The 60,950-nt window shown below is 33.7% G+C and overlaps 4 protein-coding genes across 6 annotated transcripts; 3 read left to right on the top strand and 1 right to left on the bottom strand.

Annotated features, from left to right (window-relative positions):
* The first annotated feature begins 4,935 nt into the window (after positions 1-4,935).
* LOC125074395 (probable chitinase 2) lies at positions 4,936-15,472 on the top strand. 2 transcript variants are annotated; one of them, XM_047685716.1, is made up of 9 exons: positions 4,936-5,047; positions 6,003-6,167; positions 11,010-11,205; positions 11,839-11,935; positions 12,870-13,085; positions 13,844-14,038; positions 14,298-14,428; positions 14,623-14,795; positions 15,046-15,472. In XM_047685716.1, exons 1-9 carry the CDS (start codon positions 4,978-4,980, stop codon positions 15,303-15,305), a joined length of 1,503 nt encoding a protein of 500 aa, XP_047541672.1. In that variant the 5' UTR covers positions 4,936-4,977; the 3' UTR covers positions 15,306-15,472. The 2 variants fall into 2 exon arrangements, with proteins under 2 accessions (XP_047541672.1, XP_047541673.1); XM_047685717.1 differs by having other exon boundaries at positions 15,049-15,471.
* Positions 15,473-18,046: 2,574 nt separating this feature from the next.
* On the top strand, positions 18,047-26,514 carry LOC125074396 (probable chitinase 2). Of its 2 annotated transcripts, none has more exons than XM_047685719.1 (9): positions 18,047-18,181; positions 19,817-19,981; positions 21,662-21,857; positions 22,400-22,496; positions 23,146-23,361; positions 23,898-24,092; positions 24,763-24,893; positions 25,451-25,623; positions 26,244-26,514. In XM_047685719.1, the coding sequence occupies exons 1-9, from the start codon at positions 18,112-18,114 to the stop codon at positions 26,492-26,494; spliced, it is 1,494 nt and encodes a 497-aa protein (XP_047541675.1). In that variant the 5' UTR covers positions 18,047-18,111; the 3' UTR covers positions 26,495-26,514. The 2 variants fall into 2 exon arrangements, with proteins under 2 accessions (XP_047541675.1, XP_047541674.1); XM_047685718.1 differs by having other exon boundaries at positions 26,241-26,514.
* Positions 26,515-27,314: 800 nt separating this feature from the next.
* On the bottom strand, positions 27,315-33,200 carry LOC125074342 (U-scoloptoxin(01)-Er1a-like). The gene is made up of 4 exons (XM_047685642.1): positions 33,082-33,200; positions 29,711-29,880; positions 28,805-28,885; positions 27,315-27,488 (listed from the first exon to the last, which is right to left on the bottom strand). Exons 1-4 carry the CDS (start codon positions 33,110-33,112, stop codon positions 27,435-27,437), a joined length of 336 nt encoding a protein of 111 aa, XP_047541598.1. The 5' UTR covers positions 33,113-33,200; the 3' UTR covers positions 27,315-27,434.
* An 11,115-nt stretch (positions 33,201-44,315) lies between these two features.
* On the top strand, positions 44,316-58,888 carry LOC125074198 (spliceosome-associated protein CWC27 homolog). The gene is made up of 11 exons (XM_047685448.1): positions 44,316-44,455; positions 44,629-44,737; positions 45,015-45,115; positions 46,490-46,640; positions 47,777-47,975; positions 48,708-48,838; positions 49,569-49,827; positions 50,745-50,942; positions 53,280-54,140; positions 57,742-57,873; positions 58,733-58,888. The coding sequence occupies exons 1-11, from the start codon at positions 44,414-44,416 to the stop codon at positions 58,881-58,883; spliced, it is 2,334 nt and encodes a 777-aa protein (XP_047541404.1). The 5' UTR covers positions 44,316-44,413; the 3' UTR covers positions 58,884-58,888.
* Positions 58,889-60,950: the final 2,062 nt, after the last annotated feature.

Below are 60,950 nucleotides of genomic sequence, written 5' to 3'. Positions count from 1 at the left end.
CAAGTTTAATATTATATATCCGGTATGTTAATTACTTTTTTAACCAATGATATATGTTGTTTAAAGTATATATTTTTTATGGTAAAGGTAGGCAGATGAGCTGTTTAATGGTAAAATATCTGATGAGGGCACGTGGTACCACCTACCCAATCGGGCGTGTACAAAGCTGTACCACCAAGTTAGTATGTAGTGACCTTTTGGGGATTCTAACTCACTTTGTGGTAGGACTTTGTGCAAGCCCGTCTGGGTAGGTACCACCCACTCATCAGATATTCTACCGCCAAATAACAGTACTTTGTATTTTTGTGTTCCAGTTAGAAGGATGAGTGAGCCAGTTTAATCACAGGCACAAGGAACATAACATCTTAGTTCCCAAGGTTGGTGGAGCATTGGTGATGTAAGGGATGGTTAAAATTTCTTACAGTGCCTTTGTTTATGGGCGGTGGTGACTTACCATCAGGTAGCCCATATGCTCGTCGGCCAACCAAAAAGCTAAGAATACTCTAATTGCCATCGGAGAGACTGTGGCATTGTTATAAAGGTTGCGTCTTCTGCAACACTCCTCCACTCCATGCTATGCTCTGCTCCGAGCCCGGTGGAGTTTTTAGACGTTCAACTTCAACCCAATTTTTTTTTTTTGATAGTGAAATAGAAATGCATCTCATGCTGCTTGTTGAGACCGTTAAATATCAAAATTTAAAATATGTTATGTTTGTTGTTATCCTACGAGCGTTTTTGAATGGTCGTTTTACAAGATTAAATAAAAATTAAAAGTTACTAGCGTTCGGAATGTAGATTCTACCAAGAAGTACCTAAAATAAACTTCGTAGTTATTCTTTTCTGAAAGCTGCTTGGTGATAGTGAGCCAGTTGGACAGGCACAGTGATAAAACATCTTAGTTTTCATCGTTAGTGGCGACGTAAATAATAGTTTAATAAGTGCCAATGTATTGCAGTGATGACCACTTACCTTCAAGTTTACTACCCTACACTACCCGTCAGGTTAACGATTTTATAAAAAAAGGTAATTTTAATATGTAAGTACATACTTAAATATATCTGATTTACTATTATATAAATGTGTTTCATAAAATTTATTCTGCATGGATATAGAGGAATTCTAACTCCACATTTTTTATCTATATAATATATAAATAAACAAATACCACTCACTGATTAATCATGAAATCTCGGAAACTATAACACCTACAAACTTGAATTTGGCTTGTAGGTTCTTTATAGGGTGTAGACATCCGCTGCGAACGGATTTTCCGAAACTCCACCACTAAAGTAAAACGGGGGCTGGGAGTTTGTTTAATAAATTTCGCGCGAGTAACTTCGCAGGACCAAAAAGTCATCTATAAAATAGAAATCACTTTTGAAACTTTATTTAACAAACTATATTAAGTAAAGCTACCTCCGGCTCGAAATGTAGATTCTACCGAGACGAACCGCGAAGAAACTCAGTGGTTACTCTTTTTCAACATCTAAAAATGCAGTCATGTTAGTTAAATACAATTATATATGTATGTAATATCCTGCCTGGAAGTCAACAAGCAGTTTCCAGCTTGCTGACTTGCAGCAAGCGGGAAGCGCCTTTGTTTTATACATACATATAATCCTTAATCAAGTTACATGAAATTAATCAAAGGTTTTTTTAAGATTATATTTAAATCTCATGTTAAAAAAGCAAGGAAACATTAAATTCGTGCCTGCCTATTTAAAACATTAAGGTATTCAACGATGCGTTGTCGGCTATTTTATATTTATTCATTAAAAATCGTATCTAAAAACCTAATTGCCTATCATAACTCTTAATGGAACAATTTTTATTAAAGTTAATCTACTCCGTAATAAAAACTGTTTTAAGATATTTTTCGGTTTAGTTTTTATGATGTGGACGTGTCGATCATTGAGTCAATCAAATTACACTGAATTGTTTGATTGAAAACGTAAGGAACTGCTGACGGATGGTTGTTGTCTGTCGAATAGTAATAACAAATGCGTGTGATTTATGACAGTTAATTTAGTTTTCATAAAAAAGTATAGATGGCATTACTAGTCTTTTAAATCGCGCTGACGTTTTGTACAAATGATTAGCATGTTAATATTGTATCCTTGTCAGTGAATTTGTGATGTTATGCGGGCGATGTAAAATGTCCCTTAGAAGTAAGACATTATACAAAGCCTGCATTCGTCCCATCATGACAAATGCGAGCCCTGTCTTTGCCCACATCAGAGCGTCTCAAATTAATAAATTGCAAATTATTCAAAATCGATTACTACGGACTCGCTGTGGTACGTCCCTAATGTCGACCAACACAAAGACTACGACATCGATTCGATCGCGAAACACCTCAAAATACTTTCCACGGCGTATTTTGAGAGAGCAACATAGCAATCCGTTGGATAGCACGAACTTGTCAATACACCTCCCTCAGAGGTGTGTGTGAGGTGTGTATGAGGAGTAATCTACCGAACAGACTGAGACGGCCTATGCACGTCCTGAACGACGAAGATGATAGCTTCACTTACACTCACAGCGTTTCCGCCGGCGGAAACGAGGACCCAGATTAGTGACGTCACGGAGGCGGCCGTGATGTCAGCCGATTCAAACAGTGCTACGAACAGAAGTGCTCACCCTACCGACTGCGTTCTGAGGCGAGGTGCGATCTCATAGGAGACACCCTCAGGACGAACGTCAACCCCGAGCCTGAAAGGGCTTAAACTTCAAGGCTCAGTCTAGTACTCGTCCGAACGCTGTAAAGGCCAGTATTGCTACTTCACTCGGGAAAAAAAAAGTCAGTAAAATAAGTATTTCGAGAGCATGGAGGGTTAATTAATTCAGTAAGTAGTGTGATCAGTACAGTAGATATTTCTATTCATATTCAATATGTGCATTTAATTATATTGACCAAAAAAAAAAGACCCGCAGAGTTTCTTTCGCCGGTTCTTCTCAGGTCAGGTTGTTTCCTTTTCCGAACCGTTGGTAGTGTTTTATTTGACTATCAATAAGTAAGTGTAATGCTTCTATATTGAATAAAGGAGTTTGAGTTTGAGTTGAGTAGTGTAGTGTTGACAACTAGTAAAACAAAAAATAGCCACGGTGAAGAGTAGTATTTTCTTTACATTAATTTGATTCTCTTTAATCTGTAAAATAGTGTTCAGTTATTGGATTGGAATAAATTATTTATAAAACCTTTTCACTATTTTTGGATGAGTTTTTTCTACCATTGATTTCTACATAGGTTTGTTTATCGCTTTTATTTGTTCCAATAGAGCAGAGATTGTTTCGCCAATGCCATGGGCGCACAAAAGAGTGCAGGCCCTGGATCAACAGAAGGAGACTGCCAATTGTTAATTAAAAAAATAATTTGTATATTTTCATTTCTGTCAGTCAGTTTTGTTTATAATATGTTAACTCTTTGCTTTGTACCAGGAAATAAAAAAAAAAAATAGTACTATTATTATAATTTGACTTTATCTAGACATCTAAACAAATATAAAATTTTAATTGTTAACTCGGACTTGGAGGGGCCTTCACAACAGAGATTCCAGGCCCAGGCACAGGCTCCAGACGGCAATCAGGGCATTTACCCCGGTTGCCGTACCCAAAATCCGGCCCTGCAGAGATGTAACTTATGAATCGTGGCTACAATTACTTTTATTTTACGTTGAATGAGATACGAATGCCAGTGTGAGTTAATTTTTTTTTTTTAAGTACAAATAAAAAAACTACGGCGATAATCGTTGGTAATGTTTTACGTTATAAGTTATTTGTTTATGTTAGGATATAATAAGGATATCCGAACGTTAAATATATCGTTAATATAACCTGTTAATTACAATGTAGCATTGATAAAAAAAGTATTTCTATACGACATTACTTTGTTAGGGAAAATAAATATAAATATTTTAAATAACTATGAATTAAATTTTAGGCTTTTTCATTATTATTTTTTTGATTTTGTTTTCTGTCTCGCATTTGTAAATTTGGACCGATAAATATTGTTTCAATATTGATAAATAACCAGTGTTCAATCGTTTTTATAAATCAGAAGAATAAATGAGATTTAAATTAATACTTTTTGTTTTTAAATACATTTTTGAATTTGCATTTTTGACTTATTTTGATAAAAGCTAAAAAACGTATTAACTCTAAAATGGTTCACTTTTGCATAATACAATTACCAACATTACCAATAACCCTGTATATACTAGCGACCCGCCCCGGCATCGCACGGATGCAACGCTGATACTAAATATACTACGGAATGTCTTTACACTTTTGTCTACACTACGTTCACAGCCTTTGTCATTAAATAATACAAGCCGCTATGACCCTGCATTTTAAATCTGTAATATCTTCGAAAATATTTATTTAAATTACATGCCGTAAAGGACCATATTGATCTATATTAAATGCATGTATATAACGTACTTAATAGGATTTATATTTTGCTTCGTAAGTAAGCCATCGTTTCTCGTTAAAAGTAAAGGATAAAAAATGGTTATTGTGGGTTATCCCTAATAGGTAATATTTACCTCTTAGGATTATTTTGATCTATCTATCGGCGTTTGCAATTTAAACGCAAAAAATGTGTGTATATACAACACATCAGAAACCTCTAAAATTATCAGTGTTTCTCTACTATATAGTTCTTGTATTTTCGTTTAAATTTTTCTCTTGAATGACTATATCTATTAAAAAACCGCATCAAAATCCGTTGCGTAGTTTTAAAGATCTAAGCATACATACGTAGGAGTCCCTAGATATAGACAGACAGCGTAAAGCGACTTTGTTTTATACTATATAATGATTATGTATTTACACTATCAAACTGTATATGTTGTAACCACTATCAAATATTTAGGTATGTTGTAATATTCAGCCCAATTTACCTTCCTTGAAGTTCGTTTAGTTATTAAAGTTACATTCGTGGTTAGGACCTGTAGTTAGGTCTAGTTTATTAGTAAAATGTTGTACGGAACAATTTTATTTTTAAGCGTGTTTGTATTTTTGATTGTGGATGGTACTAACTTTGAGGGTGAGATGATTTTAATCTTTTTATTATTACTATTATTTAGTTAACAATCTTTAATTGTGTTATTGATAATTAAAAAAAAAACGATTTTATTTACTGATTGTGTCAATTTAAGTATTCATTTTATAAAAAAAGTTTTTTATATACAGGGTTATTGGTAATTCGACGTATTCCCGTTAGGAGGTGATAGGGGTGATTATTTGTGATTATTTTAACCCCTGTATGCATGATGCAAAAGTGAACCATTTTTGAGTTATCACGTTTTTTAGATTTTTTCAAAATAAGTCAAAAATACAACTTCAAAAATTTATTTAAAAAAAAAGTATCAATTAAAATGTATTTTTTTCTTCTGATTTATAAAACCGAATAAACACTGGTTATTTGTCAATATTAAAACAATAATTATCGGTTCAAATTTAAAAATGCGAGACGGAAAAAGTTATTTTTTCAATATTTTTTTGAAATTTTTTCCACAAAATTGCCTTAAAAACAAAAAAAAAACGTTATGAAACTTGTCCTGCAGATTATTTTAAAACATAACCGTTTTATCAGCTCTCCAAAAATGTATAACAACTAGGATTTTATTTGAAAACAATCGAAATGAAATGACCACAAAGGACGCTGGTGGAAATTCGTATTCGAACAAAACTTACCATATGCAAACCTAACCAATGCAAAATTATTCGCGTTTGTTTCCTAATCAACGGCTACCCGATGTATTAGTTTATAATAAGCGAATCCGAGAAACTGATAGTGTTCAGAGACGACAAATTAAAGTCGAAAGACTCCCAGTCTATGTTGTTAATTACTAAGAGGATAAGAATTTATCACCACCATTTACCATTATACTCCTGCGAAAATTAGTCACGAAGAAGTCCCTGAAAGGAGAGTTATCTAAAAGTATCAGAAGATATCCGTGCCAACTATTACGTCTTACATAATGAACGCCTTTTTTCAGGTCCTAAACATGGCAAAGTTGCTGTGTGCTACGTGGCGTCTTGGGCGATATTCAGAGACCCACCTTTTAATTTCGCGGTATCAGATATAGATCCAACATTATGCACTCACATTGTCTACGCTTTTGCTGGTTTGGATGAAGAGTCGTTCACTATTAAAAGTCTCGGTGAGTTATATTATGTGAAACATATATTCGAAGCTTGGCAGATATAATGTCAAATTTAATATTTGGTCGTAATTTTGTTTATTGGCAGCGCATATATTGGCAAGAAAATAGGAAATAAATTAGCTACTCAAATCAAATCAAATCAAATCAAAATAAACTTTATTCAAGTAGGCTTTTACAAGCACTTTTGAATCGTCATTTAACAAACTAATTAAAGTAAAGCTACCATCGGTTCGGAATACAGATTCTACCGAGAAGAACCGGCAATAAACTCAGTAGTTTCTCTTTTTTTCAATATCTAAAAATATAGTCATGTTAGTTAAATACAATAAAATACGTATGCTATGTCTCCTGCCTGGAAGTCAACAAGCATTAACTCCACGCTTTTTTATCATCTATTTAATCTTTTATCGAATAATATGCCTTCTTTACCAATGTAATTTTTACAAATGACTTGAATCTATGAAATGGCGCTAACTACTAACCATATACAATTATTAAATCGTTTTAACTAAATGCGTATGTATATAGTAATGTCATTTTATGACCACAGATAATGTTCGAATTTAATAAGTATTAAAATGAATCGACTTGACTAAATAATTAGTGGTCAATTGACCGTAACTTTGTGCGTATATTCTTAGTAGCGGACAGGGCGAGCAGTATGCATGGCATTACGTAGTGTGATTTATGCGCTGGGCTGTACACGACGTGACGTAATAACTCCAGATCTTATCATAAAACTAGACACAACATTTAAAAAACCTTTGATACAATTTAAATATTGGTATTTTTTTTTATTTGAAGTTTTATTGTTTAGTTTATTTTATGTATATATGTACAATTGTACACTGTTAATTCATATTAATATACATGTCAGAACGTCAGAAGTTCCTTTAGATAAACCATGGTTTGTGTCTCCCATGATGGGCGTGATAATGGTGGAATGTCCGAAATAAGAACACGTTTTCATAGTTCAATACACTAAAATTCAATTTAAAAATATAATTTCATTAAACATAACATGATCAACTTGATTAAACCAGATTTAGAGCCAATAGGTTAGGACGTGTCTGCCACGTGCGACGGTGATAAGTAATGTCACGCTGTCAGCACCTTTGTCGACCCTATTTGGGGCTACCCGCTCTTAACTTTAATAATCATTCTATTGCAAAAGTCAGCAACTATACCCGGTTCAAGTTAGCTTGATATTTTTGACAGACGGGCTAGTGATGAGGAACAGAAAATATAACATATATAACAGTCGATGGAACGATGGAATGCGTAATTAAAATTATAATTAATTATTTTTTTTAACTTATTTTTCTAAAAAGAGTTTACAGGCCAAAGAGACTCCAAACAAAAGGTTCCCCGTATGTAACAATAACTTAACAATGATCTTTAATAAGGATTTTTGTAGTCGATATTTGTAGCAGTTACTGCCTGGTATATATAACATTGTAGAAGCGCCTTTTATTTTCAGTGTTTCTATTTTTTACTTTGAAGTAATAATATATAATGAAAAAAGTCTTAAAACTTTCGGATAACGCTTGAATCTTTAGGAACTTTTGTATTTTACATTTAACGTATAATATATGTTAAATGTTTAATAGTTAAGAAAATAATTTGTTCGTCATTGCAAAGTTATGTCGATCAGAAAAAATTACATCTGTCAAAAAGATCAAGCTATCTTATAAAGGGTATATCATAAAATACATGTATGTAACCATAGATAATAAATTGTTATCATGGAAATTACAATAATTAGAAATTTAGATTGAATTTAAACAATGCGAATGTCATTGTAAATTAACACGCAATAATTCCTTCTAAAATTATTAATACTCCGTCGTAACATATATATTTCTGGTACAATTATTTAATAATGAATTGGTTGAACGTCAAATTAAATCGCCTTTCGTCTATTTGGAGAAAACAAACCTAAAAAAAATTTAAATCTATACAACGTATTTAATGTAAATTTATGTTATATAGACAAATTAGGTGATTTTTTTATTGTACTTTGTCGCTTTTTTCGATATGTTTAGTAAAGTTCAAGATAAAATTTCGCTTGCCTGCTTATTTTAAAGACACGTAGAGTTGGTAAATTATTTATACGGTGTTTATTAGTTACTAGAAAACACTTGCCTTCAGTCATTGATGGCGAACATTGGACGGTGAAATACTAGCTAATTGACCATCAGAAAGTCAAAGGCTATGGCTAAAAGTCTGAAATAAAAAATAAAGTAGCCATCTGTAAATGTCCTATTGCTGGGCTAAGACCTCCTCTCCCTACGAGGAATAAGCTTGGAGTTAATTATGTTAAATTTAATAATCGAGACCAATTAATTATTATCTATACGGCATATTCGTGATACCACTGACTAATAAACATTGTTATTATACAAACCAATGATAATACACTGTAAATTTATTTAATTTGTGTTTTTTTCCTGGCCCATTTAGTTTTGTCGGCTAATCATCTATTGAAATAATGCGTGCCAGTTGTATTGACGTTTGGTGATCCTACTGTACCAAATAATTAAGAACCTATTTAATATGAACGAATATCTGTAGTAATATTCTAAATACGAAAGTTACTCTGTCAGTCTGTCTGTCTGTTGCTTTTTGGCGGCCAAACCATAATTGAACTTTTAAGGAAATAAGTTACTTTTTTCATGCCTAACACACCTGACGACCTAGCCCTAAAACGCAAGCGAAACCGCGTGCTTTATTGCACGCAATAAATCGAAATATACTTTATTACAAGTAGGCTTTTATAAATATTTTTGAATTGTCATTTTAAAGAACTTTATTAAAAGTAAAGCTAACGCCGGTGCGGAATGTAGATTCTACGGAGAAAAACGGAAAAGTGACGGAGTAATTACTCTTTACCGATATTTGAAATACATTATGTTAGTTAATTATATATAATATATCCTCCCTGAAAGTCAACAAGTATTAGTTCCACGCTTTTTTACTATCTATATAATCTTGTATTGAATCATATGCCATATTCAATGATTTTTTTTAAATGATTTTCATTTATGAATCGGCAAAGTTAAAAATATCTGCTTTATTTTATCATAGAAACGAATACAACACAGGAATTAAAGGTTTGAAACTTGACATTATATACATCCGTCTCGGGTTCATACGATGATTATCACTGATTATATAAAAGCGAATGAATCAATGTTACTGTGAATATGCATAGCGTTGTCAATATATCCTGACGCAACTGAAACATCCCAAAGGGAGTCTTTAGGTAGGTCCAAGGTTATATATATTTCATAAAATAAAACAGGTTCAATATATATACCGTTATCCCAAAGTAATATTCGATATGACATAGTAATATGAAAATAACTAAAATATACTAAAAGAGCGGTTTCAAGATGAGTTAGTGGTTTAAATTTTCTAACTGCGTATTCCGAGGACCTGTTCAACCAATGAGGATACTACTGAAGCTTAGAATCTAGTGTTATTTCTAAAATCACCGTAGCATCGGTTACATCAAGATAGTTACAGTTTAATGATATATTATAATTTTGCTTTCTAGCATTCGGTAGGGTAAAAACTACACGTTTTGTTTTTTTAGCATTCAAGATTAAATTATTTGTTGTGAACCAATCGCGTATAAGTGATGATGCATTGTTTATATCGTAATATATTTTTCCTTACAACCTTAAAAATCTCTGTAGTATCATCAGCAAACAAGACATATATAATATCACAAATTACTTTAACATAGAAAGGAAGATCATTTATATATATTAGAAATAGAAAAGGACCTAAAATGTATCCATGTGGAACACCAATTTTTAGCATAGATCCAGAAGATGTTATTCCATTAATTAAAACTTGTTAGAATCTTTAACATAAATATGAAGCAATCGGATCACGAGCTGTACTCAATACAGTAATATTTGAGCTTCTATAAAAGCATTTAGTGTTCTACACAATCAAATGCTTCAGACAAATTGCAGAATATCGTATATGTGTTTGAGAAGTACTAATCCCGCATTATTTACCGAGCAACCTCTCGCAAAACGGAATTGCTCGCTATAAAAAAGGATTTGTACCGGAATGGACGAAGTTGATTAAAAATTTTTTTTTCAAATATTTTGTTTGAACGTGGAAGTACAAAACTGACTAAAAGGCCTGTAATTACCGGGATTGGTTCTATTTCCAGTCTTAAAAAGTGCTAAAACTATACAAACATTTTAATAAGTTAGGAAATTAACCCGTGCCCAAACTCTTGCTTACAAAATTGCCAAAAAATTACTGCTACATACCGAGCAGTACAATACATGTATGTTTTTTATTAATGAAGTTTACCGAAATACTCCTTATATCTTCAGTTTGATTTAATATTGTGGATTTTAAATCCTTTTCGCGAATGGATAGTGTAAGAAATGAGTACATAAGAGGAAGTTTGAAAGTGGCACCGGTAACCGAAAAGCTATCTGGAAACCGGCTGTCTTGATATGGGTATGTTATGCGGAGGAATGAGGACCATGTTGTGAGAAAGGTTTTGAGAATGGATGTGGATGGATAGAGGTAGGGGACGACCCAAGAAACGATGGATGGATTGTGTGAAAGATGATATGGTTAGAAAGAATGTTACTTGTGAGATGACGTCTGACAGAGAAGTATGGAAGAAGAAGACATGCTGCGCCGATCCCAAGTAAAATTGGGATAAGGGCAGGAGGACGATGATTTTAAATACTTTTATGATATCTGATAGATTGAGACTGTTTCAAATGAAAAATCAATATTATTATTTAATTAATTATCTAGCTTCAGCTAATAAGAAATTTTAATACAATTTTTTTTCAGACTTTTGGCTTGATGTACAACGAGATAATGGTAACGCTGCCTATAAAAATCTGACCAGCTTCAAAAAGTATTATCCTCATATAAAAATAACTTTGAGTCTTGGCGGTTGGAATGAAGGCTCCGTGAAATTCTCTAGGATGGCCAGTGACAAAAGGAAAAGAGCCAAATTCGTCAAAAGTGTCACGGAATATCTTGAGTAAGTACAGTTTGGCAGCAGCGTAAGAGACGAGAAGCTGTTACTTGAGACTTGGACCAAGTCCCACGACCAAGTAAAATTGTAAATGTAATTTGTGTTATTATTATTATTAGTGTCAGTGTCACAATTACTTAAAGAAAAACGCAGCATGCACAAAAAGAAAACAATCAACATCTTAACCTAATTTGAAAACTATTTAAATAAATGTTAATTAAAAGGAAATAAAGGTAGAAAAAAAAACTATGTAATAAAAATATAATGATGTATCAACTTAGACATCATTTTTGCTGCCCAGTACTATCTTTTTCATGGACGCAATGGACGTAACATTTAGATCGACACTTTTTTGATGTTCATCATAAGCATTGTACATTTGTGAAAGTGGGCTATGTAGTTTAAGATTTGTGCGATGCAGCAGAAAAACTTGCATTAAAGTCTCACCAAACTCATCATACGTATATTCAACCGCCAAACAGCAATACAATGTTGTGTTCTAGTTTGAAAGGCAGTATTATTACTACAAAAAAGTTTCCATGATTTCTGGTGCATTGTTATCAGCATTGTTATCAGTAAACTCCTCAAATTATTCTTTTTCATTCATTATGTCACAAAGTTTTTATTTTTTATTTTTAGAAAATACGGATTCGATGGTCTGAACGTTATGTGGAAGTATCCTACTCTGAGAGGGGGCAGTCCTGAAGATAAAAAGAACTTCGTCATTTTAACCAAGGTAATTAATAGTTCGTATATGCAAATGTGTCCTAGTAAATTAAATAACAATTTCGCCATATTGAATTTGTTGTAAGGCCGATTATTATTTAATCATCTATATTAATGGAAGGAGACATAACATTTTTATGCCCATGACAACCAACCCCTAAGCCGCGGTCGATAACAAGGCAACAATAGAATATTAATAGAAAAATTCATAAGTCACTTGTTGTTAGGGCTTTGTGGAAGCCCGTCTGGTTAACATCACTCACTCATCACTTATTCCACTTTATATTGTTGTGCTGTGGTTTGAACGATATGAGCCAGTTTAAATACAAACACATGAGCTGTGAATCTTTTATTAGATTAATGACTCGTTGTCGGTGTGAGCCTTTGCCAATTTTGTTAACAATTGCATTATTTTTTAAAGACTAGTAGCAATGCCGCTTTGTAAGGAATTATTAACATTCGTTCCTTCCTTTTTCTTCCATTCCATTTCCTTTACTCCTTCAATTAAGTTTACATTTTGTGCTAGGAGTGAGAATGACGATAGCTCAAGGATTCAGGTTCGAACCTACAGCTTTTTACATCGCTATTGACGCTTAAACAGGATGATATGAATGTTGCATTATAATATAAATTCTATTATACAGGATGTTTTGTAGAGGGAGAATTTGGAGAATACAAGTTGGCCAAAAAAAATCCCAAACCATCCATGTATTTTCTGAAGTTTTTTTTTGTTATCTTTTTGATTTTCATCGAAATTCTACCTACTTACTTCCATAATACTTTTAAATTTTTTTTATAGACTGGATGTTTTTACTTTAGCTTGGTCTCTGATACAAATTTAGGCATCGAAAAGCGAACTTAGATAATGAGCAGTAGCGCTTAAACTGCGGCTAAAATAATATGCAGTAAAACATCACGGGTTCATTGTTTTTTTATGATTTCAGGAATTAAAAGAGGCTTTCATACCGTATGGGTATTTGTTATCCGCAACGTTAGCGAATCTAAAAGAAATTGTAAGCGCAGCGTATGATTTGGAAAGTCTTAATCGTTATTTGGACTTGATTTATCTAATTGGTTACGATTATTATGGACCCTGGGACAAAATAGTTGGAGCATCGGCCCCATTGAGGGGCATAAGTAAGCAGGATGAAAGGAATGTGGTATGAGGTTATTTTATTTAATTAAATCGTAAATATTAATGTTAATTATTCTTGTGTCCACTTACAAAGAAGACATGCAAACAGACGTGAACACGATTGATTGACTTATAAGCAGCTTCAGGCATCAAAAATCTTACTATAGTCAATTCCACGAGTCGAACTCCTAGGGCAAAAAGACCTGCAACCCATTGGTTGAAGCGCGTGGCTAGACATAAGCGAAACAAATCCGAGATATAAGACAGCCCTAAGATGATGGATGATGGTTTTTGTACTTTAAAATATGTGGAACATTATATAGATAACGAAAAAAGCGTTTAGGTTCAATGGGCGACTTTTAGGCTATTGTATTTTCATTGTTTTGCTTGACTTTGTATTTCAAATGTCGGAAAAGATAAACTATTGCGTTTCTTGACGGTTCCTCCACGGTAGCTGGTATGGTAGTCTTTATATTTTATGCAAACGAATTCTGTAAAATTATAATTTAAAAATTCCACCAACCCGCATTGGAGCAGCGTGGTGGAATATGCTGCATACCATCTCCTCAAAGGGAAAGGAGGCCTTAGCCCAGCAGGGGCTGTTAATGTAATGTAAATGTATTAATAAAAAATAAAAGTGTTTGTAAAAACCTACTCCAATAAAGCATAATTTGATTTAAACTGATCTTAAATAAATAAAAATATTGTAAAAAGTTATAGAGTATGTGGTATAATACTACGTTTCAGTACGGTCAAATTAAATATGATAAATTATTTTTTTAGGAATACACAATTAAATACATGTTATCACACGGAATAAGTCCTGATAAATTAGTTCTCGGCTTACAACTTCACGGAAAGACGTTTATTTTGAAAGATCCCGATGTAAAAAATGTTGAATTTGGTAAAACACAATCGGAGTCTGAAGTTTTTGCGGGACCATATCTTAAAGGAGCAAATATGTACGGATATAATGAGGTGAGTGAAAATCTAGATAATTCACCTGTGATTGGAACCCATTCAACAATCAGCCTCAGAAACTCTCTTGCTAGATATTTTCCCCTCTAATTTTCGACATTCCAACCAGCCCACAGTACGTTAGGTCACCAATGTTCTCAGTCTAAAGACCTCCATTGCCAGTTCTAAGTATTAATATAATCCTGACTAAATGATCATTCCAAAGTACTGAAAGCATTTTTAGATAAACTATGTTTTGATGTATACTTTTTTTATCCAGGTATGTCTAGAATTGAAAAACAATTCCAAGTGGGTTTATCATTGGGATGAAGTTTCTTCAACGCCGTATTTGCGTGATGGACGTCGAATTGTTTCTTATGATGACACTCGATCTATTGCCAATAAAGTCCGGTAAGATATTAAATTATTAGATAACTATATTTTCCTAAAACATTCAGCTAACGAATAAATGAAAGTAAAAATTTAAAATAAATCAATTATCTGTGAAGGTATTAACAAATTTTGGCGACAGGCGATTCTATTGATATGAATATATACATATATATACATAGTATATAGCGTACTATTTTCTATATGAATTACAGATTGGCCATGGACTACGATCTCGCTGGATTTATGGTTTGGAGTATGGACATGGACGATTTTAGGGGTCTCTGTGATAATCCGAACAATACTTACACAGATTTCATCGAGAGATTTAATGAGAGGATAAACAACAAATTATGGCAAGATTCTTTCAAGAACCTAAATACCCAGGGTGAGTATGCGTTTGTCCAGTTGTAAAGACGATGAATTTGATTCTAAGCGGACACCATAATTCCATTGAGAAATTAAACATTAATTTTAGTATTCTGCTAATTAGTAATGTCCCTTGTGTCTTAAATAACATTGCCCGACTATTAGTTTTGGACCATGTGAATACGATGCTGTTAGCTGTAATAACCAATGTCTGATTGACCAGAAAATAAACCCATTACTGCACCAGATAATATACTAATTAATTACAGCAGATTTGGAGGGGAAAATATATGGTACTCTAAAAGGTAAACCAATTCTCAAATTACCAAAAAATAATTTCAAAAATTATCAAATTTTGAGGACAATCAATGACGCGATAGAGGTAGCCTTAGAAGAGAAGAAGATAGCTGATGCGATAAAACTAATTTCAACTAGTATAAAAGAAAGGAATACAGATGATTTCAGTGCCAAGCAGACGCTGTGTTATAAAACTTACTATGAAGTATGTTTGAATGAACCTGAATATTAAGATGAAAAAGTGATGAAAAAGAGGACTTAATAAACATGTAGGAACATCTCATCAACTCTTCGTATCGGCCAATTTTATTAGAACTTTTATATCATAAATAATATATGTGTATTAATTTAATGGTTGATGTACTTATTTCGTTATTGTTTCGATGTTTTTATTTAAAACGACTTGCGAATCATAATTTTTTTGAAAAGGTGTTTATTATTGTATTCGGTATAAGAGTGATTTATTTTTGTAAAATAATTTCGAAATAAATATTGTCACAGTGAAGCCGTGTTTAAATTATAATTGCCACTAATTGAAAGACGTTAATTTCCAATATCTTTTAAATGCCTAAACAAATTTGTATCTATGGAGTATTTTTGGAATCTACACATCATCTAGAAAGAATTGCTTTGAAAAAAATAATTCATTAATTGTGCCATTAACAAAGAGTTATTACAGCTATTTCCTTTTTAACCAATTTTAAATTACTACTGGAAATAGGCCTTCCCAAAGTTTGCAAAAGCTTCCAGGTCTCCATTGTCCATATCCAGTCGGGTTCGGCGATCATCGTTAACGCTTTGTATATTGTATGTATATTTATAATTCCAGGAACAGAAGAACTATTATTATAATAATTAATATATGTACTTAAATATGCTTGACTTGGATTGGACCGAGTGACATTACACATTCTATAATAAAATTCCGCAGACATTTTTAACTTTGTCGTTTCATAGATTCAAGTCAATTGTAAGAAATAAATTGGTAAAGAAGGCATATTATTCGATACAAAATTATATAGATGATAAAAAAGCGTCGAGTTAATGCTTGTTGGCTTCCAGGCAGGAGACATAACGTATATATATATAATGATTTAATTAACATGACTGTATTTTTATATCTTGAAAAAGAGTAACGACTGAGTTTCTTGTCGGTTCTTCTCTGTAGAATCTACATTCCGAATCGGTGGTAGCTTTACTTTAAATAGTTTGTTAAATGACGATTCAAAAGTGCTTGTAAAAGCCTTTTTGATAAATATATTTTGAAAAAAATAAACAAAAGATTGTGTGAATTAATTTAATTTCCATCTATAATAGTAAAATATGTAAAGCGAAAATTAATATTATTTCCATTAACGTAGATTACGCGAAATAGTTTGGCATACTCAGTAGTTATTTGATTTGAATAAATTTAGCATCAGGCCTAAACTGAATGAGAATTATTATTTGCCTTGTACTTGTTTTTCTCAGGAACTACTTTACTTTTTAGGCTCTACTCCCTTTAAGGTGAAGGTATAGAGCATATTCCACCATGCTGCTCTAATGCTGGTTGGTAGAATACAGATGTGGCAGAATTTCGTTGAAATTAGACACACGCAGGATTCCTCACGATGTTTTCCTTCACCGCCAAACACGAGATGAATTATAAACACAAAATAAGTGGTGTTCGCCTGGGTTTGAACCTGAAATCATTGGTTAAGATGCACGCGTTCTAACCACTGGGCAATCTCGACTCTTGATTTTCCTATAAGATCAATGTTAATTACAATAAACGTGGAAAACCTAAATCATTTTTTCTATATTTCTTGAGAATTATATATGCGGTTTTTTATTTTTTTATTTCATATTAGTTATTAGCGCAACCTAATACGGATGTATAGTAAAGTTAACATCAATTGCAGGTATGGGCTTTTCTCGTATGGATACACCCGACAAATACAAGGTTCTGCTAAGATTGAATATGAAAAAAGCAATTTCAAAAAATCATCAAACGTTAAAATTGTTTTTTTTTTTAATTTATCTTATTATAAAATCTTTAATACGCAAATTATTTTTACTTATTTATTTTGTCGAAGCACCATCGATATGTTCAGAAAGAGGTTGATAATTATTGTTTTATTTACTCAGTGATAGGGCCATTCAGCCATCCAGACTGGACAATCTAATAATCACATATACAAGCAGTAATACTTATTATTGTTGTTTTCCGGTTTGAAGGGTGAGTGAGTCAATATTGCGGGCACAATGGACATAAAACCTTAGCTCCAAAGTTTGCTAGTGCGTGTATTTAAGAAATCGTAAAAATACGGTACCAATATCTATGGGTATGGGTGATCAATAATCAGGTGGTCCATTACTAGTCCGCCTACCGATTCCATAAAAAGGTTTATATACAAGAATTCCATAATTAACAGATCAATTTTTTTTTGTTTTTTTTTTTTATGATATCGGTTAGCGGACGAGCAAATAGGTCACATGATGGTAAGTGGTCACTACCGCCCATAGACAATAGCGCTGTAAGAAATATTAACCATTCCTTACATCACCAATGCGCCACCAACCTCGGGAACTAACATGTTATGCTCCTTGTGCCTGTAGTTACACTGGCTCACTCACCCTTCAAACCGGAACACAACAATACTAAGTACTACTGTTTGGCGGTAGAATATCTAATGGGTGGTACCTACCCAGACGGGCTTGCGTAAACACCTACCACAAAGTAAATACCAACACCAAGTAAGTACCAAACAGCAATTAATATTTTGTGATTTCTTTGATACTGTAATATCAAAAAAATTGGCAGATCAGTCTTCAAAATTTGAAGAATGCCAACCATCAATAAATCTACTGAACCATTATAGAAATAATAAGTTATTTTTATTTAACACTTTGTATTATGTATTACTTGTTCTAACAATTTATCAATTGTTTACGTAGTTGTAATATTTAGAACACTTTACCTTCCTTGAAGTTCGTGTTTAGTTACTATTAATACGGTCACGGGTAGGACTTACAGTTCGTTATAGTTTATTAGTAAAATGATTTGGAGAACAAGTTTATTTTTAAGCGTGACTGTATATTTTATTGTGGTTGGAAGCCATATTGAGGGTGAGATATGTTTGTTTTTTTTATTATTACCGTTACCTGAGTCAATTGTATCATTAATATCGATTAACAAAGAACGGTAAATGTTTTTAATTTTGTCATTTAAAAAGGTTTGTTAAGAAAACTTTAATTTATCGGGAATTCTGGGAATTCAGGATTCTGATCCTAAATTCTTGCAATATATCATCTTGGACTGATCGATGAAATATGATACGAACAGTTGAAAGCTCAACGTAATCCAGAAACATTAGTGGTATTCCATGACAACTAGCTCCTTTTCTTTTCTCAAAAAATAAATTTCATAAACCAATGATAGACATAACCCAGCAATACTTTGATGATACTTTTTTCGATAGATCAAAAACCGAACCGATACCACCGAATGCTTAGACTTAAAAGACCTTATTTTAAACGGGTTTTTGATTATACTCGCAGATAAATAATTGTACTTATAAATATAAAGTGTCAGTAAATAGTAAATGTAAATAATCAACCAAGAGGTGATAAAATAATAGCGACTGAGCTAGTTTAATTACAGGCACAGTAGACATGACAGCTTATTTGTATCTCGTCGATATATATCTATTACGCACTAGATCCGAATACTTATTTTGTTTGATTGAAGAGATTTAAGATTTTACTGTATTTGACTTACTGTTTTAGTTTTGACCTTGAAATCGATTTTTTTAACGGTCGTTGAACTTTGTATTAGTCTACGTGATCTTGAATGCATAACACCTATTAACGCCCATTTGAATAGTGATCGAGCCAGTATAATTACAGGACCAATACACATCAAATCTTAGATAGCTCGGTTGGTGCATCAGTGATTAAAGATGTGATGATATTGACAGAATTACCAATATAAAATTGACATTAAGTATTTCGAATAAGCGAAATGAACCAGATTTTATATAATTCAAGGTTAAAATTTAAGTTCTATAAATGTGTCGTAATGAAACTATAAATTTATTGTTTTAAAATACTTTATATCATAAATACTAGAAGACATTTGTGAGCAATGCATGAAATCATAGTTAGGTAGGAATGGGATCCCAGAGGAGCCAGTGGTTATATCCCATCTTAGCGAAATATTAGCAGCCCGTAAATGTCCCACTGCTGGGATAAAGGCCTCCTCTCCCTTTGAGGAGAAGGTTTGGAGCATATTCCACCACGCTGCTCCAATGCGGGTTGGCGGAATACACATGTGGCAGAATTTCGTTGAAATTAGACACATGCAGGTTTCCTCACGATGTTTTCCTTCACCGCCGAGCACGAGATGTATTATAAACACAAATTAAGCACATGAAATTTCAGTGGTGCCTGCCTGGGTTTGAACCCGAAATCATCGGTTAAGATGCACGCGTTCTAACCACTGGGCCATCTCGGCTCATAGCGAAATATTGTGAACTGAAATTCCATATGCTTAATGTATTTACGAATTTTATTGCACTTGACTACGAAGGGAATGAGTACATGGCTGCATGTGTCAAATTTGAATTTCTACCAGTCTCCAGGAGCATTGGAGTAGCAGCAGTGTGGTAGAATATTAAGCTCCAAATCTTATTCTAAAAGCGAGATGAGCCCAGCGGTAGCTGTTACTGTATAAAGTGATCATAGTACATTCTCTTTTTTCAGGTCCAAAACATGGCAAAGTGGCTGTGTGCTACGTGGCGTCTTGGGCGATGTTCAGGAAGCCTCCTTTGAATTTCGCGATATCAGATATAGATCCAACATTATGCACTCACATCGTCTACGCTTTCGCTGGTTTGGATGGAGAATCGCATACTATTAAAAGTCTCAGTAAGTACTATTATTTCCCCGATCTATTAGCACTTCTTAGAGAAATGTATTGTTTTTCTTTTATATTAAATTCTTTTAATAACCATCCTTTTTGTGGCTATACATCTATCGCTTTTTTTTCTCGCTGGAAAAATGCATTACGCGTTTCCCTCATTTGGGGCTTGCCAGTGTCAATGACAACTAGTACACCAGAATACCCACTAAAAAACCAGGTACCCTCTCAGTCTCTTCGGCGGTCTGACGGTCAGCCCACTTATGCGGGCCTCTGATTCCTATAGAACACAGAGTCTCCCTAGACCCTGTCACACCAATTGAGGCGGGGAGAGAAGGTGCGCGTAGCGCTTTTCCCCCTCCCCGGTCATATTTGACGGACCGGGTTTGCAGCAGCGTCCTCCCGCTCCCTTTCCGCTTCTTCCTTCTGTGACATAACGTTTTCGCAGAAGGAGCGCTTATCCGACCAGCAACCCTCGCTACCGAGCATAGCGAAAGGTGTCCGTCCATAGTCCAGGGAATGTCTGGGGCCCCTACGCAGCAAACCTAGTAAAGGTGTGGTACTCGTATCGACTGGTGCACCACACGCGTGGCAGGAGGGTGAAACGTCTCCTGGCAATATATTATAAGTCCTAAACTTAATATTTGGCCCTCATGTTTTTTAATCGTGTATTTTAGACAAAGTAGGCATAATATAAAGGCATAGTTGATAAGCAACCAAGTTACTAATGGATGAACTTATACTTTGAAATATCTTTAGACAATTTTTTATTAAAAACTACATCTTTATTTTAATTGTCTATAGAGACCAATTAAACCGTCGCTACAACTCAGCAAATTGCAGGTTGTTGTATTTAATAGTTTACTGACAAGACCAGATTCCGATGGTGCGTTCAATCTATATACATAAAAGCGAAATACCACTTAATGATTAATCACGAAATTTCAGAAACTATAACACCTACAATCTTGAAATTTGGCCGGTAGGTTCCTTGTACAATGTCTACACCCTATGGTGTAGACATTTGCTAAAAACTCCACGCCTTAAAGGGGTAAAATGGGATATGGAAGTTTGTGCTTTATTAATTAAGCCGCAAATTCAGCTAGTAATTATATATCAGGAATGTTTTTTTATACTTAGTATAAGTAAAATTTATATTAAGGATCATGATAGGGCTGTCATGCAAATAAATACAAAAACTGTTAGGAATGGAACGCAACCATAAAAGTAGTTCGTATCTTTGCCGTTGTTTGGCGCTCTGTCTTGTTGCCCTCGAAACGGTCTTAAGTATTATAACGGTTAGGAATAAATTACACGAATAAATTATACGAATATATTTAATACTTTTTTTCAATATTCCTACAAAACCCCTTAGAAAATAAACTCAATTTTTATTGATGTTACACTTAGTACACATAAATTCGATGTAACCTTCAAACAATGGTGACTGATTATTTATTTATGTTGTATATTCGTGATACCACTAACTAACAAGCATTGGTATTGTACAAAACAATGATAATACGCTACAAATCAATTCAATGTGTATTGTTTTCCTTGCCCATTCAATTTGGTCGGTTAACCAAGTCTATTCACGTAACGCCAGCAATTTATATGTATTTAAGAAGAGCGGAATCTCTTTAATTTAACCGAAGTATATCTGATAGGTAATTTTTTGTTTTTACCAGATCAATGGCTTGATATAGAACAGGATAGTGGAAACGCTGCCTATAAAAATCTGACCGGCATCAAAAAGAATTATCCCCATGTAAAAGTAACTCTGAGTCTTGGTGGTTGGAATGAGGGTTCCGTGAAATTCTCTACGATGGCCAGTGACAAACGGAAAAGGACCAGATTTATCAGAAGCGTCACGCAATATCTTGTGTAAGTACTGAAGTAAGATTTATACCGCTTGTGCCTGTAGTTGCATGGACTCACACAAACTTCAAACCGGAACAGAACAATCACTAATTGTATTGCTGATTTACGGTAGGTTATACGAAGAGTGGGTAGTACTTACACAAAAGGAGTTATTTTTGCTAATTTACTTTGGACAAATATTCATTCATCCAAAAGAGGTGAGTTGGCCCAGTGGTTAAAACGTCATCATCTTAACCGATGATTGCGGGTTCAAACCCAGGCAAGCAACACTGATTTTTCAGGCTCGACAGTGAAGGCAAACATCGTGAGGAAACCTGCATGTGTCTAATTTCAACAAAATTCTGCCACATGCCCACCAATCCACATTGGAGCAGCGTGGAGGAATATGCTCCAAACCTTCTCCTCAAAAGGAGACGAGGCCTTAGCCCAACAGCGGGAATTTTACAGGCTGTTAATGTTGTATGTTTTTGAAACATTCATTAACGTTAATTCATGTTACATAATTAACTTTCATTAATTATTATAATGAAATTTTGTGTTTTCAGCAAATACGACTTTGATGGTCTGGACATAATGTGGAAATATCCTACTATGAGAGGGGGCAGTCCTGACGATAAAGAGAACTTCATCACTTTAATTAAGGTAACAGTTGACATTCAATGGCTAATGCCATTCAATTTAAATAAGCTGTACGAGTTAGAGCTTATTTAATTTCTTTTACCAGCCTGCATTTTGTAACTGTTTTGAAACTCTAGTCGAGTAGTGTTTACACCGGTTTTCATGGGTACGCCACTCCGAGGTCTTGGGTTCGATTCCCGACCGGATCGATGTAGAAAAAGGTTACACCTAATACTAAGTGATTATCATTCCCCATAGACAATGGTACCGTAAGAAATTTTAGCCATTCCTTACATCGCCAATGCACCACCAACTTTGGGAACTGAGGTGTGATGTCTTTTGTGCCTGTAGTTGCACTGGTTCACTCTTTCTTCAAACGAGAACACAACAATTCTAAGTACTGCATTTTGGCAATATAATATCTGATGAGTGGAATACGCTCTTATCCAGACGGGCTAGCAAACAGACGTACCACCAAGTAATCGTGTTAACAATTCATCTCGTCTTCAGCGTTAAACGAAGATATCATGGGGAAATTCTCAATTTATATCAACGTTGAGAACTAAAAATATATATAACACAACTACAATTAAAATCAAGAATTATCCCACACATGAACGCATGTTCACTCGCGCTGGCATCATCACGATAACCTTATATTTTATGATTACAGGAATTAAAAGAGGCCTTTTTACCGTATGGCTACATATTATCCGCGACATTGGGTAATACCAGAGAAGTAATGAGTACGGCGTACGATTTAGTAAGCCTCAATCGTTATTTGGACTTGATTTATGTAATTGGCTATGATTATAATGGACCCTGGGACAAAATTGTTGGAGCATCAGCCCCATTAAGGGGCTTAAATAAGCGGGATGAAAATAATGTGGTACGAGGTTATTTTATTTAATTAAAACATTTGAAGAGACGAACAAACAGACGTTTGAACACAATATATCAATTTATAAGTAGCTCTGGTCTTGGCTCCTACGTCCATTCCACGAGTCGATCTCCTAGGGAACAAAATACTTGCACCTTATTGGTCGACACGCGCGGCTAGATATAAGCGAGACAAATCCGGTATGTAAAACCATCCTAAGAAATAATTTGGTGAATTAACTAAAAAGCACACAGGGGTAATTAAGTTACTTTTGGGAGATCTTTTCGTGGAACGGAATATAGATACTTGAAAGCACAGAACAAGTTTAAAAAGTATCTATATCTATATCGAAATAATTACCAGAAATCTCTTTTTATTATTATAAAGATAATTGTTTGTCCGTTTGAACGCGTATTATGCGCGAATTTATTGAGATTATAAACAATATTAAAGACTATATTGGTATGAGTAATAGAGATGAAGCCATGTTTAACGCAGGTAAAACCACGTGAAGCAGCTTGTATGTTATTTAATATACTTTTTAGGAATACACCATTAAGTACATGCTCTCGTTCGGCGTAAGTCCTGACAAATTAGTTCTCGGTATACAATTCCTCGGACGAACGTTTATTTTAAAAGATTCCGACGTCAAAGATATTACTTTTGGCAAAACTGAAGCCGATATTAAAGGATTTTCTGGACCATATCTTAATGGGACAAATATGTATGCATATAACGAGGTATGTGAAAATTATATAGTATATGTATGTATGTATTTTATATAATCTAATCTATTAAATAGTATAAAACAAGTCGCTCTCTGCTTCTGTATGTGTCTCTGCTAACTCCAAAGCACTGAGCGGATTTTGATTTGATTTTCAATTAGGAAAAACGATAACGAGGAAGGTTTGTATTTTATAATTTATCTAAACTAGATAAATATATTAGTTACCTTGAGCATGCTATATTGATTAAAATGGTCGGTGTAACCGAAAAAAATCGTTCGCTGCGAAACGGTGAACTGGCATTGAAATTTTGACATTTGCTGTTAATAATTCCTCAAATTTGAATCTATAAGCCGTGGATTAATTTATTTTAGGTAGAATTAGTGTTCGGAATCCATAAAATCATTATTCTTTCAAGCTCCATTGCTGGACATAGCCTAATATCACCCATCCGACCAGCTCAGTGCTTTGTGAATCCAATGTTCCTTGCAGTCTTGTTATTTGGTACATCAATACCTACTCCAAAGGTGTCCTGTGCCATTTCTTAACCCAGAACCTGCAGCCTAGGTTATTCGTAGATCTACATGCCAAAATTTTCTATTCAATATACAACCCCATGTAAAATGACACTTCAAATTGCTTGTATAAGCACAAAAAATATTTTGTCCTAATTTTTCTTATCCAGGTATGTCTAGATTTGAAAAATAATTCCAAGTGGGTTTATCATTGGGATGAAGTTTCTTCAACGCCGTATTTGCGTGACGGACGTCGAATTGTTTCCTATGATGACACTCGATCTATTGCCAATAAAGTCAAGTAAGATATTAAGTTATTTGTAAACTATAGTATGTTGAAGTGTCCGATAAACAAATGATTGAATAAAATTAAAGATAAAGTTAAATAGAAGCTTAAATTTCTCTAATTATTTGTATTTATTACATAATAGAGCCGAGATAGATACTGGTTAGAACGCGTGCGTCCTCATCGACGATTGCGGGTTTAAGCCCCGGCAAGCAATACTGAATTTCCATGTGCTTAATAGTGTTTATAATACATCTCGTGCTCGTCGGTAAACATCTTGAGGAAACCTGCATTTGTCTAATTTCAATGAAATTCTGGAACATGTGTATCTACCAACATTTAAACTTTTTGGAATGAGCTCCGAGCAGGGCAAAGGCCTTCTCTCCATAGCAGTGTTACATTTACAGTCTTCTTTTACTTTTATACAGGTCAAGGTAGAATGAGGCTTTCATAATTTGAAAGATATTGTGATATAAATGTGACCAAAAACATTGTCGACATTCCTGTACGAATTTTGACCTTAGGCGATTCTATTAATATTTAATATATCGTATTTTCTATATGATTTACAGATTAGCCATGGATTATAATCTCGCTGGATTCATGATTTGGAGTATAGACATGGACGATTTTAAAGGAGTCTGTGACATGCCAAACGATACTTACACAGATTTCATTGAGAGAGTTAGTGATATAACAAAAGACAAATTATGGCAAGACTCTTTCAAGAATCTTAATAACCAAGGTGAGTATATTTCTTTACCGTTCTATGAAATTTTAGCTACTTGAAACCAAAGCGAGAGCCAACATTTTTTATTTAATATAGGAGCACTACAATTGCGCATTGATTATTAAATATTTATCAGTAAATTAAAATGTTGTTGATGTTATCTGGTCAACATAATTCTATAGAGAAATTAAACGACGAATTACGGAACATTTTTTCATGCTGTTGCAATTAATCTACGTCAAGCTCCAGCGTTACACATTTTACTTGAGGCTGAATATATCGCTTGAATCATACTCCAAGTGCAAAAGTACGTATCCCACGTCATTGTAAAGCCATTTGTCACCGAGTATAATCGTGTACGCAACGTACTTTAATTGTTCCAAGTTGGTTACGTTTCCACGCCCCCAAATAGTTATGCATACAACAATCGATACAATCTCCTCGAGTACCATGTTTAAGAACATTGACCAGTGTCACCTACAAAATGTTCCGTACCGTTCCGTTTAAACTGGCCATGTGTTTAAATTTAAACTGGCCAGTACTTTTTTAAGCATTGGACCATTGCATTGCAACCAGTTATAATAATTAATGACTGAGTGACCATATATTTATTAATTACTCATTAATTACAGCAGGTTTGGAGGGCAAAATATACGGCACACTAAGGGATAAGCAAATTCTCAGATTACCAAAAAAGATATTCAAAAATTATCCACTTTTGAGGACAATTCATGAAGCGATAGATGTAACCGTAGAAGAGAAGAAGATAGCAGATGCGATGAAACTGCTTACAACTAGTTTAAGAGAGGGGAGTAGAGTCAGTGAAACGCAGACGCCATGTTATAGAACTTGCTCAGAAGTATGCTTTTATGGGCCTGGTTATTGAGATTAAATGAGAAAATCTTAGATTCGTCTTTGTTCTGGAAATAAAGTTATAATGTTTATTATATATACCTTTTAAATAAATTAAATGTATTGTATGTAGTGAGTAACAGGCTATAAATGCCACAGTAAGACCTCCTCTCCTTCTTTGAGAAGTATGTTTGGAGCTTATTCTACCATCTTCAATGCCGGTTGGTGGATCCACATGTGGCAGAATTTCATTGAAATTCGACATATGTAGGTTTCCTACCCATCTCAACGTTAAATATTCGGCAATGTGTCACAGCGAAATTGAACTTTATATGACATATGAAGCAATATTGCCAAAATATATGCCGCATTTTATAGAAATTGCTGTGGATTGCTCGTCTAATTAATCAGATCGAGCCATGTGTTGCCAGCAATATTTTCTCAAATCGATTATATATCTTTATTATATGTACTGAAACGAATATACTATGCTATATTGTTACTAGAACTAAAAATTGGTACACAATTCCAGCTCACTAAAAACTAGTTTAAAACCAGTTGCAAATTTTTTAAGTACACATGACAAGTTTAGTTGATGATGTTTATTGGATGATAATGATGAATGGAGCGCGCGAAACAGTGTAGTGAAACAACAAAAGCGACTGCAAATATCCCGGTAGTGCGAAACGACTCGACTTTTTGTTACGTCGATAATTAATAATATTTTTTACAATATGAGAATGCACAGTATAGATTAAAAAGGTTTCTACCCAATCTTATAATGACGTCATGCTTAAGAATGTTTTTCTTTAAAAATTTTAATTACTTTTATTTCAAATATAAACTTAGATGAATTTAAATTAAATTCAAAAACCGAATTGGTTAGTTTTCAAATAAACGATTATCGATTCGGGAACATTATTTCATTTTAATTTAACATAATTTAACAAGGAACGTATCACGTGTTATATGTATCACAAGTCTTCGTAGGGAGAACCGCAGCGGACGTTGTAGAAATGATCACAAACCTGAAACAAAAATTAAAATAACCTGCAGCTGGGTAGACGCTTTTGACGAGAAGCTTATCACAGCACATCTCCAATGCGGATTGCTAGACACATATGGCGACATTACATCCGATATATGCGATTTCTGAACGATGTTTCCTTCACGGGATACGAGATAAATGTAATAAGGTGAGGTTCGTCTTTTAAATGACGTCGCAGCCAGCTAACTGTCTTATTCCCAAATGGAGCTCAATTTAATAGCATTTTTTTTGTTTTAGTGTCAAATAAATCTTGCTATCCGACATATTTCCAAATGGAGCTCAATTTGAGAGCATTTTTTTTATTGTCAATTAAAACTTGCTTACCGACATATTCCCAAATAGAGCTCAATTTGAGAGCATTTTTTTTATTGTCAATTAAAACTTACTATCCGTTATATTCCTAAATGGAGCTCAATTTGAGAGCATTTTTTTTATTGTCAATTAAATCTTACTATCCGATATATTCCCAAATGGAGCTCAATTTGAGAGCATTTTTTTATTGTCAATTAAAACTTGCTTACCGACATATTCCCAAATAGAGCTCAATTTGAGAGCATTTTTTTTATTGTCAATTAAAACTTACTATCCGTTATATTCCCAAATGGAGCTCAATTTGAGAGCATTTTTTTTATTGTCAATTAAATCTTACTATCCGATATATTCCCAAATGGAGCTCAATTTGAGAGCATTTTTTTTATTGTCAATTAAATCTTACTATCCGTTATATTCCCAAATGGAGCTCAATTTGAGAGCATTTTTTTTATTGTCAATTAAAACTTGCTAACCGACATATTCCCAAATGGAGCTCAATTTGGGAGCATTTTTTTTTATTGTCAATTAAAACTTTTTGTTGGCAATTGAACTCATTTCTAAAAGACTTGGTTTTATAAATATTGACCACCATCAATTATTCTTATTCTTAGTAAAAATCAGGAGTTCCAAAGTGGTCAATGTTAAATCTGATGATCTATATAAATGTTTAGACTCTTTTTCTATCGTACAAAACTTATTCAATCGCTTAGCGATTTCCTAGAAAAAAAACCTATGAGAAACTACAAGCATTTAAAAGTAAGTTTGGGTGGACGCGATCTAAGACCATTTCACCTGAAGCACTTCGGAAAATTCAACGGAACTTGCTCTGGTTCAAACAATTTTTGTTAAAGTTCACGTATTTTACCTCCACGCTGTTGAGAACATTCTGTTAATAAAGGAATAATTAATGTACTTTTTATAAGCAAGATACTGTACAGTCTTATTGAACCCTAAACGTTTATTTTCTTAAAGTAATATTTTTACCTGAAACTGTTCATTAAACAGTGTCCCGTTGGTGCATAAATCCGTGCTGACAACACGCTGGCGCCAGCAGAAATGAAAAGCCTGGAATGATAACACTCTTACTCCATTAATCTGTACTAATATTATAAATGTGGTAGTAACTCTGTTCGCTTGTCTGTTGCTCTTTCCCGGTCAAACCACTAAACCGATTTTGATGAAATTTCGTAAGAAGCAAACTTGAACTCCAAAAAATGACAAAGGTTACTTTTTATGCCTGGTGACCAATAACTAAAACGAGGGCGATCACTAGTATTATATAAACAATGAGTTCTTAAGGTCATATTCATTTATCTAATTAGGGAATATCTTTACCTTACTCCCTACCCTTGGATCATAATTAACACGAATAAAACTTCATACATTACATTAGTAGGGCTAAGGCCTCCTCTCCCTTTGAGGAGAAGGTATGGAGCATATTCCACCACGCTGCTCCAATGCAGGTTGGTGGAAAAACTTCATATCACTTTATAATAAATTATAACAGAAATAATTTAAAAAATTCCGACTTGTCGGCGACTAGTCGGTAAAGCCGATCTGGCAACATTCATAGTCGGTGATTATTCGGCAAAGAATGCCGACTAAGGCTTCTTTTATTAACGGTATTATTGGACAACATCACATACATTACTCTGATTCCAATGTAAGTAGCTAAAGCACTTGTGTTATGGAAAATTAGAAGTAACGACGATACTACATACACCCAGACCCAAGACAACATAGAAAACTAATCAACTTTTCTACATCGACTCGGAATTTAACCTCGGAGTGGCGTACCCATGAAATCCGGTGTACACACTACTCGACCACGAAGTTCGTCAAATAAATATATAAAATGTATGTTTTTCAATTAATTAATTCGCTATTTACCTGACAGCCGCTGTCAACGTCAGCGTAATAGCCCCGGCTCCGTCCTTGGCAAGTGAAGCGCGTCGGTGGCGCTTTCTCGAACACGGGATAAAGCGGCGGGTCATGAGGTAGATGCAAGATGTGGTAGTATTCAAAGTCTTTGGGATGCTGACTGACGACGGCAGTTAACGCTGGAAAAGAAATCTTATGAATTAACTGCCTTTAAGTACATCGGTAAATTGGTCACGTGATAGTATGTCTTCAACGCCCGTAGACAATGACATTGTAAATATTAACCATTCCTTACATCGTCGATGTGCCAAGCTTGGAAACTAAGATGTCATGTCCCTTGGGTAATTACACTGTCTAACTTACCTTTTAAACTGGAACACAGCAACAGTGAGTATTGCTGTTAACCAGTAGAACATGTGGTATCACCACAAAAGTGTGACCCAAGACAACATAGACAACTAATGAACTTTTCCTACATCAACTCGGCCGGGAATCGAACCCGGGACCCCGAAGTGGCGTACCCATGAAAACCGGCGTACACACTACTCGATCACGAAGGTCGTTCTCGTCGTTGTCGATATATGTCATTTAAATATACATATATTATAAATATTTTAATTATTTATTTACTCAGAACATGCAACTGAAGAAGCAACAGTTAACTAATAATATAGATACAAATGTTTTTGTTAATCTTTTAAGGTGCTAAAACCAATTTGATATAAAGCAAGAACCGCAAGGAAGGACAATGGCTTCTTACGTAAACCTAACACTTCACGGCCAACCCCAAAACGTGAAGCCGTGGGCGACAATTAGTAGTATATATAATCACAGTGGAAAAAGTTAAAAATAATAATAGCGCAGTTAACTATAGAACATTACGACATGATAAAAAGTTTTCATGTAAAGGGGGAGGGGGGGGGATATTGCTGTATCCTATGTCCTTCCTTGCTTCCTTCTGGCTTCAAGCTTGCTTCATACTAAATTTATTTAAAGCGGAACAGACAAAGCTTCTTCCGCATTTATAATATTAGTATATAAGTCGTGTTTATCGATCAGCAGATCGACAAAGGTTCTTATGTATTAACGCCACCGCAGCAAAAAAAGAATATCTATATACATACATATAATAAAATTGGAGTGTCTGTTTGTGATATTAAAAAAAGGTTCTTTACACTTAAAGCATATGTATGTATAAACGTACATACACCAAAAATCTTTTTTTTACAATTTTTTTGTTTGTCTGTCTGTATGTTCCGGCTAATCTCTGGAAAGGACCGAGTTCGACGAGACTTTCACTGGCAGATAGCTGATGTAATGTAATAAGGAGTAAGTTAGGCTACAACAACAACTTTTTTTGTTAAATTCAAACGCGGCCGAAGTCGCGGGCACAGCTAGTATATATATATATATATATATATGACGTATTAGCAAAAGGTTTTTCTTTTTGCTGTGATTCCGTTCATATCCAAGTACCGCGGTTTGTATGTCAGTATATACAGACCGGATGACTCCTTAGGTAATGTTAGTTTAATATACAAATAATTTCATTTCTAACTAATTGTAAAGTTATAAACTAGTAATTACTAGAAAAATTCTGAGAAAAACGCTTATAGATACGATAGATCTTTAATCAGAGCTCGGAGCTTTTTATTATTGATAAAACGGCCCAGATACAATCGTTTAGTCCTTATAGTCACTAATTGTATAAATGTAACGAATCTGAGTTTTTATTACTTAATTTGCTTTACAAGTAGTCTAATACTAAAGCCACGTTCAGATAAGATGTTTAGTAACAACTGTAGTATCAACTGAACTGTAGTATCAAGAAGAACCAGCAAGAAATTCAGTAGTTACTCTTTTTCAATATCTAAAAATACAGTCATGTTAGTTAAATACAATTATATATGTATGTTATGTCTCCTTGAGCCGAGGTGGCCCAGTGGTTTGAACGCGTGCATCTTAACCGATGATTTCGGGTTCAAACCCAGGCAGGCACCACTGAATTTTCATGTGCTTAATTTGTGTTTATAATTCATCTCGTGCTCGGCAGTGAAGGAAAACATCGTAAGGAAACCTGCATGTGTCTAATTTCAATGAAATTCTGCCACATGTGTATTCCGCCAACCCGAATTGGAGCAGCGTGGTGGAAAAAGCTCCAAACCTTCTCCTCAGAGGGAGAGGAGGCCTTTATCCCAGCAGTGGGACATTTACGGGCTGCTAATGTTATGTCTCCTGCCTGGCAGTCAACAAGCATTAACTCAACGCTTTTTTATCATCAATATACTCTTGTATCGAATAATATGCCTTCTTTACCAATGTATTTTTTACAATTGACTTCAATCTATGAAACGTACAGTATGTACTGTAACCAACTCGTAGTTAAATCGTTTTATTTAGTTTTTGGAACGAAGTTCTTTTACTTGGCATACAGTAGAGTGAGCTGACACAAATCGTCACGCAAGGAAAAGGTGTTATGTCGATCTTTCCGTCTCTATCTCCTTATCTCTGTCTCTTTCTATTATTTTGTTACTAGTTGTCGCCCACGGCTTCGCTCGTTTTAGGGGTTATTTGTTATGTGTTAGGCAAGAAAAGTAGCCTATGTCCTTCCTTGGAGTTCAAGTTTGCTTCATACAAAATTTCAACAAACTCCGTTCATTGGTTTAGCAGTGAAAGAGCGACAGACAGACAGACAGACAGACAGACAGAGTTACTTTCTCATTTATAATATTAAGCACAGTGTAGATTGTCTTAGTCAACATGGGATGGATTTTTAATTTTACATTACATTACATTAACAGCCTGTAAATTTCCCACTGCTGGGCTAAGGCCTCCTCTCGCTTTGAGTAGAAGATTTTGACCACGCTGCTCCAATGCAGGTTGGTGGAATACACATGTGGCAGAATTTTGTTGAAATTAGACACATGCAGGTTTCCTCACGATGTTTTCCTCCACTGCCGAGCACGAGATGAATTATAAACACAAATTAAGCACGGCCGCATTGGAGCAGCGTGGTGGAATATGCTCTATATCTTCTCCTCAAAGGGAGAGGAGGCCTTAGCCCAGCAGTGGGATATTTAGAGGCTGTTAATATAATGTAATGTAAATTAATTAGATTATTAACTACTAGTTGAACCAGCGGCTTTTACGTCACTTCCTTGGGTTAAATGTCCATACCAAACTTCTTCAAAATCGAACCCGTTTAGACTAAGATAACAGACAGAGTTACTTTCGAATTTTAATATTAGTATGGATTACTCATATATGTAAAGTACGGAATATCGATCTCACCGTGAATCAAGAAACTCAGTAGTTATTCAATAGTATACACATACAACAAGTTACTAACTGATTCTTTTATAAACGAAAATTTAACTCACCCATTAAAAACATGGCAATACTTTTCAACATTTTTTTTAATTAATTAAATATTTAATAAATAAATAAATTAACAGTTAACCACACGTGTGGTTCGTAACACTTATTTGAACTAAATAACATAAGATTATCATTGAAATTTAGAATGTATCAACTGGTAACGAGATTTGACAGCTTCATATGTGAGGTAACCAAGATTTTTTATCATTACGTTTTAAGCATTTTTTTTTTTATTAATAAGGCCTTCCTTTCTGTCAAAGGTGTGCTAATATTAGAAGCTAAATAATTCGATCCAATCAAATGAAATTAAAATATTTTTTATGATATATATATGGCCGGATAATACCTGATGATAAGTGGAAGATAAACTCAGTACTTACTCTTTTCAGTACTATGTCTTATTAAAGTACCGCATGTTAATCGAATTTAATACAATTTAGTACATTTAAACAAATTCCAATTGTTTCATTTTGCCTTTGTAAGTTTGTTTTTGTTGGTTTTCGTCCTGGCTTTAGCCGAGTATTAAGAGGGGGAGGGGGGGATTTACATTCTTAGCTTTTAAGAATAAAAACGTAGCCTATGCCCTTGCTTGGGGTTCAAATTTACTTCCGTGTAGCCTCGAAATCGTAACAGACAGACAGAGTTAATTTCGCATTTATAATTTTAGAATCGATTATTATTAACACCGTAGTTGGGGTAATGTTGAATAGTCTAAAAATAGGTTATTTAATAAAAATAGATATTTTTAATATTTTAACCCTGAAATTAATACTCATAAAAACAACCAAATCATATCTTTACTTTATATAGTAAGTATATAATATATCTACAATAAATACATAATAATATCTACTGCATAACAATGTCCTTAGGATCAGTGTATCAATTTTCGCATATTACAAAGGTCGTGATTACAAAAACCTTGCGGTCATCCACTGTCCTTTATACACTAGCTTGGTTTGTGGCTTTACGCGCTTTTGTACTTATATTTTTATTATTATTATTTCTATTATTATGACATATTCACTAAACTAAAATAAAAGTAGATCGTCTGACAGACGAATTCATTGTTAATCTCCTCGGATGGAATTTGAAATGAGCCCGTATGTTAAAAATTACGCTGACTCACTAGCCCTTAAGAGATCACCGCTATTCAATGTATCGCTGGGTTGTATCCAGACGGAATAGCACAAAGTTCACGCAGAATCCCCTGAGATTTACATTCATTTAGATAAATTCTTATAACAAAATGTATATATTGTTACACAGTAAGGTTTATATTTTTACTTATATTATAAATGCGAAAGTCTATCTTTTGTCTGTTTGTTGGACGACCCACTGAATCGAATTTGATGAAATTTGGTAAAAAGCAAGCTTGAACCCCAAGGAAAGGCGGTCATTTTTTTATATCTGACATCTAATGACACGTCCTTTCCTCGCGAGCGAACGACACCTAGTAAGTATATAAATAAAAAATATATAATTAAAATAGACACTTTAAAAAGTTACACGACAAAAAGCAGACATTCAGATTGTATGTGATATAGAAAATCGTTCAAACCAATTTAGAAAAAGAACATCGTCCAAAAAAATATCTTATGACAACTACAAGCCTTTATTTTATATACTATGTAACTGTCCGCCAAAAAAATAAACGTGCAATGCAAAGTTTATTTTTTTTGGCGGACGAGCATATGGGCCACCTGATGGTAAGTGGTCACCACCGCCCATAGACAAAGGCGCTGAAGAAATATTAACCATTCCTTACATCACCTATCCACCACCAACTTTGGGAACTAAGATGTTATGTCCCTTGTGCCTGTGATTGCACTGGCTCACTCACCGGAACACAACAATACAGTGTACTGTTATTTGGCGGTAGAATATCTGATGAGTGGGTGGTGTATTAAATATGTCGCACAAACGTGTTTGTTCAAAATGTGTAGATATATTATGTAATCTGTGTACATTTCTTGTATTTACAACTGTTAAAGTTAAACTATTAAATTATACGACGATGATGTCGATGCCATGACGTTTATGAAAATACAAAAAATAACTGAACTAAAATACCAGTACGTTTAAATATCGAATTTGAAAAAATGATGTTTTCTTTTTATTTAATCAAAACATTCTAAATTCAAATAACATTGTCATTATTGAATTCATTGACTTAGTGACTGGTTGATTGGCAGAGAGTAGAAATTATAAAAAAAAGATGATATTACATTTCGTATCAGGTAGGTACGTGTTACTGTAAACAAAAAAATATATTAATTCAAATCAAAATTGTATAATTTCTGAGGTTATTACTACATGTGTATTATGTAAGTACATATATATTACTTTTAAATAAGTTTATATATATATGTAAGCCATAGTTATTTATGTATGTGTTTATTTATATTTATAGTTAAGTGTATATGTAGTGTATAGTTAAGTGTATATGTATTCCTGTCAGCTTATTGCGACTCATGTAAGTTTTGTTAATTCAAATGTCGAATTTAGTTTTAAATATTGGTGTTGCAATACAGAAAAAATAAAAAATAAATCGTAAGAATCCTTGTCTATCGATGTTTATCCTAAAGTGCAAGAATGAGGAACAAAACGGAATGTCAGAGGGCGTTTCTATCACGATATGATTCAAACATATATCGTATAACATTACCAAGGGCACGAAATAAATGTTGCCAACTATAAAACTTAATCTACGCTCTATAAAAAAAAATTGTTTTCCGTGGCTGCAGGTGTTAGGTATAAAATGTAGCCTTTGTCCTTCGTTGGGGTTCGAACTTGTTTCTTATATGTATAATTACATTGATTCCAATTGGTTTGGCCGTGAAAGGTTAATAGACAGACAGACAGACGGACCCAGTTACTTTCGGATTTATAATATTAGAACAGATAATGTATTTAAACGTTCAATGACTTAAAAGTGTTACAAGAATTGTATATTGTTGTTTGGTCACCAAATCTTCTCCTCAAAAGTTAAGCAGGTCTTTCTCCAGCAGAGGGAGATTTACGGCAATGGCATGACATTTATCAATATTTTGATTGTGAAACTTTTTGCTAAATACATATTTTTTTTAATAATTATATTGTTAATGCCTGGCAAAAAATTAGCAGCTTTGTAAACAAAAAAAAAGTTGCCTTTTTCAAAATATAAATCTGCAGTTATTACCTTTGTCACGTTTTAAAAAAATTAGAGTGATTTTTATGACGCCAGCACAAAGGGTGACACGAAAACTATTGTACACGATGAAGTTGCTCGCTAAACTGTCAAATAAATGTCAAGCTATAGACGTAGACAAACTTCACACATCATTTTATATTACAATGTTTATTTTTAATTACAGAAATTACTTTTATCATAGTAATCATTATAATTTTATTATTAATAAGTAGATTATTATTATGTCATTGTAATTTATTACTATTTTAACACGTGCATAAAAACATACATAGTCCATTAAAAAAATATACGGGATAAATCCACAAGATCATGCTAGTTGTCTTCTTGTAGCTGGTAATGTCGCATATACGATTAAAGGAGAACCAGTATCTTCATATGGTATACAACCATAAACGTCACCAGCTCACCATCGCGTTCAGTAACGTTGTAGCTTTGAATCTTTAAATCGAGTATTTATTTCATCGAAGCATTATTAATGAACGCACTAGTTTGATACAAAACTGACCGAGGTTCGAAAAGAATGGGCGTAACTTAGCGGGAAATTTTACGAAAGGTCAGTGATATTTTCAAAGACGTCAATACATGTTGTTTTTTTTAATTTTATTTAAACGGCAAAAGTTGCTCACGTTATTCCATTCTTAATATGCGTAAATATCGAATAAATGATTTATTTATACCTATTTCACGCTGCTCCTTCTTTCTTATGTATTAAAAGTAAGTAAAGTAACTTTTTATGTAAGAATTTTTAAAAGTTAGGCACAATTATCCTTTGTTCTTCCTTAGGGTACAAGCTTGCTTCACACCAAATTTCACGTGGTTTGACCGTAAAACAACAACAGACAGACAGATTTACTTTTGCACATATAATAAATAATCTGGACAGATTGATACAATTAAAAAAAAGAAGGATTTTTTCATAATAATAACATTCGTTTAACCTTAGAATGTTTCTAACATTACATCTGAAAGTAGTTTTAACCTACTGCACCGAGATACGAGATCGACCTCTTACTTATTTCAACTTAAACATGTCAGTTTGTGAAATAAAAAAAAAAATCTGTTAAGAACGAACTATGTTTCAATGTCGAGTATTCCGTATGTCAATAATATAGTATTGCTTAGGTGTTTTTATAAATTTTTATTTGTATTATATTAAAGTCGAGACGGCCTAGCGGTTACAACCTTGGACAACCGAGGATTGCAGGTTCGATTCCGGGCAGTGCCTCTGAATTTTAACTTAATTTGTATTTATAATTCATCGTGCTCGGCGGTAAAAGAGAATATTCTGAAGTATGCACTTTTTTGTAATATAGATAGGGGGACGGGCAGGTGGGCCTGATGGTATGTGGTCAGTACCACCCGTATATATTAGCACTGTTAGACAATTTAACCAGTCCACACATCGCTAATACACCATAACCTTATAAATTAAGATGTTAATTCACTTGAGCCTGTAGTTACACTGGCTCACTTACCTTTCAAACCGGAACACAACAATACTGAGTACTGCTGTTTGGCGGTAAAATATCTAATGAGTGGGTGGTACCTACCCAGACAAGCTTGCTCAAAGCTTCCACTACATAAAGAAAATAATAGTAATATATTAATGTATTTTTGAATGTGCCGATGGTGTTTTAACTAAGTAAATAAATTAAAAAAAATTACACACAAATCTTGGCATACCGAGTGATCTCCTCAAAGGGTAGAGGAGGTTACATCCCAGCAGTGGATTATTTGCGATCTTTGGGACGATGGCATAAAAAATTCGAAGCAATACCATAAAAACCAAACAATAAAATTTAATCTTAATCATCATCCCTCCCTTATCCCTCCTGCCCTTATCCCAATTTTATTTGGGGTCGGCGCAACATGTCTTCTTCTTCCATAATTCTCTTAAATTTAATCTTAATGACGCATTTAATTGACAAAGTAAAATTTAAGGGTTTTTTCACATTTAACAAACGAATTCTAAAAATTTAAATTTAATACGACCTCGGAACGGTATGCGCGACCCGCTCACTTACACTATGATAGTATTATAATATACTTTGTGTTTTGGCAGGTGAATATAGTCATATATAACTAGCATAATACTAATGGTTTGTCGATGATAAAAACCTCTTTTGTTTGTTTGTTTGTTTTTTTTTTTTTTTAAAAAAGCAATCGAGACGCCTGATGGTAAGTTATCAACACTGTCCGTGATCATTGATGAAGTAAAAAAAAAATGTTCCTTCTAACGCCAATGCGCTCACAATCTTGGGAAGTAAGATATTAACTTGTCCCTTGTGCCTGTAGTTTTTTTTTTTAATTTAATTTAACAACATCCACTAGATCACAGTTGCCCGTGAATTTTTTAAATTCTACTTTAATACATTTTGGCGTTTTAAATTTTTACTGAACATCAGCAGATCTTTGCTGGACTTCAAGCTGACTTTTTACATTTTATATTTTTCTTCGTTCCGTAGTTATACTGGCTTACTCACCCTTGAAACCAAAAAAACAACAGTAATAAGTATTGTTGCTTGGCAGTATAATGAGTTGTATCTAGCCGGACGGGCTTGCACAAAGCCCTGCATCCAAGTAAAGTCCTAAGAACCCTATTAAAAAGTAATAGCTGTCTTCTCATTAGAATGTTTTTTGTAAAACCGAATCGTTTACCGTAACGACAAACTCTATGACACCCTCTTATCCCGACATGGGACACCATCCTCTACTTCCTTATGATCCCATATACTTCGTTGCTATATCTGTACATGTAATAAAATTGGAGTGTCTGTTTGTAATATTAAAATAACTGCTTTTTACTTAATGCATATGTATTTGTATACGGAACATATTATACCACAATAACATAATGTACAAATATTGTCTGTTTGTTTGACTAATCTCTGGAACGACTGAACCGATTTTGACGGGAATTTCACTGGCAGATAGCTGATGTAATAAGGAGTAATTTAGGCGACAGCAATGACTTTTACAGCTAGTATATATATGTGATAAATAATACTTAACCTAATCTAACCTATCTTGTATTGACGCATGAGCAGAACTTTTTTTTTTATCTGCGAAGACGCTGATATAATACGTAATTACTGCTGTTTATATGTCAATACATAAAGACTGGACGACTCCTGACGTTATGCTAGTTATAAATAAAAATAATTTAGAGTTATATATAAAATAAAGTCACGCTGCAATGTCCAAATACTGTCCAGAACCGCGCACAGCCCTCGCGCGTGTTACCACTCTGCCGTCACGTTGGGTTTCTTCCACCAATCACAAAAGCTGCCTAATACATAATTAATAAGTTATTGAACAATATTTTTTTTGTTCAATTCAAATGCGCACGAAGTCGCGGGTACAGCTAGTATTATTATAATAATAAACCCGTTATTGTAATATTATAAACTTGTAAACACCACCCCCCCCCTACTTTCCGTTTGCATACGGCACAGAGAACGTTTTTGGGCAATGGTATATGCATATATAATAATAAGATACCGGGAAATGTAACCAATTTACCATTTACGAAATTCAAAAAGTTTATTAAGACTAAATTAATAAATAAGTCTTATTATTCATTAAATGAGTACTTTTTAGATAAAAACGCCTGGATTTAGGCTCGGGTTCCATCACAAGACACTAATTTTTGTAAAAAATAAACAGAGAAAAGAGAAACTATGCGAGTTTCTTGCCGTTTCTTCTCGCTGGAGGCTGCTTTCCGATACGGTGGTAGTTTTTTAATATCGACGATTCAAAAACGCTTCGTTGTGAAGTTTACTTAAATAAAATTGATTTGATTTGATTATCAACGAAACTATGTTTTTGTTCAATTTATTTCAATAACCATCATCTCTCATCCCCTGGTCGTTCCTTGATTTTTGACCACGTGTATTTTTTTTATTGTACTACTTATTTAAGTAACATCTAAAAGTGTCTCTCAGGAGACATTGCGTCTGAAGATTGGGGGGAGAGGTCGAGTTTATTAAATACGGAGGGGAGGTCAAGTGAGTCAAATTCTATTCGTATTGACCAGTTGATTAATTATATTTCAGATATCTGTGGCGATCGTGCTTGCCTCCGCCACTTTTTTAGCGACTTAACAATTAGATGTATTATGACTTCGAATTTACGAAAAACTTATAAATTCTATATTAATTTAGTAACTTTGGTAATATTTTTGAAGGTTTTCAATTTGACGAATACGATTTTTGGAGATCATGTTACCTTGGACCGCGACTGGTATCTCTGTATCACTTTTATACATTATACTAGCTGTGCCCGCGACTTCGTGCGCGTTTTAATTTAATAAAAAGCGTGACTTTATTATTATTTTACATATAATTCTAAAATAAAAGTAAGCTAAGCCTAAGTTACTCCTTATTAAATTAGATATCTGCCAGTCAAAGTCCAGTCAAAATCGGTCCAGCCGTTCCAGAGATTAGCCGGAACAAATAGACAGACAGCAAAAATTGTAAAAAATGTTATTTAGGTATATGTACCGTGTATACATACATATGCATTTAGTACAGACACTCCAATTTTATTATATGTATAGATAGATGATACGATTCTAATTGTATTCCGTTCCTACATTGACCAAACCGCAACTGGATCGTTGTGTTATTATTGTTAATTGTTATTGTTAATACTTTATTTAACACTACAAACAAAAATACAGAGATCTTAGGATTAAAGACAAAAAAAAAATTGCTCAAAACAAAAATATAAGCAATTATTTTGTATGTTGTACAACGGGCTGACTTATGGTTGATTAGCCATCTCTACCAGACAAACCAATCTGAGAGAGATTTTTTTTTTTAAACTATATAAAGAAATTTCGCTGCAAGCCTGTCTGGGTAGGTACCACCCACCCATCATATATTCTATCGGCAAGCAGCAATATTGTTTTGAAGGTTTGAAGGGTGAGCTAATTCCCAAGGATGGACTTAATATCTATGGGCGGTGTGACCGCTTACCATTAAATGGTATATTTACCCGCCTATTTAATTAAAAAAAGTACAATAAATTAAGATAATTTTCATTAACAGAAATGAAAATAATCTCATTCGATATGAGAAAGTTTTTAAGAATTACGGCCGCTAAAATCGGGATTGCTTAGTGGTTAGAACACGTGCACCTTAACTAACGATTGCGGACAATTCAGGACCACTGAATTTTCATATACTTGATTTGTTTTTATAATTTATCTCTTGCTTGGCGGCGAAGGAAAACATAATGACTAAATCTGCATATATTAAATTTAAATGTTGTCACATTTGTATCCACTAAACTGAGCTGATGCTTGATGAAATAAGCTCCAAGCCTCCTCAAAGTGAGAGGCCTGAGCCCAGTAGTGCGACACCTACATACCTAATCTTTGAAACACTTAAATTCCACACGCACGAATAATTTAAAACGATATTATAATTAATCATTAATTAAAATCGATAAACGATACATCGAAAACAAAAGTCGATAGTTATTTATCAACCTCAGTTTGACATTTCAATGTTATCGATATTATCTCGTTATCGCAAACAAGATTTATATAGAGCTTAGAAATTACAGTGACTTACGACTGTTTATATCTCTACATAGTATGAACAACGTCGCTTCTCGCCGTCTGTACGCTTGGATCTGTTAAGCTGCGCAGCGGATTTGAATGAGGTTTTCATCAATAAACAGAGTGTGATTCAAGAGAAAGGTTTAAGTGTATAATACATGTTTATTATAGTAGAGATAAGCCAAGAATTTTTGGAGAGGCTTTCGTAGCAGAATTTTTCGATTTTTTTTTTGTATGATTGTTTTTCAATCCAAAAATTTTATATATATACTCGTAAACCCTTATTTTATCTGTGCGAAGGTTGTACGGGTAGCTAGTATCATATAAATAGCATATAAAATTTATCTTTAAAGCATTTTATTTATAATGAATAGGCTTTTTATAAGGCTAACCAATGTTATATTGCGTTGCATTTGGATTTTATTATATAGTTGTTTTTTTTTATGAAATATGCAGGCGGATAGATAAATTTGTCACCTGATGGTCCATGCTTACCCAGTGGTAATATAACTCCTTATATCACCGGTGCCCTTTTGCCTGTAGTTATACTGGCTCACTTTTAACTGGAACTAAACAATACTATATTTTTGCTGTTTTGTAGTAGAATGTCTGGTGTGTGGATTGTATCCAGAGCGCTAACACCAAGTAAATTATTTTCTTGAAGTTTATGCCTTAATTATTCTTGTTTCCTAGGTTAAAGATTGTGCGAATAACACTTTTCTGAAACACAACTATCGTATGGACAAACTAAATTAATAGACCAAATGTAATTAATAACAATAAATAACGATATGATAAAGCAGAAGAATTTTTTCGTGCGCATTGAACTCTGGAACTATCAATCTGAATTGGAACAAAAATAAAATTGCAATAGGATAGCCCATTTTTAAGATAGGTTACAAGTTAAATATTATCACGCTTTAGCTTTTGTGTAACTTCGGGGTAGGCAAATGAGTCCACTCCACTTGATGGCAAGTGGTATTAGCTCACGATTGTGCCGAGAGAACGCAGGTATTATTATTACGCGTCCGTGGTACCACCCGTGGTAGCACTGTACTATCATCTGCATAGCAATGTATGTTACCAAGGTTAAGCATATCATTGATATGCAAAAGAAAGAGTGTGGGAGCAAGTACAGAACCCTGAGGAACCCCAACATTCACTACTTGGAATCTTGAAGTACAAACATGTGTAGGTAGCGTGAGGTAGCACGATCGTTTAAAGCAAGAAATTCGTGGAACAACAAATTCTTCCGAGAAGATTCGGCAAGAAACTTGATTGTTTCAATCAATTCTTTCCCATCAATTTTAAAAGAGTACAAGTTTTTTACTCTTTTTTGCTCTGACAATCAAATCATGATTTTCATAAAAACACGTCGTCATGGGAACTCCGTCGGATAATAGCAAGTGGACCTATTTAAACTTGCAAGATTTGAACCTAAGCGAATAAACATTGCAAAGGTATATAAAATCATGTAAAAAAATAGCGAATTTCGCGTATTAAAACTGACACTTGTAAAAAGGTGCATAAATTAATCATTGTAGTTTCTAAATACTTAATTTTAATTACATACATTTTAAATATCTAACTGTTCTTATTAATTAATTTCAAATATTATTTATGACAGATCAAAGCGTAGGCGCGTAAAAATGATTAACGTAGGTATTAATTGATTCTACGTATTTAAGTAGAAAGTGTACTACATATAGCAACAATAGCTTTATTCTTTGACCACAGCAAAGGCTAACAATTATTGTATAATTCCTTCGTCTCAAGGTCATTGGTTAGTTTGATTTTGTTCGTGTTCACTTTTTAAATCACCTTTTTAATATTTTTTTGTTAAACAAAATACGAATCGAGATCAAATAATAACGTGGTTTCCTTTAACAATAACTGATAGAAAACTTATAGTTGGGCTCATTCAATTTAATTAAAATATCTTTAAAATAGAATTCCTTACTTTTGTTTTTTGATTGCATCATAAAAATTTTTTTTTTTTTGATTGACGTCGGCTAAAGTTCATTAGTAATTATATTATGTAGATAAAAACATCATTAATAATATATTTAATAAAGTCTAAAAAGTAGCAGAAAGACATTTTATTTTAAAATGTAACGCCTGGAAAGATATACTATTAAAATAACACTATATGTATATTATATATTAAAATAATAACTATAAGGCTATATTATATATTGTGTACTATTAAAACATATTACAATTAAAATACTTTTTTTAATAAGCGACACAAAATTCAACATTAGCAATGTTCTTACCAAAATAATAAATTTGTTGATTTTTCAATAAGAATATAATTTTATTTTATTTAAAAATATTAAACAAGTTTTTTTTTTTAAATATTGTTATAGATGTTGCGAGGAACCGATTACGCTTTGACATAATATTTGACACTGACAACATTAAATTCTCATTGTGTCTGTCACTTCTGGTTATTGAATTTTTGACATAAACATTATTTTGCTTATCAAGTAAACTCTTCGAACTCAGTTGCTACTAACATTAAATGACTGTGATATGATATTATTATTATTAAAGACTTAAAGTATACATTAAAATGAGTAATATTTATATTCAAGAACCACCTGCGCTTGGCAAGGTAATTTACCTAAAACATACTCTAGATTCATGTCCTGTATTGTATACAACTAAATATGAATTTATCCGGATTCGGTTGAAGATTCATTCCTTTTCCTTTTAACCTGTAAAAAAATAAACAATTTATACATTACACAACTAATATACAGTTTATTTATCGTTTCATGATTTCAGGTGCTTTTAAAAACCACAGCTGGTGATATAGATGTTGAATTATGGACGAAGGAAACGCCGAAAGCGTCACGGAATTTTATACAACTTTGTTTAGAGGGTTATTACAATGGTAAATATTAAATAAAAGAAAAATATAAAAATTAATAATGGTTTAAAAGTTATTATTTTAATAGTAAAATTAATAAAATCAGTACAAGGAATCTACGCATTAAGTTTAATACATCAATACCTTGTTTACATAAATACTAAATAAAAAAATAATTTAAAAATTAAATACATATTATTATTCTCTGTCAATAATAGTTCTAGACATTTATATTGTTGAAATGGTTGTCATTAAATATAATAAAAGTGAAAAACATTAATTTTTGGCTTAATGATTTCAGGTACGATATTCCACAGAGTAGTGCCAGGTTTTATTGTGCAAGGCGGTGATCCAAATGGTGATGGTACAGGAGGAGAATCAGTGTATGGTGAACCATTTAAAGTAAGTATATATATTTCATTATTTATTGTATGTTACATGATATATGTTAAAAATATTTAAAGAATATGTCTCTAAAAGCTTTTCCACTTACTAGGGATGTAGTGGGATGTAGTGCATACCCGAACAACTATTGGTTTAGGTTATTCGAAAAATTTAGTTCACAATAGTTTATTTATTTATTTTCTAGCTACCAATACATAAACTATATATTGTGAACGGAAAGGAAGAGTTTAAGTGCCAAAATGGCTTGAATTTTTTACTTTAAAGACAATGATAACCTAATTTAAATCTAATATTTGCCTGGTATTTCGAAGACAAAATTTTTTGATTCAACTTAGTCTTTAATCTATACTAGAGATGTGTATGACAATAGACTCGCAAATTAAACTGTACTTTTATTTATGAATACATTTTTGTATAAAAACCACTAGAAAAACGTATCGCTTGTGTAAAACAATATTCATAATATTCTACATCAAAAGCCCAAAGAGACAAAAGGTTCAAAGGTCAAATTAAAAACCACTTTTTTAATAATGCAACATTATTAAACTAAAGTAAATGGGCCTGTGTACTGATTTTTATACACTGTGATGATGAGTTTGCATTCCTTTTGCTTTTTTCTGACTTTTATTTGTGCCGATAAGCTCAGTTTAGTTCTGAAGGTATAATAGTAGTAGACTCTTTGTAAACCCACATAACCTAAACGAACACAATAAAATATAATTAAATAAAAATAATAATTGCTATTAAAATAATATGTAAGAACAATTTTATTACATAAAAGTTTACAAAGTTTTGCATTCCTTATTAACCAACTTCAAAAAGGAGGAGGTTATCAATTATTATTTGTTAATTTTGCTATTCAATATTATTGGTTACTAATTTGAGGGTTGAATTGTTATAGTGGTATTGTGTAGCACCTTTTTTTAATAGTCAAAATAAAATATTTAAAATCATAAATTAATTGTGATTGTCAAAGTTAGGAATAAGAATATTAAGTTTTGTTAAAACTCAAGTAAGTGAAACATAATTTTTTTAAGTAATAAATATCTTTAACGGTAACCATAAAAAGAAATTGAAATGGCGAGTATAATTAAAACTAATATAAACCCTATATAATCAAAATTGACTTTATTCAAGTAGGCTTTTACAAGCACTTTTGAAAACTATATCAAGTGAAGCTAACACGGTTTTGGAATGTAGATTCTGTCGAGAAGAACCGGTAATAAAATCAGTAGTTACTAATTTCCAACATTTAAAATACAAAGTTATGTTAGTTTAATACAAAAAATGTATATAATATATCCTGCATGAAAGTCGAAAAGAATTAGTTCCTCACTTTTTTATCTAAGTTGAATATTTTTTTGATGTCAGGATGAGTTCCATTCTCGTCTCCGCTTCAACCGTCGAGGATTGGTGGCGATGGCAAATGCAGGGAAAGATGATAACGGTTCACAATTCTTCTTCACTCTAGCAGCTACTCCGGAACTACAAAACAAACATACAATATTTGGAAAAGTTACTGGTAAGTATCAAGACTATTTTTCATTTTACATTTTATTTCACTTGTTGGGTTAACTAAAAGCTAACCTAACATATATTGGTGCATTCAAGTTCTTATTAATTCTTAGTTCCCATGTTTAACCTTTTAACTGTACATTTAGACTTTATGTCATATTTATCAAATTCGATTTTATTGTACTTTTTGTGAAATTAATTAGTATAGTAGAAATAAATTTATGAAATAGATAGAATGTTCTGGAATTTCGTAATAACGACACCGTATTAAAAAGAATATTTTGCGAATGCACCAATATAGGATAAGTTTTTTTTTGTATATATTTGGTATTAACGTCACCTAAGTACCGAATGTTATCCTCATCATATCCGCAAATCAGTAGATGTTGGCATTCATACAATTTTTTTCGCGCCTTAATAAATAAACTAAATATGACTAACGTCTAAGAAGTGGGGGGGGGGGGGATAAATACAATAATATGACTCTTGCTCGAACCATGCGTACTGTGTCTAACAGCTAGTTAATAAGGTTACTAATTAAGGGAGCTTGGATTTAAATATACTCAATAGTAGCCCAGAATTTGTTGTGTTTATATTACCATTCCTCTGAAAGTAAATAACGCCATTGGTCCTGCAATATGGACTTTGAGAATGAAAGAATAAAAAAGGGTATATCTCTGATAGTATATCCAGCTCAGTAGGTTAGTTCAGAAGGATGTCTTGGATTATTATCATTGAAGAAATGGGTTTATGTAAATTATGGGTTTACCAAATTAACAAGATTCTCCAAAACAAAGAATATTGCCAATATAATAATAAATAATATGTCTAATGTTCAAGTTTTTATGTACATATAAAATTGTAATCTAAATTACTGGTTAATCTAAATTAAAATACTATATTCAAGGAGGATATTCCAAGAACATGAATCATCGTTGTATTCCAGAATTTAATATACCGAGTAGAACCGGCAAGAAACTCACTAGTTGTTTTCAACATTCAAATACAAGTTTATGTCAATCAAATACGATTAAATTTACAAATATCATGAATGATAGTCAACGAGTATTATCTCTACAGTTTATAATCTGTATTATATTATAAAAAGTAATACAACAAAATAAAATTAATCTTTATTTTCAGGTGATACAATCTACAATGTTCTTAAGTTGTCCGAAGGTCTAATAGGCCCCCATGAAAAACCTGAACACCCCCACAAGATAATAAACACTCTAGTATTAATTAACCCTTTCACTGATATCGTGCCGAGGGTGCAAGAGAAACCCCTGGATCAAGATGCGGACAAATCTAAAAAGAAAAAGAAGGAGAGACAAGGGGTGAAGTGAGTTTAAATTATGTCAATACACAATATAATATTATTAACAAAACAAATTTACTTTTAATAAATTTATTAGATTTTTTATGACAAAAACTTGAAGTTCAGTCCCCTACAACGCGAGCGAATCTGAGGGCGATAACTTGTATGCTATATGTTACTGAATACTGAAATCGATTCATACATACATACATACTAATATTTGTAAGGAAAAAATAATTAAGTTTTTTTTTTTTATAATTTCAATCACAGATACAACTTTCAAGACAAAGTCTTATGTACCACACACCACACTCAAGGACATTTAATGGTTGTTTAATCGCACTCCTCGTTATCCTCAGTGAAATATATTAGTTTTCCCATTGATCGAAATTCGCCTAATTTTTTTATGATGGCAATAATGTAAGTCAGTTTTAAGTAAAAGAGATCTATTGACAAACAGAGGTGACAAAGGTACTTATATGTTTTATGTTAGCGTGCTTACTTATAGAAGAGCGTAAGTAACCGTTAAATGTCTCCGAATGAACTGTTTAATAGATCCAGATAGACTATCGCGATTACTAAAAAAGAAAATCTAAATACTCTTTATTGTACACCAGTAAACATGAAGTTGAATCACATTTAAGAAAGTAGTGGTTAACAGTTGATAACTGTTTATTTCGACGCGTTATCAGCTTTGTCTATCTAGACGTATAAAATAATTAATGTACTAAAACAATTTTAATTTAATCAAAATAGAAATTTTGGGCTTCTATCATTCGGAGAAGAAGCGGAGGAAGATGAAGGTGAGGCCCAAGAGTTCAGAGGGAAACCGAAATCGACGCACGATCTTCTAGAAGATCCCAAGTTAAGCAAGAAGACTGCTGCGGGTAATTAATTCTTCTAATATTGTGGTATATCTGTCGATGGTATGACGCTCTCGTGCAAAATATGACTTATTTACTTACATAATAACTAACGGTTGCCCGCGGCTTTACTCGCGTGGAAGTTGAATATATTTACAGATTCACTTATATTACGTCAATTTAAGACCCCCTTTTGTATACCACATTGTTTTGTATTTCACCCCCTGAGGGGTATAATTTTAAAAAAACCTTAGTGGGTGGGTACTCAATAAAACGATCTTAGTCATCAATATTCATGGTTCTAACTTTAATAGTTTATGATTGGCGATGATGAATCAGTCGGTCGGGACGTGTTATAAGTATAGATTGGTGCTCGTCCTGACTTCAGTGTAACTCCAGGTACAAGGCACATAAATTGTAGTTCCCAAGATTTATAGCCCAGTGGCGATTAAGGGACTGTTTAATTTTTCTTACTGAGCCCGATATCTGGTGGTTCCAATCGTTACCACTCAAACCACTAACCATCAGGTGGCACAATTGCCCTACCACAACTTTAAAAAAAAAAAAATGGAAAAGCGTAATGAAATAAGCTTCTCAGAAGAAGGACTCTTCTTAGCTTAGGCTTTAAGGCTTATAAACTGCTAATAACTTTTCAACATTTAAATAATAGAAAAAGTACCAAACGGACATTAGAGATAGGCCACGACAGACTAGTATAAGACAATTTCTTTTAGAACGCTATTTGAATTTACAGAATTAGAAGAACAAAATGAAAAAGAAGAACAATCGAGCAAAGAAAACGATCAGAAGAGAGAAGAAACAGCACAAGCAGTTAGTAATATACGGGAAAAGTTGAAGAATAAAGAAACAGCACAGGAAAAAGAGGGAAGTAGTGGGAGAAAGAGAGGGAAGAGTCCAGTTGAAGACGAGGAAGACAGTAAGAGAAAGAAAGAGAGCGACGATGAAGAGTATTATCTCGGGAAAGAGAAGGATATGGAGAGAGCGAAAGAGAGGTAACATATTTATAAGAAATTCGTGATTGTAACGTTCTTAATAATTTAATATGGATGTAACTTCGAAGTGCCACTAATTATATAATAATACTAGTGGGGGGGTGGGGGTCTATTGACGGAGGATTGAAGGAGAGGTTATAGTACAATATTTATGATGATTTTGGACACGGCGGCCAATATTAAGGAAGACTAACCAACGGTGCAGTAAATATTATAGTGTACAAGTGTGTGCCCAATAGGTGCTCTATTCTCACACTCTCATCATCTCATCTCATCATAATCCGATGGGACGGCAAATCCGACGCAACTGGAAAGAGTTCAGGTACAATACCAACGAGTTTTCCTGCTTTCCGAAGCAGAGAGAATGTCACTAAGAATTGTTTGTCAGAAAAAGCGAAAAGTTCTTTATCGGCCTGAGCTGAGGCCCATCACCTTGGGATCTTTAGCCTATCTAGCCAATAGACCAATGAATCAGTCAGTATATAAATATATTAACATTATAAATGGAATATCCCGGAAAAGCACATTTATAACACAGAAAAATGTACCTAACGTACGCCTCGCCCTTCACACGCTACAATAGCCGCGGCAGATACTAGTATTAGTATCGATATATATTTTATGATAGTATGTGGTCACCACTACCCATAGACATTAACGTTGTTAGTAATATTAACCATTCCTTACATCACCAATACGCCATCAAACTTGGGTACTAAAATGTTATGTCTCTTGTATATGTCGTTACACTGGATCATCTTCTAACCGAAACTCAACGGTAATAATTATTGCTGGGGGTAAAGTGTTTGATGAGTGGATAGAACCTACCCAGACGATATCCTTGCACAAGACTGTACCACCCAGAAAAAGAATACTCGTACCTTCAGATCCGTTAATATCGATAACATTAATTCCAGAGATCGTATAAGAAATGAAATAAAGAAACTCAGAAAGGAAATGCGAGGCGCTAAAGAAGAACCGAAAGAAGATAAAAAAGAAGAGCCCAGTGACAGTAAGAAGTTGGAAGAAGAAAACGAGATGTATAAGAAGTTTATAGAGGAACAGGAAAAATATAAAAAGATGAAAGAGAAGATACCAAAGAAAGGAGCGGCTAGGTGAGTACATGTCTATCTGTTTATATATAGAAAAAAAACAAGAGTTTGTGTGTGTGTGTGTGTACTTGTTTCTTACAATAAAGTACTGTAAACAACAGTTATATTGAAAAGAAAAAATAGGGAGCCGAGATGCCCCAGTGGTTAGAACGCGTGTATCTTAACTGATGATTTCGGGTTCAAACCCAGACAGCTACCGAATTTTCATGTGCTTAATTTGTGTTTATTATTCATCTCGTGCTCGGCGGTGAAGGAAAACATCGTGAGCAAACCTGCTTGTAGACATTGTGTGCTGTGTCTACAAGCAGGTTTGCTCACCTGTTGAATTTCAACGAAATTCTGCCACATGTGTATTCCACCAACCCGCATTGGACTTCGAAAGGAGAGGAGGTCTTAGCCCAGCAGTGGGAAATTTTACAGGCTGCGCATATATAGGAAAAAATATATATATGTATTTATTATACATATAAACTTTTCACTTGAATCGCTCTGCTTCTTAATGAAAGACGCACTCAAATCACTTTCGTAGTTTAAAAGATCTAAGCGTACAGACGGCGACAAGCGACTTTGTTTTATACTGTACAGTTTCAAAAACGTTTTAAAAAGTTATTTTGAACTCTATTTTTATATATTTTAAGATTTAATATAAAGTTAGTGCCGATGTAATAATCATATATCTACAATTATATGTCCTGTACAGATTCCAAGCTTCTTGATCGTATATGTGATCGTATATTTTACTTGGTGGTAGGGCTTTGTGCAAGCCCGTACAAGCAACTGGGACAATGGCGCTGTAAGAAATATTAACAATTCCTTACATCAGCCATGCGTCACCGACCTTGGTAACTAAGATGTTATGTCCCTTGTGCCAGTAGTTACACTGGCTCACTCACCCTTCAAACCGGAACACAACAATACTGAGTACTGCTGTTTAGCGGTAGAATATCTGATGAGTGGGTGGTACCTAACCAGACGGGCTTGCACAAAGTCCTGCCACCAAGAAAATTCTACTACTATTGAATATTTTTTTGACTTTGATATTATCTATGTAGATAATGCACAGGTTACAACCTGTGCGACACCACTATTGTGCTCGACGCGTTTTTCGTTTTAATTCTGATTGCTTAGTTTGAATTTGACTACTAGAATCTTATCATTGGATGTGTCATTTTTCGGATTACAAGGTACTCTTTTGTTAGAAGTCCGTACTATTGGGGGACTTACTCTCAGGCATTACTCTATAATCCAACAAATTTGATAGTCCGACACTGCCCTGCAAAACGTTAGTCTAGTCTAGTTAGATGGGAAAGAATTATCAATAATAATAATCAACTTCGAATTAAGTATTAATGAAATATTTAAATAACACCAAACTTTTAATTAAAGTCGGAAAGCAACGACGATAAAACGTTACCTATCACCTCAAAGTTATCTCATCACGTAGTTTAAGTGTGAATTTTAATTAAGGACATGTTTTTATACCCAAAAAACCATTCCTTTTATATTTTTTTTATAAAACATGTTTTACATTTGTATAATGTATATTAATCTCTTATAATTATTAATACATCTCGTTAATGAAATATTTTCGTTTCCATATATTTCTACATTTTTCCTGATATAATTCAAATTCTGTGGTTAGAACGCGTGCATCTTAACCGATGATTTCGGGCTGGAACACAGGCAAGCACCACTGAATTTTCATGTGGATCGTCATGTCAAACACAAATTAATGTTTTTAATTCATTTCGTGCTCGGCGATGGATTAAAACATCGTGAGGAAACCTGCATGTGTCTAATTTTAACGAAATTCTGCCACATGTGTATTCCACCAACCCGCATTGGAGCAGCGTGGTTGAATATGCTCCAAACCTTCTCCTCAAAGGGAGAGGAGGCCTTAGCCCAGCAGTGGGAAATTTACAGGCTGTTAATGTATGTCTGTATGTATGTAATCTAATGTAAATATTAGCGTTAGTAAAATAGCTAAGCTCGTATACTTCTCATGTTATATTTATTTCTTACCTCTTGAAAAGCATATCTATAATTATGTTTTAAGTATAGAAAGATATATTTATGTTACTGTGGATTATATTCTGTATTTTTATATGGTTTTATTTAGATTTGAATTATTTCAATAACTATCTCATTCAATGTTCAATGCCGGACGTCTCAAGACAACCGCAAATTGTAACTTATCAACAAACATATCTCAACAATTAAACCCGATTAACAGTAGTAAAACATATTATCACAGTAACGGTTCTAGTGCTGTTAGTAAATACAAAAAAAATGAGGAAATGAAACCCAAGAAACGGTACTCAAGAAAGGCGTCCTTTTCAGAAGCAGAACAAAGTTCACACGAAAAACTCCCAGAAAGAAAGTTTGGTCGAAGAATCTTTACGAAAATCATGACTATCCAGACAATTACACGGACGGAAAATTCCTAGAAGACCTAAGGAAGAATTTGTTCGTTGAAAAAGTGACTTTAAAACAAGCCGTTCTAGGCTCGTTTCGGGTTGTACTAAGGTTATGCTTGTGTGTGTTATACGCCATCTTGTTTGTTTACATGCATAATAAATGGATTCACACACATACAGTCATTTATCTATCCATAACGATTGCGTGTGTGTGCTATATATTGTATATTCTTGTTGAAGGTGGGGCGTTTTTGAGGCATTTTAAAATAGTTCTTGTGTACTTAGTCATAGGGTATATTCTGTCTCCTGTATTACACACATTGACAGATACCGTGAGTACAGATACGATATACGCTTGGGCGGTTATAATGATGTTGATACATCTAATGTTTTTCGATTATGACGTCCCGGCGGCGTTCGTATCGAAATCGTTATCGATAAACGCAGCGATATTCGCTTCGGTGTGTCTCGTTTCTCGACTATCGACGCCGTTCGATGCGTTCGTACTTTTAACGATATCCGTTATATTTTTCGTACTAAGTCCGCAATTATTCCAAGCGCTTCTACGCACGAGATTGTTCTTAGCGTTATTTTTTGTAACGCTAACACTAACTGTAGTCTCCTTGTACGCGGTTTCGTTGAATTTAATGTGTTATTTTTCATTCTTTGTGTTGATACTGAGCGGTTACTGCCCCGTGATGTTTGTGAAGTGGCAGATATATAAAGATAATATCTACGGACCGTGGGACGAAGCGATAATAAACAATTCGAATGTATTCGACGAGTTCACATAATTAGAATTATTTTTAATGATGTTTTTATGAATCAGCTGTCGGTGACTGTGCGTCTGTGGCTTGGTACATTCGATTTTTAAATTTTAATATGCTTTATTGATAACCAAAGATATAGAGTAGATAAATTTTTTTTAAATTTAAAATTGGTAGGTAGACTCGCAAATGATGGTCACTACTGTCCACAGATATTGTAATAAATAATAACCAAGCCCTACATCGTCAATGTTCTAACAGATCTTTTCAATAACGAAGCCCTGCCCCCGCCTTAAATGACTATCCGCGTGCATTAGTATAGGTGAGCGCTCATAAGATGTCTTAGTGTGCGTGACATTACTCAAAGTAGTGACAGCAAAAAAATACAAAGTAGGTTATACTGTAAGTTTGTTTTATTAAAAAATAATTATTCAAATGTGGAGGGGCGTGTCTTCGTTAGTGAATAGATTTATATAAATAAGGAACGAAGTTGTTATGTCTATTGTGTCTGTCGTAATATTATTTTTAAAACTACTTACCATTTGCAAAACAATTACCAAAAATGTATTGTTTTATAATTTTAACTTAAACCGAGCATGTTTTATTGTAAATTATGAATTATATTTTAAATTAATAAATATAAAATATATATGTAATATTATTAAATATATATTTTATGTATTTATTTATGTAAATATTTATTATAGTATATATATTTATTGTTATCTGTGTATTGTGTAATATTATATTATGTATGTATTATATTATGACTTAAATTACTGTACCCTTCCCATATATGTAAATATTCTGATCCTCTGCCAAAAGGTTGCCTGGAAGAGATCGCTGCTGAGCGATAAGGCCGCCTGTTGCACCTCTTGCAACTTTGTGTAGCAATAATGTAATTTTTAGTTTGGGTGCAATAAAGGATAAATAAATAAATATGTTTAAAAACATAAAACAGTGGTATATATTTTTTAATTATAATGTTAATTGTTATGTTTTTTATAGACAATGATGATATTATGTCTAATTTTATTTCTGTTTTAAACTGTCTATAATCAGGGAATGTTTCAATTTGTAACATAATATATGTCTCAGCGTCAGATAATTAAATACTTTGATTGTAATCTCTTAGTTTTGAGATTTGATTCTGGATGGCCAGTGAAGTCAATCACTCTTTGTCACGTTAGAAAAACATAAAATGTCAGTTGTCAAGAAGAATAAGACAGATGTGGTCGCGGCCAATGAAATATACCAATCTAATATACCTATCGATTTGTTGTATTATTTGTGAACATGTATGACGAAGATGGTAACCCCGAACCAAACAATATTACCGGCTCGCCGTTATATATAAGACATTTTATATGTTGAGCTCAATATGTTATTACCTGGGACATCGGTAAGGGGAGGAAATTATTACTAATCCCGGGTTATTCATATAGTCATAAGAGATATTATGTATACCGTATACATAATACACAATTCATTCATCTGTCCCTTGATACTGTGACTTTTTTTTTTACTTCAACATATTCACTTGGTGGTAGGGTTTCGTGCAAGCCCGTCTGGGTAGGTACCACCCACTCAATCCATTTAACTTTTTTATATTTTTTGCATACTTTACACTTTTTTTGCATGCATATCTTCTATAGTTGAATAATCACACAACTCGTAACCTCTATATTGTTTAATTTTAGGAATATATATTTAGTCTGTATCTATGGTTGGAGACTCATAAATTAAATATATAAATGGTTTTTTTTTTCACCACCGTCCATAGACAATGGCATAGTATAAGGTATTTACCATTCCTTACATAGCAACGAAGCCCTGCCACCAAGTATGATTGATCGGTAAAGAACAAAATCAATAAATTTTTTAAGATAAACATAAGGTAATTTATTTGTTAATCCTTAATCTAGAAAAACTCAAACATAAATGATATATAATCATCATCAGCTCATCAAATCAAAAATCATCTCAGCCGAAGGACGTCCACTGCTGGACATAGGCCTCTCCCAAAGATCGCCACAACGTCCGGTCTTTTGCACCTTGTGGGGGGCCTACACACGATAAATGATATATCAGTATTTGTTAATCTAATCTATACATGACACTCGCAAGTACTATTCCAGTAGCAGCCTGTAAATTTCCCACCGCTGGGCTAAGGCCTCCTCTCCCTTTGAGGAGAAGGTTTGGAGCATATTTCACCACGCTGCTCCAATGCGGGTTGGTGGAATACACATGTGGCAGAATTTCGTTGAAATTAGACACATGCAGGTTTTCCTTCACCGCCGAGCACGAGATGAATTATAAACACAAATTAAGCACATGAAAATTCAGTGGTGCCTGCCTGGGTTTGAACCCGAAATCATCGGTTAAGATGCACGTGTCCTAACCACTGGGCCATCTCGGCTCTAGTACTATTCATAACTTAATTTTATTACATAAGAATGAACAAAGTGGACGAAACACAAACATTCAACATTTGTATTTTTTTTTTTTAAAGTTAATTTAAAGTTATTGGTATATGGGTCACCTGAGTGGTCATAGCTTGTAAATATTGTCACTGTATGAAACATTAGCAGTTCCTTATATCATCAGTGTATCCTTAGTAACTAAGATGTTATGTCCCTTATGCTGGTAGATGTGGGCCCATTCACTTTTAAACTGGAACATGATAAGTTGGCAAATTCATATTGTTTTCTTAAATGTTTTTAAACCAATCACGAGATGGTGCTAAGGCAATAACTTCTATAGCGTTTGACGGATCAGGATAAACAGACAGGACATCAGTCGTTATGCTCAGTGGCATAGCTAGGTGGGCAAGGGCCCCGGTGCATAGAAAATCATCGGGCTCTCACCCCCCCTTTCTACTCCATCTTTAACTTTATATTGCCCTTCAAAATTATAACTAGGAATAAGAATAGGATACAGGATACAGCGAGTTGAACTTATCATTAGTAGGCTAAATCCATACATCATCTCTATTCAAAGCTTAGGTTAGAGGGCCCCCTGAGCTCCGGGGCACTGGTGCACTGCACCACCTGACCCTACGATAGCTACGCCACTGGTTATGCTAGAATACATATTAAAAAACTAAATGGCGCTTGTAATTTTCAGATATTTATTCCTATTTTACTAACAATAGTAAAGTTCTGTAAATGTACCATTTCTAAGCTATGATTGATTCTTTGGAAAACGTTTGTAGTCTATTCCACCACGCGTTTCCGTTGGATGGTGGATCCACGTGCAGGGATTTTTTCAGTCGCCACATTCAAGTTTCATCACGATTATAAACACAAATTAAGCACATTTAAATTCAGTGACGCTTGCTTGATTAACCACTGAGTCATATTGGTTATAATCGAACTAGCTGAAATCTATAAGTCTTTACCTATAATATACAAACAGTTGTGCTCCATTTTACCCCCTCGAGGGGTAAAAAAATGTAGCCAATGGCGTTCCCGGGACTCAAACGATCTCCATACCGAATTTCACCTTTTTCGGTTCAATTTAAGTGTTAAGAGGTGACAGACATAGGTTTATAGACATTTATATATCATTAGATGATTACGAAGATAAGTATGTTTGGTACACTGTATTTTTTTTCAGAGAGGATTTCACGCTGAAACTTCTGGCGAAATTCAAAACTAAATTACACGCGATTAAAGAGAAGAATCAAGCTGATGAAGAGAAGCCCAGTGAAGAGGCCAGTGACGAAGATGACATCAACACTGATGATTGGTAACTTTTTTTGTTTTTTTTTTTTATTTATTATAAAAAAAGTTTTTACATCCCTTAACTTAATCTTTAACAGTTTTCTGCTTATATAATTTTTTTTTGTCTTAACATAACACTTCTATTGAATAATTTTGGTTATAATATTTAATGGTTCTTTCCCCATAGTAATTATTTATTTTTGGCTGATATAATCATAGGACATCCTATTTATCCATTATTTTTTACTAATATTTTATATTCGTCCTTGTAATAATATTCTAATGCTAATAAGTATTCTAACTTTTTGTCTACTGGTAATATTTTGCATATATGAAAAAGCCTATCATAGTCTCTATTACATCTTAACTGTTAATATAAGGGCGCAGAACTCGAGTCGTGGGTTCAAACCCCAGGTCGGATCGATAAAAAGTTGTTTGATTTTTCTGTTGAGAACCTCTCAGATGGAGAAGTGTGTGCATTCCCGTACTGAGGATGTAAAGCTTTTTTTTCGAATCTAACGATCGTGTACTAGGTATCCTTTTTTATTATGTATTTATTATCCTGTTTAAATAAAATGATAATAATGTTTCGAGTATGAATTATTTTATAGAACTGTAAATCGTCGCGTAAGGAAAAGCATTATCCGAGCATCTTGCCTCTCATTCTATCTCTGTCTGTCTCTTTCTATTATATACGGTTTTTTATAATATTGTATTTGTTGTTTTAATTAGTACGGGATTTTTAATAAAAAAAAAATTCTTTACATAGAATTACGTTGTTGATTTACATACATAATATATATAGCAAGAGCAACTTTGTTAAAACCAGTTGCCCCACGAGAGGTCACTTTTTTTAAGTAATGTTTTGAATACTCTTTTCTCAGGTTGGGTCACACACTCCGCTTCGAGGATAAGGGTTCAGTGGTTGCCAAGGACGCTTCCTCGAAAGGCGATGACTGGTTCGACATCTACGATCCGCGCAACCCAATCAATAAGAGAAAGAGAGACAAAAACGATAAAAAGAATAAGAAATAAACTACTCTATTATTATTTTACTAAGTGTAAATATTTGTTTTATTTAGTTGACCCGCCCCTATTTTGTAAGGGAGCGTGCAAGGGGTGGGTCGATTAATAAAAAATATGTCATGGTATAATAATAATATACCCTATAGAAAACCTGAGGAATTATGTATCTGTGATTTTTTTTAGAATTGGATTTTAGTTCCGAAGATACATACAAACAAACAAATAATATTACTATTAATTATATTTATTATAAAATAAAATTTAGGAATTGAATAGCTTTCAGGGCAGAAAACTCTGCAGTACTAGTTTCAAATGTTCACAGCACACACAGGGCCGGATTTTGAAAACTGGTAGTGTAAATTACCTCCTGCGATAATAATAAATAAATATCGGACAACATCACATACATTACTCTGATCCCAATGTAAGTAGCTGAAGCACTTGTGTTATGGAAATCAGACGTAACGACGGTACCACAAACATCCAGACCCAAGACAATATAGAAAACTAATGAACTTTTTGTACATCGACTCGGCCGGGAATCGGAGTGGCGTACTCATGGAAACCGGTGTATACACTACTCGACCACGGAGGTATATGATAATCTCTTCAGTCGCGTTAAAGTCAAAAATCTTTATTGAAAATTGAAGTACACTTATTGATAGAAATAAGATCTACTATCGAGAGATAAGTTGGAAAGGAACACTTCGGATATGAAGAGAACCGCTGAAAGAACCACTTGGTAGGACTTTCTGCTAACCAGTCTGTGTAGGTATCATCCACTCATCAGATATTTTCCCGCAAACAGCAATACTTAGTATCGTTGTGTTCCGGCAAGGGTGACTTGAAGTGTAACCAAATGCATAAAATCTTCGTTTCCAAGGTTGGTGGTGCACCGGTGATGTAAGGAATGGTTAATGGGGTGGGGGTGACTATTTACCATCAGGTGGCCCATTTGGCCGTCTGTAAGTACGTGAGAATATCTTCTCGTCCAACATAAAAATAATTACAAAATAATAATTATTATTACGACAAATGTAATTTATCCTTTTTTCACCACTACTGAAACACCTACGTACAAATATAAATTATTCACAATGTATTGTTTATTGAGCCGAGATGGCCCAGTGGTTAGAACGCGTGCATCTTAATCGATGATTTCGAGTTCAAACCCAGGCAGGCACCACTGAAATTTCATGTGCTTAATTTGTGTTTATAATTCGTCTCGTGCTCGGCGGTGAAGGAAAACATCGTGAGGAAACCTGCATGTGTCTAATTTCAACGAAATTCTGCCACATGTGTATTCCGCCAACCCGCATTGGAGCAGCGTGGTGGAATATGCTACAAACCTTCTCCTCAAAGGGAGAGGAGGCCTTTATCCCAGCAGTGGGACATTTACGGGCTGCTAATGCTAATAATATTGTTTATTGTACTAAAATAAACATATGCAATATGATAAAATAAACATTACAATAAGTTGAGGTGTGAAGTTGTCTACGTCTATAACTTGACGTTTAATTGACAGTTTAGCGAACAACTTCATCGTGTAGTTTTCGTGACGTCCTGTGCGCGCGCATCAAAAGGCACTCTTATATTTTTTTCATAGCGTGCCAAAAGAAGCATTATTTCAAAAATAAACTCAGTGGGTATTTCGGTGTTTTTTTTTATTCGAATCGCTTTCCCTTTGGATAAGCAAAAGCAGTTAGTACTTGTGATAAGACATAGTCGAAATTCTTCTAGAAAAATGTTATATACTTAGTCAAACTATAGTAATTGTAATATTATAGTTTTGCTGTTTAAAAGTTACTGATAACAAGAGTAAATAAATTTTACAATAAAAAAACCTTATTGACAGAAATAAAATTCTTAAAATTAATTTTTAAAAAATAACTAGGGGCCCGCAGTTCTCTGCTGTCCCAGGGCCTCCAAGCCTCAAAATCAAGTACTGTACACGTGCTGATTTAAATCTTAGTCCTGTAATTCGTGAGATTGTTTGGAATATATTAAAGAATAGAAGAATAGGAATTATGATTTCAAATGTGTTACTTTGTCTTGCTTATATATATAATAATATCT

The sequence above is a fragment of the Vanessa atalanta genome, chromosome 27 (assembly GCF_905147765.1).
Source record: "Vanessa atalanta chromosome 27, ilVanAtal1.2, whole genome shotgun sequence".
NCBI lineage: Eukaryota > Metazoa > Arthropoda > Insecta > Lepidoptera > Nymphalidae > Vanessa > Vanessa atalanta.
The sequence above is the reverse complement of the archived record's forward strand: the minus strand, read 5'-3'. Positions and strand labels throughout refer to the sequence as shown.

What these genes read in the sequence shown, in the direction of transcription:
- LOC125074396 (XM_047685718.1), top strand. Translation starts at nt 18,112, where the DNA reads ATGATTTGGAGAACAAGTTTATTTTTAAGCGTGACTGTATATTTTATT. An exon ending in GGTTGGAAGCCATATTGAGG is followed by an intron (nt 18,182 to 19,816) that starts GTGAGATATGTT and finishes CTCTTTTTTCAG; the next exon opens with GTCCAAAACATGGCAAAGTG. An exon ending in GCATACTATTAAAAGTCTCA is followed by an intron (nt 19,982 to 21,661) that starts GTAAGTACTATT and finishes TGTTTTTACCAG; the next exon opens with ATCAATGGCTTGATATAGAA.
- LOC125074395 (XM_047685716.1), top strand. Translation starts at nt 4,978, where the DNA reads ATGTTGTACGGAACAATTTTATTTTTAAGCGTGTTTGTATTTTTGATT. An exon ending in GTTCACTATTAAAAGTCTCG is followed by an intron (nt 6,168 to 11,009) that starts GTGAGTTATATT and finishes ATTTTTTTTCAG; the next exon opens with ACTTTTGGCTTGATGTACAA. An exon ending in AGCAGGATGAAAGGAATGTG is followed by an intron (nt 13,086 to 13,843) that starts GTATGAGGTTAT and finishes TTATTTTTTTAG; the next exon opens with GAATACACAATTAAATACAT.
- LOC125074198 (XM_047685448.1), top strand. Translation starts at nt 44,414, where the DNA reads ATGAGTAATATTTATATTCAAGAACCACCTGCGCTTGGCAAG. An exon ending in TTTAGAGGGTTATTACAATG is followed by an intron (nt 44,738 to 45,014) that starts GTAAATATTAAA and finishes TAATGATTTCAG; the next exon opens with GTACGATATTCCACAGAGTA. An exon ending in AATTCGAATGTATTCGACGA is followed by an intron (nt 54,141 to 57,741) that starts GTTCACATAATT and finishes ATTTTTTTTCAG; the next exon opens with AGAGGATTTCACGCTGAAAC.
- LOC125074342 (XM_047685642.1), bottom strand. Translation starts at nt 33,112, where the DNA reads ATGTTGAAAAGTATTGCCATGTTTTTAATGG. An exon ending in ACGTTGACAGCGGCTGTCAG is followed by an intron (nt 28,886 to 29,710) that starts GTAAATAGCGAA and finishes TTATCATTCCAG; the next exon opens with GCTTTTCATTTCTGCTGGCG. An exon ending in TGTTTAATGAACAGTTTCAG is followed by an intron (nt 27,489 to 28,804) that starts GTAAAAATATTA and finishes TTTTTGTTTCAG; the next exon opens with GTTTGTGATCATTTCTACAA.